Genomic DNA, 67,126 nt, shown 5'->3' with positions numbered 1-67,126 from the left:
GCCGAGGCGGGTGGATCATGAGGTCAGGAGATCGAGATCATCCTGGCTAACACAGTGAAACCCTGTCTCTACTAAAAATACAAAAAAATTAGCTGGGCGTGGTGGTGGGCACCTGTAGTCCCAGTTACTCGGGAGACTGAGGCAGGAGAATGGCGTGAACACGGGAGGCGGAACTTGCAGTGAGCAGAGATTACTCCACTGCACCCCAGCCTGGGCGACAGAGTGAGATGCCGTCTCAAAAAACAAAAACAAAAAACAAACAAACAAAAAAAAACAGAAGAAGGTGACCATCCACAAACCAGGAAGAGACTTCTTACCAGATACCAGATCTGTTGGCACCTTGATCTTGGACTTCCGAGCTTCGAGAAACGAATGTTTGTCTTGTACTGCTTTTGAGTTGAGATCTTGCTCTGTTGCCCAGACTGGAGTACAGTGGCAAAATCATGGCTCACTGCAGGCTCCAAACCCTCGGCTTGACTGATCCTCCCACCTCAGCCTCTAAGAGGCTGGGACCACAGGTGTGCAACACCATGCCCAGCTGTTTTTTGTTTTTTGTTTTTTGTTTTTGAGATGGAGTTTCGCTCTTGTTGCCTAGGCTAGAGTGCAATGTCGCGATCTCGGCTCACCGCAACCTCCACCTTCCAGGTTCAAACAATTCTCCTGCCTCAGCCTCCTGAGTAGCTGGAATTACAGGCATGTACCACCACGCCCGGCTAATTTTGTATTTTTAGTGGAGACTGGGTTTCTCTATGTTGAGGCTGGTCTCGAACTCCTGACCTCAGGTGATCCACCCACCTCGGCCTCCCAAAGTGCTGGGATTACAGGCATGAGCCACCGTGCCCGGCCATAACAGAAAAACAAGTTTTTTTGAGTGCAAATTAAATCATTGTTTCTTGGCTACAATAATCCTCTAGAGAGTTGCAGATTATAACTTTTCCTCATATTTTTAGTTGGTGCCCTAATAGAATAGGTTCCTTATTCCGTTCTAATGCACAAATTACTCTTATAATTGTCAAACTTATCTCTCCTCATTTTACTTCCCAGGAAACTAAAATCATGGTATTCTGAAGATGACCAAAGATATGAATCTCCCTCATTTGGCGTCGTACTCAGCCCGGATCTGTTTCACTGCAAATGCTCTGCTGCTAAAACTATACAAGCATCCTCCCTCTATGCCCAGGGATTATCACAGAAGAGAGAGTCTCACTCTGTCCCCCAGGCTGGAGTGCAGTGGTGTGATCTCAGCTCACTGCAAGTTCGGTCTCCTGGGTTCAAGTGATTCTCCTGCCTCAGCCTCCCAAGTCGCTGGTATTACAGGCGTCCACCACCATGCCCAGCTAATTTTTGTATTTTTATTAGAGATGGAGTTTCACCATATTGGCCAGGCTGGTCTTGAACTCCTGACCTTGTGATCCTCCTGCCTTGGCTTCCCAAAGTGCTGGGATTACAGGCATGAGCCACTGCATCCAGCCTGTAGCAGATTTATATAAAAATGGAATACGTGGCTGGGCGCGATGGCTCATGCCTGTTATCCCAGCACTTTGGGAGACCAAGGTAGGCAGATCACGAGGTGAGGAGATTGAGACCATCCTGGCTAACACGGTGAAACCCCGTCGGTACTAAAAACACACACACACACACAAACACACACACACACACACACACACACAATAGCCATGCGTGGTGGTGGGCACCTGTAGTCCCAGCTACTCAGGAGGGTGAGACAGAAGAATGGCATGAACCCGGGAGGGAGAGCTTGCAGTGAGCCGAGATCGCGCCACTGCACTCCAGCCTGGGTGACAGAGCGAGACTCCATCTCAAAAAAGAAAAAAAAGAAAAAAAGCAGTGTAGGTCCTTTGGCATGCCAGATGGTTTAGGATTAAATGTTAAAAAGGAATACAAAGAAAAGTAGAAGAAAATACAATTAATCCCAGCACTTTGGGAGGCCGAGACGGGCGGATCACGAGGTCAGGAGATCGAGACCATCCTGGCTAACACGGTGAAACCCCGTCTCTACTAAAAAAATACAAAAAACTAGCCGGGCGAGGTGGCGGGCGCCTGTAGTCCCAGCTACTCGGGAGGCTGAGGCAGGAGAATGGCGTAAACCCGGGAGGCGGAGTTTGCAGTGAGCTGAGATCTGGCCACTGCACTCCAGCCTGGGTGACAGAGCGAGACTCCTTCTCAAAAAAAAAAAAAAAAAAAAAAAAAAAAAAAAAAAAAAAGAAAATACAATTAAATATTTCACTGATCTCAGATTAGGAAAAGACATTCTAGGTGTCAAAATAATGGGAATAAATTAGAAAGGAAAATATTGATAGATTTTTCACTACATAAAACTGTTTGCTGGCTGGGCATAGTGGCTCACGTGTGTAATCCTAGCACTTCGGGAGGCCAAGGCAAGTGGATCACCTGAGGTCAGGAGTTCGAGACCAGCCTGGCCAAAATGGTGAAACCTCGTCACTACTAAAAATACAAAAATTAGCCGGGCGTGGTGGTGGGCACCTGTAATCCCACCTACCCAGGAGGCTGAGGCAGGGGAATCACTTGAATCCAGGAGGCAGAGGTTGTAATGAGATCGCATCATTGCACTCAAGCCTGGGTGACAGAGTGACACTCCATCTCAAAAAAAAAAAAAGGCCAGGCGCAGTGGCTCACATCTGTAATCCCAGCACTTTGGGAGGCTGAGGTGGGCAGATCACAAGGTCAGGAGATCGAGACCATCATGGCCAACATGGTGAAACCCCATCTCTATTAAAAATACAAGGCCAGACGCGGTGGCTCACACCTCTAATCCCAGCACTTTGGGAGGCTGAGGCGGGCGGATCACGAGGTCAGGAGATAGAGACCATCCTGGCTAACACAGTGAAACCTCATCTCTACTAAAAATACAAAAAATTAGCCAGGCATTGTGGCGGGCACCTGTAGTCCTAGCCACTCAGGCGGCTGAGGCAGGAGAATGGCGTGAACCTGGGAGGCGGAGCTTGCAGTGAGCCAAGACTGCGCCACTGCACTCCAGCCTGGGTGACAGAGTGAGACTCCATCTCAAAATAAATAAATAAATAAATAAATAAATAAATAAATAAATAAAATCAAGCTGTGCTCTGACCACCTTGGGCACATGTCATTAGGACCCCCTGAGGCTGTGTCACAGGTAAGTGTCCCCAAACTTGGTAAAATAAACTTTCTAAATTAACTGATACGTGTCTCAGCTATTCACAGTTCACAAGTACATAGGCAAAATATTGCAAACATTTCTAAGTATAAATTTTCTAAAGTCTGCTCTAGTGAACATAAATTTTTTGATCAGGCACTCTGGCTCACACCTGTGATCCCAACACTTTGGGAGGCCAAGGTGGGTGTACTGCTTGGCCAAAATTGGTTCAAGCCGTGAGGAGAAGGATAAATTGGGTATGTCTCATTATACCTGCCTCTCCTTTGGAATTCAGAAAAAGGTGACCGGCATTAACATGAACACAGACCTTAAGTTTGATAAGAAACCTTTACAATCTATTCCCTCTGAAGCCTGCCATCTGGAGGCTTCCTCTGCATGATAAAACTTTGGTCTCCACAACCCCTTATCGTCATAACCCAGACATTCCTTTCTATTGATTCCAGGTCTTTAGACAATAACTCTTTCCACCAGTTGCCAATCAGAAAAAATTTAAATCTACCTATAACCTGGAATCATCCCCCTATGAGTTGTCCCACCTTTCCAGATCGAACCAATGTACCTCTTACAGGTACTAACTGATGTATTCTCTCTCCCTAAAACGTATAAAAGCAAGCTGTACCCTGCCAACCTTGAGCATATGTCCTGAGGACCTCCTGAGGGTGTGTCATAGGTGCATCCTTAACCTTGGCAAAATAAACTTTCTAAATTGATTGAGACCTGTCTCAGATGCTTTTGGGTTCACACATCCTACCTGAGATTTTCTCCATCTCTTCCAATAGTTTTTCCAAGTCCTTATTCAGATCTGACAGCATTTTCAGCATGTTGTCATAGTTTCTTTCCTCAGGGTCAGCATCAGCCATCTAGGCAATGCACAGAAAGAAGCTGCAGTGAGATAGACCCACATTTCAATTCCAGCTCCACTGGTTATAACTCAGTGATTTCTCCAAGGAATTCCTTCCCCATCTCTCAGATTCAGACAATACCACTTCCTCCACAGGGCTGTTGTGAAGGTTAAATGGGAAATGACTAAAGGCCCCAGCATAGCATTTGGCACATATAAGTCATCCTTCCCCTTTTTTCCATCCTTGCCATACAAACGTAGCTGAAGGCTGGAGTCATTAACACAGAAAACATCTTCATCATCATAAGGAAAAAAGTCTGTCATAATGGTGACATGGAATTTTTTCCGGCAAAACCATACTGAGTTCCCACTAAGATGCGAGCTATTGTGCTGATATGTTATAAAGATACAATTCCTGTACCTAAGGAATTTCTAGTGCAATATGGGAGTAAGTCACACACACCATATGACAAACCAGGATATGACAGATGTCAAAGCAGTTAATGTAATAATGACAGACGTCAAGCAATGGGAGCCTGGAGGAGGGTAAGTTTAATTTTAAAATATGAAATGATTCATACATTAAAAAATTATAATCAACTTAATTTTCCAGAAGAATTCTCCTGGGCATTAGAGGCAGTGACCCATAGAGACTGTCCTGGTTCTGGAATTGAGCTGCCTGGGTTCAAATCTTGGCTCCACCACATATCAGCAGTGTTATGTTTAGCAACTTACACATATTCTTGACAAATTTTTGGTAATTTTTGTATTTTTTTTTTTTTTTTTTTTGAGACGAAGTTTTGCTCTTGTTGCCCAGGCTGGAGCACAATGGCATGACCTCGGCTCACCACAACCTCTGCCTCCTGGATTCAAGTGATTCTTCTGCCTCAGCCTCTTGCGTAGCTGGGATTACAGGCACACACCACCATGCCCAGCTAATTTTGTATTTTTAGTAGAGACTCCATGTATTTTCTCCATGTTGGCCAGACTGCTCTCGAACTCCCGACCTCAGGTGATCCACCCACTTTGGCCTCCCAAAGTGCTGGGACTACAGGCGTGAGCCACCGCACCCAGCCAAGTTTTGTATTTTTTAAAAAGGGAATTATTAGTAGTACCTATATCTTGTGGAGTTTTGTGAGGATTAATTTAAATAAACTATATACTGTTCAGCACAGTACCTACCATAAGGAGCACTTAATAAATCATATCTGTTATTTAAAATGTTGAACAGTAATTAAATCACTCCAGATCCTCTCATCTTTATTAATATACATTAATTCATTCTGTTAATATTTGATGCTCACCTATTTATCTACAAGGCACTAGTAAGAAAGGAGAGAAATAGATTAATAATGTTGTAAGAGCTGTCAGGGAGCTTGTAACCTCATGAAGGTGAAGGAATGAGCCAGGTAAGCGTAAAACAGGGAGGGATGGGCCACAGATGCTGTGGTATTGTTCCCACTGTGCATGTGGGGAAAGCCTTCCTGGTCTTGACTTCAGAGTTATAGGCATCCACTCAGTTCTCCTGTGACTTCCTGGGCCTACCTCATCATGGTGCCTCTTAGCTGGTATGGTGATTATGGATTCCTCTACCTCCGCAACTAGAATGTGGGGTCCTGGAGAGTAGAAGACATCATTCCAATGAACTATTCCTAGTGTTCAGCTCAGAGCTAGGAAAACAGCAGTGCTTAATAAATATTGGCTGAATAAAGGAGTTGACTATTGTAAAGCTCTAATTCTGAAAGAAAATCATGATCTTGGCCAAGCGCAGAGGCTCACGCCGGTAACTCCAGCACTTTGGGAGGCCAAGGCGGGTGGATCACCTGAGGTCAGGTGTTTGGGACCAGCCTGGCCAAAATGGCGAAACCTCGTCTCTACTAAAAATATAAATTTTAGCCGGGCGCGGTGGCTCAAGCCTGTAATCCCAGCACTTTGGGAGGCCGAGACGGGCGGATCACGAGGTCAGGAGATCGAGACCATCCTGGCTAACACGGTGAAACCCCGTCTCTACTAAAAAAAAAAATACAAAAAAAGCTAGCCGGGCGAGGTGGCGGGCGCCTGTAATCCCAGCTACTCGGGAGGCTGAGGCAGGAGAATGGCGTAAACCCGGGAGGTGGAGCTTGCAGTGAGCCAAGATCGCGCCACTGCACTCTAGCCTGGGCGACACAGCGAGACTCCATCTCAAAAAAAAAAAAAAAAGAAAGAAAATTATTATCTTTCCCCTCTTGCCATCCTCCCTGTTAAGGGTAGAGATTCTGAGGGAGGGGCAAAGGGCCCTCCAGGAGGCCTGACAGGCAGATCTAAGAATGAGGGTGCAGGGGCAGAGTGTATGGTCTTTTGGGATCTGTAAAGGAGCTACTTCTGTGGGCATGGAGCCATTCCACACGCAAGGACACCATCCTGCTTTTTGGTAAGTTGGAATAGTTTGCTAAGCGTGAATGGGGAGGTACAGGCAGGTGGCAGAGCAGAGGGCTAACAGTGGGTGATGGGAGGAAGAAATGTCTGGAACACCTTCCTTAACCCTCTCCTATAGCTATTCCCTCTCCTTCCTTTCCCAGCTAGGCCTCACACATTTGCTTGTCCTCCTCACTCCACTGTCATCTGGCATCTGTCTCTGATACTCACTGACAACGCCCTCACCAAAGTCATAACTGGCACACCCAGGGCACTTTATGTCTTTCTTTTATTTAACATCTCTGCAGCACTGACATTTGGCCACTTTCTCCTGCTCAAAATCCTCTTCTCTTGATGTTTCAACCTTGTTTTCTCCAAACTCTGTCCACCTCTGGTAGTTCTTTCCCTGCTCTTTCTTGGCTCTCTCCTTTGCTGGCTCTAATGGGTCAAGCAGGGTCCTTTCAGCCCCTTCTCTTCTCACTACACACTCTTTTTTGTTTGTTTGTTTGAGACGGAGTCTCACTCTGTTGCCCAGGCTGGAGTGCAGTGGCGTGATCTTGGCTCACCGCAACCTCCACCTCCCAGGTTCAAGCAATTCTCCTGCCTCAGCCTTCTGAGCAGCTGGGATTACAGGCGCCTGCCACCATGCCCGGATAATTTTTGTATTTTCAGTAAAGATGGGGTTTCGCCATGTTGAGCAGGCTGGTCTCAAACTCCTGAACCTCAGGTGATCTACCTGCCTCGACCTCCCAAAGTGCTGGGATTACAGGTGTGAGCCACTATGCCTGGCCAGGACTTTGATTTTTTATTCTGAATGAGATGAGGAAACACTGGAAAAATCTGACAAAGGTGATGTGATTTGAATAATGACTTAAAAGGATCACTCTGGCTTCTATGTTGAGAATAGACTAAGGGGTGGAAATGGTGGAATAGGGACATCAGTTAGGAGGTAGCTGCAAAACTCCAGGTAAGGAATGATAAGGCTTGGACCAGAGTGTTAGAAGTGGAGGTAGTGGCCAGGCTTAGTCGCTCACGCCTGTAATCCCAGCACTTTGGAAGGCCAAGGCGGGGGGATCACAAGGTCAGGAGTTCAAGACCAGCCTGGCAAATATGACAAAACCCTGTCTCTACTAAAAATACAAAAATTAGCTGGGCATGGTGGTGCGTGCCTGTAGTCCCAGCTACTCAGGAGGTTGAGGCAGGAGAATCCCTTGAACCCAGAAGGTGGAGGTTGCAGTGAGCCGAGATTATGCCACTGCTCTCTAGCCTGGGTGACAGAGCAACACTCTGTTTCAAAAAAACAAAAACAAAAATAAATAAAAAGTGACCACTGGATTTGACAATCTGGAGATCACACAGGCAATCTTGACAGGAGCTGTTTTCATGCAGTGGCTGGAACAAGAGCCCAGTTGAAATGTTTCTAAAGAGAGGGAAGGAGAAGTAGAAACTGGTGAGTTTTACTTCAATGAGAAGCAGAGAAACAAGCCAGTACCTAGAATGTAATGTACAGTCACAGGGGTATTTTGTTTTAAGTTGGGAGATATTACACTAGTGTCAAAGATTACAGTATTTGGGCATGGCAGGCCCAGGCACGGTAGCTCATGCCTGGAATCCCAGTGCTTCGGGAGGCTAAAGTAGGAGAAATGCTTGAAGGCAGGAGTTTGAGAGCAGCCTGGGCAACAGTCTCCACAAAAAATATTTAAAAATAACCGGGTGTGTTGGTGCACACCTGCAGTCCTAGTTACTCAGGAGGCTGAGGTGGGACAGTTGTGCCACAGCACTCTAGTCTAGGGTACAGAGGAAGATCTGGAAGATCTCCTCTGCAAAATAAAAAAAAGGCTAAGTAAATTCAAGATATTTGATTGGGGTGTCACTGATCAACTCGGTGAGATGTTTCAGGAGAGGCATAAAAGTAAAAATATTTTCATGAATAATTAATGGATCATTAGACAAAATGGATCGTGTGTACAGATTTAGACGGGAAGGGGAGAAAAAAATAGGAGATAACTAGAACGTGATACAGAGTGAAGGTTTTTTGCTTTTTGAATTCTTCATGTTTCTAGGCTGTGTGGAAAGAGCTAGCTTGACAGAAAAGCCCCCAAGAATCAGGGGAAAGGGTAACTGATGGTGCAGGGACTGGTCTCAGACAAGTAAAGGGTCATTTCACCCTATGCAGGTAAGGGAAGGTAAGGAGGTAGGGATAGAATAAGGTAGGTAGAGGTCAAGGTAGGATGGCAAGGGGGGGATTTCAGGCCTGATGGTCTCTTAACTCCCTAACAAATGGCAATGAAAAGTTTCTTCTTGTAACAACAGACATTCTTGGTTTGAGGAGAATGATAAAGCTTTATCAAAGCTGCATGCCTCCCTAGGGGCACTTAGGCATGTGGCTGAAGCCACATGGCTACAGTGTCCTCAAGACCCTAAGATGGCACAGAGACAATGTCTGGAGTGTAGAAGGCCTGGGAATGTAAACATACACACAGTGGATGGATAAGGTAAGGACACTGAGGGCACAAGTATGAGAGTGGTTTAAGGGGTGCTTAAGATGATGGGGTGAAGCAGAGACATATAAAAGACGTAGTTTCTATAAGTGGGGCATTGGGGTGGCCCCAGGTAGATTTGGGGATAGAGCATGAGACTGCTAGAAGGATGGAGGCTGTGGCCAGAGTGGCACTGGATCTCAGAAGAGGGATGGATCTGAAAAGGAGATCCAGGGAGAGGGTGTGAAAGCTGATGTGGAGGAAGCAGCCACAGGATTAGAATTCATGGCATTTCTTCCCCGATGAGATTGCCTGGGATGACTGGGACTGGGTGGAGAAACAGGCCTGAGCCCACACCAAAGCAATGGAAAGGGGCTTAGGATGGGTGGCGGGAGTGTGGAGCGGGAGGAGTGCGGGGCAGGAGGAGTGTGGGACGGGAGGAGTGTGGGGTGGGAGGAGTGTGGAGCGGGAGTGTGGGGTCTGGGTTGGGTATCACTTTGGGTGTGAAGGACAGGGGTTGAGGGAGTCAGAGCCTAGAGTCTGGTTTGTGGTCTGAGTGTCTTGTCTGGTACAAAGAGTTTCTAATAGAGCCTGGGATCCCTCTCAGAATAAGGAATGTGAGGGGATAAGAGGGATGCATGGTGCAGAGATGTGCTCCTCTGTACGGGATGACAGCAGCATAGGAAGGGAATGTACCTGTGATGTGGGGAGGGAAGTCTTGGAGTTGGGGCTATGAAGAGTCTGGGCCAGGCCTGAAGTGCAGGTGGGAGGAAGCCAGAGGTGCGGGTGGGAACTTGGGGTGTGAGGTGGTGTGTGGACTCTGGGGTCCCAGGTGTGGCAGGTGTAAGGGTAAGAGGGGCAGGTTGCATGGAATGAGAAGCCCAGAGTGTGTAGACTTCAGGATCAGGAGTGTAGGGTGTGAGGAGATGGAGATGAGTTGCAAGGGGGTGAAGGACTGAGGTGAGGCATGTGAGGTGGGGAGAGTGGGGTATGGGGTGTGCAGTGAGGGGAGAGGGGGAGGAGTGAGGCGGGATAAGGGTGAGGGGTGAGGTGGCGTGAGGTGGGGTGAGGCGGGGTGAGGAGAGCGGGGGAGGGGTGAGGTGGGGTGAGGGGTGATGTGAGAGATGAGGGATGAGGGGTGAGGGGTGAAGGGTGAGGGGTGAGGTGGGGTGAGGTGAGAGGTGAGGCGGGGTGAGGTGAGGGGTGAGGTGAGAGGTGAGGCGGGGTGAGGTGAGGGGTGAGGTGAGGTGGGGTGACGGGTGAAGCAGGATGAGGGGTGAGGGGTGAGGGGTGAGGTGAGGTGGGGTGAGGTGGGGTGAGGCGGGGTGAGGTGAGGGGTGAGGCGAGGTGAGGCGGGGTGAGGCGGGGGTGAAGCAGGATAAGGGATAAGGGGTGAGGGGTGAGGGGTGAGGGGTGAGGTGAGGTGAGGTGAGAGGTGAGGCGGGGTGAGGTGAGGGGTGAGGCGAGGTGAGGCGGGGTGAGGGGTGAAGCAGGATGAGGGGTGAGGGGCGAGGCGGGTGAGGGGTGAGGTGGGGTGAGGCGGGGTGAGGCGGGGTGAGGCGGGGGTGAAGCAGGATGAGGGGTGAGGGGTGAGGTGAGGGGTGAGAGGTGAGGCGGGGTGAGGTGAGGGGTGAGGTGAGGTGAGGTGAGGGGTGAGGTGAGGTGAGGCGGGGTGAGGTGAGGGGTGAAGCAGGATGAGGGGTGAGGGGCGAGGCGGGTGAGGGGTGAGGTGGGGTGAGGTGGGGTGAGGCGGGGGTGAAGCAGGATGAGGGGTGAGGGGTGAGGTGAGGGGTGAGAGGTGAGGCGGGGTGAGGTGAGGGGTGAAGCAGGATGAGGGGTGAGGGGCGAGGCGGGTGAGGGGTGAGGTGGGGTGAGGCGGGGTGAGGCGGGGGTGAAGCAGGATGAGGGGTGAGGTGAGGGGTGAGGTGAGGGTGAGGCGGGGTGAGGTGAGGCGGGGTGAGGTGAGGCGGGGTGAGGTGAGGCGGGGTGAGGTGAGGGGTGAGGTGAGGGGTGAGGCGGGGTGAGGTGAGGGGTGAGGTGAGGTGAGGCGGGGTGAGGTGAGGGGTGAGGTGAGGTGAGGCGGGGTGAGGTGAGGGGTGAGGTGAGGTGAGGCGGGGTGAGGTGAGGGGTGAGGTGAGGTGAGGCGGGGTGAGGTGAGGGGTGAAGCAGGATGAGGCGTGAGGGGCGAGGCGGGTGAGGGGTGAGGTGAAGAGTGAGGCGGGGGTGAGGGGCGTTGGGGGAGGAGCACGGGGTGAGGGGTGAGTGGAGTCGGGTCGAAGCCAAGGGTCTGGTTTGGGGTTGGTGCCGCCGCGAACGCCAGGACAGGGTCAGGCGGAGCCCAGCCCTCAGGGCGCGTCGGGAGGGCCGGGGTCCGGGGCGGCGCGGCCTCGCTCACCTCCGGCTTGGCCCGCGCTCCGGTCCTGCTCTGGCGCCCCCAGCGGCCGCTTGAGGAACAAGGCCGCGCCTCGCGAGGGATGCCCCGCCCTTTCCGTTAGCGGACCCGCCCCGGAAGTGGCCTTTCGCCCTCATTGGATGTCCTCGGGAAAAGAGGCGGGTCATCCCGTGCTGCTCCCGCCGGTCTGCGGCGTCCGAGTCTGGGACTGGCAGGTGCGGTGCTGGGGACGTCCTGAGGTTGAAGGAGAATCCTGCGGAGATGAAGAGCTTCCCGGCCTGACAGTTTTGCCCCTACCTCCTTCTTGAGCTTAAGGATTTATACGCAGGGCCCCGTTTGCCTCCCCAGTGTCCCGGACAGCGCCCGGTACCAAAGGTGCTGGTAAACATTTGAGGAGCGAACGCCTCAAATGTTCGCTCATGAGGAGCGAACGCCCAGCTAGTTCCACTGTCACAGCGACCATGTGTGGTGGACATTGTCTGGCATGTGTCTTACAGAGGAGGCAGCCCAGGCTCAGGGAGACGAGGCAGAGGTGCACGCAGGTCCATGTGGGCTGGAAAGTGCTGGGGTCTCCCGGGCGCTCCTGGTCTCCAGGCAAGAACTGGAAGCAGAGCCACTCAGCACCTAGAGGGGCAGTGACAGAAAGCTCCGGCTGAGAGGAGGCTGACCAGAGGCCAGTCTGAGCTCAGCCTTTTTTTCAGAGGGTCATGGGCACCCTACAAGGGTGGTAAGTAGGCGAGTGACAGAGCTAAAAAGGTCTCTGGCTGCCGAGGCGGGTGGCGACGGAGCCGGCCGTTGCTGTTGTTGGGCTGAGTGGTGGACAGGGTCAAAGCCATTCCAAGGTCGACTTGAGAGGGCTTGGTTATGTGGGAGGGAGGGAAGGGAGGAAGAAGGAACGGGCTGATGGCCGAGGTGATACCACTGGCAGAGGTGTGGAAGAGTGGGAGAAGCTAGCTTGGAAGGTTAACTTTGATTTTGAACACCTTGTGTTTGAGAATCCTGACAAACCTGAGACCCCCTGAATTTTCTCTCAGGGATTCTGATTCTTAACAGCCTGATTGCAGAGGAGGAAAAATGGCTGGAGTTGAGCCAGACAGTTCTGGGCAAGGAGTGAGCATTCGCCTGTTTATTGAGGAGGCTGCTGCCTGGGCCACACTCCAGCTGCCAGGTTCCTGCCCCGTTGAACCTGGTTTTCTGGCCATCCCTTTCCACCTGCGAGCTGCTCTTCATACTTCCATTTGCTTATACAGCCCGGAGTCGATTTCTGTTACAGCACCCCGGAAAAACATGAGTCAGGAATAATTTCTTTTTGTTGCCCAGGCTGGAGTGCACTGGCACAATCTCGGCTCACTGCAACCTCCGCCTCCCGGGTTCAAGTGAATCTGCTGCCTCAACCTCCCGAGTAGCTGGGATTACAAGCCCCTGCCACCACGCCCGGCTAATATTTGTATTTTTAGTAGAGGGGGGTTTCAGCATGTTGGCCAGGCTGGTCTCGAACTCCTGACCTCAGGTGATCCGCCCGCCCTGGCCTCCCAAAGTACTGGGATTACAGGTGTGAGCCACTGTGCCCGGCCCAAATCAGTAATAATTCTGTTGGCTAATGAAGACAGCTTCCGGAAGAGTAGGAGAAAGGGCACAGGATTCCAGGCAGAAGGCCCATCTAGGGCAAAGGTGAGGGTGTGGCTCAGGCTGCCTCCTTTGGGGAATGGCGAGTGTGTTCTGGGCTCAAGGTTCTTGGTAAGGGACAGAGAAGACTCAGGAAAGATCAGTTGAACTAGAATGTGCGGGCTCTTGAATACCCTGCTCAGGAGCTGAAGGTGGGCTACCCTGCAGACTCCAGGCCATGAAGGCATGGGCTCTTGGGAAGCCCAGGAAGATGTCAGGCTGGTCTTTCCATGCCCTTGTGTATCTGAGACCAACTGTCACTAAATGTTTCCTTTACACCCTGGACACACAGCTAGACTCTACTTCTCAGCTTCTCTTGAAATACAAGTCTTGGCCAAGGGTGTGGAGGGAAATGCTATATATCACTTTGAGGTTGAGGCCATCAAAGCCTCCCACAAGTGGCCCTCTCTCTCCCCATGTACTTATGATGTTGATGCTCAAGGCAGCTTGAGAACTACCTGCTGAAGGCAGGGTCTCTGTCGCCAAAGGTCCTTGATTAACAGTATGGAGCAGAGCCCTCATCTCAGCCAACTGGATTTTATCTGACCAACAGTCCAACATCTATTGGGTTGAGCCATGAGGTTTCAGGATTTATGTTATGGCTGCTAGCTTTTATTAATGCAAACCTGCAGACCTATGGGACACGGGGGAACTAACTGGGGTTTGGTGGGTTGTCACCAGAGGTTTATTTATTGATTTTTAAGACAGAGCGTCACTCTGTCACCTAGGCTGGAATGCAGTGGGTCAATCATGGCTCACGGCAGCCTCAATCTCTCAGGCTCAAGTAATCCTCCCAACTCAGCCTCCTGAGTAGCTGGAGCCACAGGCAAGTGCCAGCACAACTGGCTAATTTTTTAAAAAAATGTTTGTAGAGATGGGGTCTCACTGTGCTACCCAGGCTGGTCTTGACCTCCTGGGCTCAAGACCTCCCAAAGTACAGTGATACAGGCGTGAGCTACCATGCCCAGCAGTCACCAGAGGTTTATACCCTGGTTTACCACTGTTGTTCCTCATCTCACTATTTTAAGCCAGAACAAATCAGATAAAAGAACTTTAATGCAGAATTTTGATGTTAATTAAAAGCTAGCTTGTTGGAAACTCTGTTCACTGCTATCTCAGGAGGGGGGGAGCTGATATCCCCAGAAGCCTACCAAAATGCAGGCACTTTCCCAGGGGAGGCTTACTGGCACCCGAACAGGTAGAGGTCTCTGGAAATACTTTTGGAAGCTGAAGAACGCTCTGATATGGAATGTAACATTTTGAGGGCAGAGGTGTATTTTTTTTTTTTTTTTTTTTGAGATGGAGTTTCGCTCTGCCAGGCTGGAGTGCAGTGGTGCCATCTCAGCTCACTGCAACCTCCGTCTCCCAGGTTCAAGCGATTGTCCTGCTTCAGCCTCCCGAGTAGCTGGGACTACAGTCACGTGCCACTACACCCAGCTAATTTTTGTATTTTTAGTAGAAGCAGGGTTTTACTGTGTTAGCTGGGATGGTCTCGATCTCCTGACCTCATGATCTGCCTGCCTTGGCCTCCCAAAGTGCTGGGATTACAGGTGTGAGCCACCACGCCTGGCCCCAAGAGGCGTACTCTCATAAGCTCATGAAGACTTGAAGGAGGTGAGGAGTCTCTGCTCTGGGAATCCTCTCATGTGCTTTCTTTTTTTTTTTTTTTTTGAGACGGAGTCTCGCTCTGCCACCCAGGCTGGAGTGCAGTGGCCGGATCTCAGCTCACTGCAAGCTCCGCCTCCCGGGTTTACGCCATTCTCCTGCCTCAGCCTCCCGAGTAGCTGGGACTACAGGCGCCCACCACCTTGCCCGGCTAGTTTTTTGTATTTTTTTTTTTTTTTAAGTAGAGACGGGGTTTCACCGTGTTAGCCAGGATGGTCTCGATCTCCTGACCTCGTGATCCACCCGCCTCGGCCTCCCAAAGTGCTGGGATTACAGGCTTGAGCCACTGCGCCCGGCCCTCATGTGCTTTCAAGGTTTTAACTGTCTTCAAAACTGTTAGAAGGAGCCCAGATCTCTCCTTAGCTTTTAATTGATATTTTCAAGAGTCTGAGACATTTTCACAGCTATTTGTTATAGGCAGGTCAAATTCAACATTTAAAGATCGAATTTAATCACCCCATCACCCAAAATAGAAAATATGAGTTATCTTTGATTAGACTTGTCAGTTCTACATTTGACATTCCAAGCTCCTTCATTCTACTTTCCTACAGCGCTGCCTTAGTTTAAGCCACTCATTTCTTCCAGCTCCACCACTACCGGGAGCACTACTCCAACAGGTCTCCTTGCTTCCACCATCACTACGTCCTACTTTGTTCTAACACCACCCTGGTTAGCCAGTGATCCCTTAAAATTAGGACAGATTATGTCACCCTCTGCTCAAAGCCCAACAGCTTCCCCTGTCATTCAGAAAATCCAGAATCTGGCCTGTGAGGCCCTTGTCACCCCGATCTAGCTGCCCCTCTTGCTCTTCCCATCCCTGACTCCACACTAGCCACATCCTTCATCACAGCAAACACCGCCCTCAAAGCCTTGGGTCTTGCTGTCCCTTCAGCCAGGAATACTCTGCCCTTAGGTATGGCACGTGAGGGACATGAGGGATATGACTTGCTCCTCATCTCCTTCAGGCCTGTGGTCAAAGGACTCCAATCAGGAAGGCTTGCTTTTGCCACTGCCTGAAATGGCCACCCACCCCTCCTTTTGTCTCTTCACTTATTTTCCTCTTAGCGTATTATTTTTTTTTAAATATAGAAAACCTAGGTTTATTCATTAAGCTATTACAAAAGCAAAACAATGACTATTTGGAGTACTTTGAGGATTTCACCCCAGATTCACTGGTTCTGTTACAGAAATGAATCTAAAAGTTTGGAAATTAAAAGGATGTCAGCTAAGAGGTTGTAACAGAGCAGCAGGGAAACACTTCCCAGCTCCTGTGCCTTTTCACCGTATAGGTCGGCGACTGGCTTACAGAAGACGCACACAGTGAAGGCAGGAATTACAGGCCTACTCAGGGTACCTAGATGCAGAAAGTTTTGGGGTGAATAATAAACTACAAATACACTCTTCGTTAAGTTAATTCACCTTTGTTAATAAAGGTCATAGTATCTATCTTCTGCTGGTGACAACTTGTTGTCTCAGTGTGATCTGTCTCAAGAAATAACTGGTTCAGGCTGGGTTTTGGAAAAGGAAAAAGACTTTCATTAACTTTGCCCCAGAGTGGAAGAGGCACCAAGTTCTCTCCTACAGTTAGGAGCAGAATCTTTTTTTTGAGACAGAGTTTCTCTCTTATTGCCCACGCTAGAGTGCAGTGGCGTGGCCTTGGCTCACCGCAACCTCCGCCTCCTGGGTTCAAGCGATTCTCTTGCCTCGGCCTCCCAAGTAGCTGGGATTACAGGCATGCACCACCACGCCCGGCTAATTTGTGTGTTTTGTAGTAGAGACGGGGTTTCTCCACGTTGGTCAGGCTGGTCTCGAACTCCTGACCTCAGGTGATTCGCCCGCCTTGGCCTCCCAAAGTGCTGAGATTACAGGCGTGAGCCACCTCGCCCGGCCAGGAGCAGAATCTTAAACTGCATAAATCATGTTCAGTGATCAACATCTGCTCCCTCACGCTGTCCAGCAACTGTTGGTGTGGTATCGACCTCCGTCCCATCTTCATCATCTTATTGAATCTTCCGTCCTGACTCCAGCCATATTACACTGGCTGTTCCAGTGTAATATGGAATTATTGTCATCTAATTTACTACGTAATTTACACATTCTTCTTAGTAATTGTCTGTCTCCTTTACGAGACTCTAAGCCACAGAAGCAGGGACTGTTTGCCAGTTTTGTTCGCTGCTGAATCGCAGTGCACACTGTAGGCCCTCAGTAAGCACAGTCGTGTTCTTCTGGTCAGCAGTGGGCCGCATATACCACAGTGGTCCCATACGATTATAATGGAGCTAAAAAGTTCATATTGGCTGGGCGCGGTGGGTCACGCCTGTAATCCCAGCACTTTGGGGGGGCCGAGGCAGGTGGATCATGAGGTCAGGAGATCGAGACCATCCTGGCTAACATGGTGAATTCCCATCTGTACCGAAAATACAAAAAATTAGCCGGGCATGGTGGCGGGTGCCTGTAGTCCCAGCTACTCGGGAGGCTGAGGCAGGAGAATGGCGTGAACCCGGGAGGTGGAGCTTGCAGTGAGGCGAGATCATGCCACTGCACTCCAGCCTGGGCGACAGAGTGAGACAACGTCTCAAAAAAAAAAAAAAAAAAAAGAGGCTGGGCACGGCGGCTCAAGCCTGTAATCCCAGCACTTTGGGAGGCTGAGACGGGCGGATCACAAGGTCAGGAGATCGAGACCATCCTGGCTAACACGGTGAAACCCCCTCTCTACTAAAAAAATACAAAAACTAGCCGGGCGAGGCGGCGGGCGCCTGTCGTCCCAGCTACTCGGGAGGCTGAGGCAGGAGAATGGCGTGAACCTGGGAGGCGGAGCTTGCAGTGAGCTGAGATCCGGCCACTGCACTTCAGTCTGAGCGACAGAGCAAGACTCCACCTCAAAAAAAAAAAAAAAAAGTTCATATTGCCAGTGAGGTGGTGGCCATGGAAACACGGTAGCACAATGCATTCATTACTCACCTGTTTGTGGTGATGCTGGTGTAACAAACGTACTGCACTGTCTGTTGTGTAAAAGCACAACACACACAATTATGTACAGCACATAATACTTGATAATAAATGACTCTGTCGCTGGTTTATGTATTCACTATACTATACTTTTTATCGCTGTTTTAGAATCTGTTCCTTCAATGGGTATTCTGGAAGGCACTGTTATCGTAGATGACAGCTCCCTGTGAGTCACTACCCTGAAGGCCAACCAGTGAGACAAGATGTGGATATTGATGATCCTGATCCTGTGGAGGCCTGGGCTAAGGTGTGTGTTTGCATCTTGTTTTTTTTATCAAAAAGTTTAAAAAGTAAAAATAAAAATAACTTAAAAATAGAAAAAAACTATAGAATAAGGATATAAACATATTTTTGTACAGCTATATAATGTGTTTGTGTTTTAAGCTGTTATTATCGAAAAGCTAAGCAAATTAAAAAGTTTATAAAGTAAAAAAGTTACAGTAAACTAAGGTTTATTAAAGAAAAAAATTTGGCCGGGCGCGGTGGCTCAAGCCTGTAATCCCAGCACTTTGGGAGGCCGAGACGGGCGGATCACAAGGTCAGGAGATCGAGACCATCCTGGCTAATACGGTGAAACCCCGTCTCTAGTAAAGAATACAAAAAACTAGCCGGGCGACGAGGCGGGCGCCTGTAGTCCCAGCTACTTGGGAGGCGGAGGCAGGAGAATGGCGTGAACCTTGGAGGCGGATGGCGTGAACCTGGGAGGCGGAGCTTGCAGTGAGCTGAGATCCGGCCACCACACTCCAGCCTGGGCGACAGAGCCAGACTCCGTCTCAAAAAAAAAAAAGAAAAAAATTTATAAAGTACCGTAGCCAAAGTATACAATGTTTACAAAGTCTACTGTAATATAATGTCCTAGGCCTTCACATTCACCACTCACTCACTGAATCACCCAGAGCAACTTTGAGTCCTGTAAGCTACATTCAAGGTGTCTCGTGTCTTATATAAGGGCACCATTTTTTTTTTTTTTTTTTAGGCAGAGTCTCGCTCTGTCGCCCAGACTGGAGTGCAGTGGCACAATCTCAGCTCACTGCAAGCTCTGCCTCCCGGGTTCACGCCATTCTCCTGCCTCAGCCTCCCGAGTAGCTGGGACTACAGGCGCCCGCCACCTCACCCGGCTAGTTTTTTGTATTTTTAGTAGAGATGGGGTTTCACCATGTTAGCCAGGATGGTCTCGATCTCCTGACCTTGTGATCCGCCCGTCTCAGCCTCCCAAAGTGCTGGGATTACAGGCTTAAGCCACCGCGCCTGGCCCATTTTTTTTTTTTTTGAGACGGAGTCTCGCTCTGTTGCCCAGGCTGGAGTGCAGTGACGCGATCTTGGCTCACTGCAAGCTCTGCCTCCTGGGTTCATGCCATTCTCCTGCCTCAGCCTCCCGAGTAGCTGGGACTACAAGCGCCCGCCACCATGCCCGGCTAATTTTTTGTATTTTGTTTAATAGAGATGGGGTTTCACCATGTTAGCCGGGATGGTGTCGATCTCCTGACCTCATGATCCGCCTGTCTCGGCCTCCCAAAGTGCTGGGATTACAGGCATGAGCCACCGCGCCTGACCTATATTTATTTTTAAATTTTTATTTATTTATTTTTTTGAGACAGAGTCTCGCTTTGTTGCCCAGGCTGGAGTGCAGTGGCATGATCTCGCCTCACTGCAAGCTCTGCCTCCCAGGTTCACACCATTCTCCTGCCTCAGTCTCCCAAGTAGCTGGGACTACAGGCGCCCGCCACCATGCCCAGCTAATTTTTTGTATTTTTAGTAGAGACGGGGTTTCACCATGTTAGGATGGTCTTGATCTCCTGACCTCGTGATCCACCTGCCTCGGCCTCCCAAAGTGCCCGGCCATAAGGGTACCATTTTTAATCTTTTATATAACATTTTTACTGTACCTTTTCTATGTTTAGACAAGTTTAGATACACAAAGACTTCCCGTTGTACTACAGTTGCCTACAGTAGTCAGTAACATGCTGTAATGGCGTGTAATGGAGGAGCAACAGGGTGTGCAGTAGAGGCCAGGTCTGTAGCAGGCTGTACCATCTATGTTTGTGTAAATGCACTCTAGAATGTTTGCACAACAAAATCGCCTACCAATGCACTTCTCAGAATGTATCCCCTTCATTAAGCAACCCAGGCCTGTACTTGGTAAGCAGATTATTCCAAAAGCCTCCTGGTTTCCTGCCAGCTGCTCTGTCCCCTGACCACACCTCCTCACCCAGCAGTGAATTCGACATGGGCAGGAATAGGACCTTGTTTACCACTGAATCCCCAGCACAGGGCCAAGTCTATGGTGGGTGTCCAGCAGACACTGGTCCCTGGCTGGGCATGGTGGCTCATGCCTGAAATCCTAGCACTTTGGAAAGTTGAGGTGGGAGGATCACTTAAGCTCAGGAGTTTGAGACCAGCCTGGGCAACATAGTGAGACCCCATCTCATGAAAAAAAAAGAAAAATAAAAAACTAAAAACAGATGAAGACACTGGTTCCTAAATGAAGGCCCAGAACTGAATCTAACTGAACCGCATTCACTTCTGGGTTCTTAGCACCCAAGATCTAGATTCAGTCAAGCATGCAGCAGTAATCAAGGGTCTACTTATACTTTTCAGAAAAATTATTTTTTATGGCCGGGCGCGGCGGCTCACGCCTGTAATCCCTGCGTGTTGGGAGGCTGAGGCAGGTGGATCACCTGAGGTCAGGAGTCCGAGACCAGCCTGGCCAACATGATGAAACCCTGTCGTCTCTACTAAAAATACAAAAAATTAGCCAGGCATTGTGGCGGGTGCCTATAATCCCAGCTACTCAGGAAGCTGAGGCACGCAAATCGCTTGAACCCAGGAGGCAGAGGTTGTAGTGAGTTGAGATCGTGCCACTGCACTCTGGCCTGGGTGACAACAGCAAAACTCTGTCTCAAAAAAAAAGAAAAATTATTTTGCATTTACTCTTAACATGATTTTAGTAGCCAAGCCAATCTTGTTGAAGGAGCATCTGCTGCTACAGATCATCCTGTGTGCCCTCTCACAGACACCCCAAGACTTCAGGCCTGGGCCTGCAGCCCCTTTCCATGGTGAGAAGCAGCTGCAGGGCCCCTGCAGGGTTGTGCCTCAGCCAAGAGGGGTGCCTCACACCTGCCCCTGCCTGGGAGGAGGTGGGCTGACTCTCCAGCAGACAGACAAACAGAAATGGCCCCAGGGAACAGGTGAAGGTTCTGAAGCAAGAATTTATTCCAAGCAAACACGTGGGCATGGACAGCTATCTCAGAGCCTGCGTCACTCAGCAGAGCCACACATTTCAAAGCAGGTCACACAGTCCCTCATGAAGAGTCTTCCAGCATCAGCCCTTCTCCTGCCATCTCTGTGGTCTGAGCTGGGGGAGGGGGAGGGCCTCCTAGTTCCCAAACAAAACACAGGTACCTAAGGGCTGAGAGAAAATTACACAGCCTTATTTTTATTAGTATCTATCAAGAAAAAAAAATCAAAATTCTCTTCCTGCTCCAACCCCACCTCCACCAACCGGGCCCTTGGGGAGCAGCGTCTGCCCAGTGAGGACCTGCTGCCAGAGCTGTCCTTGGAGCCTGGGCACCTGTGCATGGCCACCCCTCATGCCTGTGAGCTGCCACAGGTCCCTTCCTCCACAGTGTGGGGATGAAAGGGCGGCTGGTATTTCTCCAACCTTCAGCTGTCGGTCTTGGGCACTTGGAAAAGATCAGCGAGGTCCAGCAGGGCTTGGCGGATGTGGTTTCCAAAGCGCTGGGCATTCTGTGGGAGCCAAGAGCTCAGAGGCACCTTCATATATGCACCCACCCCACTGTCCCCACAAGCAAGGACGCCTCCCCGGCCAAAGACACCTGCGTTCCTGGGCAGCCCCAGGTGGCACCCTTCCTCAGGCCTGAGCTGGCGCAGGAGACTCACCGTCTCTGAGCTTGAGAACTTGCTGGAGACGTGGAAGAAGATCGTGTTCTCGCCTGCAATCATGTAGGAAACTCCATAGCCATCATCTGCTACCTGAGGGCAACACGAAGGGTGAAGGAGAAGGGCAGAACTCAAACCCTGAAGATCCGAAAACCAAGCTGATGTGGAACTTGTTCTTCCCACAAGAGTTGCAGGAACGGGCCCCAGCCCTAGACACTGCATTTTTCCAGAGGACCACCCCCAGGAAACCGTGAAAACCAAAGAATGCTGCCCAGACCCCACCAAGGGATCTAGGACCTCCCAGTTTCCCTCAGGGGGCCTATACTCTAGATCACGCCGTCTCTCTCCAGAGGGTTCTCTAGCCTTCTGACAAACTAGCCCACGTGAAGGCGTCTGTGGGAGACAGCTGCACTCTCTTGGATAAGCAGACTTCAGTGCACTGCCCAGTACCCTGGAAACCAGCCCCAGGCACGGTCATGCTTCAGCAGGGAGGTATTTGGGATGGGTGGGTCCCAGGTACCTGGCTGCCTGAGTCCATAGCTAACATTCTGCTTCCGTGCAGGTCTGGGGTTATGCTTTCCTCTAAGCAAGGTGCTCCCGCCTCTGGTCTGACCTCAGGGCCTGCACTCGCCACTAAAACCCTCAGGGCCCTGATGCTGCCCACCCACCCCCTTCAGGGGCACTCACAGGGCCAAAGCCACCTCCAGCACCCAGGTGATTGGGGTGCTGCTCTGGGTCAAACATGCGGATCTGGGATTGGGGGATCTGGCTGGTGGAGAGACGCCAGGGTTCCGAGAGCACCTGCAATGGAGGCCGCAGCTGGTCAGACGCCACACGCCCAAAGCACCTGTCCGACGGGTGGTGTCTGCGACCTACTCTGAGCCAGGCACTGTTCTGCTGAGGGTGCAGGAGCTCCCTGGCCACCACCCCGTGGTCCCCTTTGCACATGCCACATAAGGCTTGTGTGAGCTGCCCAGCCCCCACTCTGCTCTGCCTCTCCCCGCCATAGCCTCACTAATCTCAGTAGTGCTGTCACCACCTGACAGATCATACGTTTGTCTGTTCCCTGTCACAAGAACACCAACGCCATGAAGAGGATGTTGCTCCCACTGGGCCCAGGACCGCAGGCCCAGCTGGGGTGTGGGCGGGAAAGCTGGCCCAGCCCTCCAGGGAGCTTCAGGAGAGCCACCCAGACAGAAAACAGGCCGTGCTCCATCATGAGATGGCCCAAGCCCTGGGTGTAGGAGGGCAGTGGGACAAAGGACACACCCAACAACGGTGCTGACCTCAGCGAGGAAAGGAGAGCTGACTCCCAGGTACTTGGAGACCAAGTAAAGGCAGAAGAGGTGCCTGTCGATCCCTGCCCCGGTCATGGCCAGGCGGTACATATTCTGGTGCTTCTTAGCAGCTTTCTGGAAGAGATCTCGCAGGTCTGCTTTCTGTGGGGCAGAAGTAAAGGGGTGAAGAGTAGCCCTGACCCTCCAGGTAGACAGAAGGCAGACGACCGTGGCCCTCACGCACGGCAGAGGACACTCACCGCATGGGACCTCTCCACCATTGCCTGCACAAAGGCTGTGGACTCACTGGTACAGGAACGCACAGTCTCAGTCCGTCCCTCCCGGAACATTCTGGTCATTGAGGCCTCATAGGTCAGGCAGAACTTACCCCTGTCCTGGGATATACAGAGGGGTGAATCTGGCAGGCGGACCCTGGCACCACCCTGCCCTCTCAGCAGCGGGAGGTGGGGCCCCTACCCGGAAGTGAGCCAGCTGCAGTGCGATCTGCACAAAGGCATCAGGGCTGGTCCGGCACTTCTTGATGAGGCCTTTGCCAAAGGGCAGGAACTGGAAGCAGTACAGCTCCACATCATCTGCCAGCGCCTTGGCCACCTGGTAGGAACTCTCGATGACCGCCTGGCACTGCCAAGACATGGGAAGGGTCAGCTGCAGGCAGGGCTTTCCAAGCAGGACTCTGGGTCACATCCAGGAGGCATGAAGTTTAGCTGGTGGAAGAAGGGCACAGCTGGCCAAGACATGGGAAGGGTCAGCTGAGGGCAGGGCTCTCCAAGCAGGACTCTGGGTCACGTCTAGGAGGCATGACATTTAGCTGGTGGAGGAAGGGTACAGCTGGCCAAGACATCTTCAGGAGGAGGGTATGCAAAAGACAATCTGAGGGAGAATCAGCCCCCAGAGGCTGGACTGAGCTTTGTGGGGAAGAGGGAAGTGCTGAAAATGCTCCAGGGGCCTGTGAGTGCTGCCTCCATCTCATGGCCTTCTCTAAACACAGAGGGCCCCAGGGGCAGTGGGTGGTCTCTGTCCCCCCTGAAGCCAGTTTGGACTCTATGGGTTCCCTGAGATATGCCCTATGCCTTCCCGAGGGCTGGGTCAGGCCGTGGGGCCAGCAGGGGAGGAGGAGGCAGGGGGACTCAGGCCTTGTTGGGGTTGTACCCGCCCGCTGCTTTGTGGTCTCACACCTGCTCTGGGAGCTTCCAACCCACCTGTTTTGGAATGTCCCACTGCAGCCGCATAGGAGGTGGGAGCGCAGGGTTCGGTTTGCCCAGGCAGTGCCCAGTCTCCGTGTAGCCCAGGTGGAAGCTGTCTGTGCCCAAGACAAACTACAGGGAGAGGATGAGGCTGAGAGGCCGGCCTCATCCCCTCCAGCCTGCCCTGCAGGTTCCCTCTGCAAGGCTATTACCTCCCAGAGGTGCCCCATGATGGGAGCATCTGCCCACGCATGCTCTGCATTGAGACCCAGCTGGCCATTCTTGAAGGAAATAAGAGTGAAGGATTTGTCAAACCACCTGCGGGAAGAGTAGACACATGAAGAACCAAAGCTGGGAATGTCCAGAGGAGCCTGACCTGCAACCCCAACCTTTAACCCTAACTCAGATGTTACCCTAACCCTAACCCTAACACTAACCCTATTCTCTCTCTTCTCTCTCTCTCTCTCTCTTTTTTTTAATTGAGATGGGGTCTTGCTCTGTTGCCCAGGCTGGAGTGCAGTGGTGTGATCTTGGCCCCCTGTAACCACCTGGGTTCAAGGGATTCTCCTGCCTCAGCCTCCCGACTAGCTGGGATTACAGGTGCCTGCCACTATGCCCGGCTTCTAACCCTACTCTCTAACCCAAACCCTAACCTTTAACCCTAACCACTATCCCTACCTAACCACGAATCACAATCCTAACTGCTTTTAAGAAGGGGTCTTGCTACATTGCCCAGGCTGGTCTTGAGCTCCTGTGCTCAAGTGATCCACCCGCCTCGGCCTCCCAAAGTGCTAGGAACACAGGTGTGTGCCACCGCACCCAGCTCACAACCTACCTTTTATCTTTAATCCTGTAACCATAACCTTAACTTTTAACCCTAAGCTATGACCTGTGGGGCGGGGGCAGCCGCACCTGTTGTAGCAGTTGCCATGTAGCAGGGCCTTGCCATAGAGGCTGAGGCTGGCCTCGTCTTCGGGGTCATAGTGGTAGGACTCCTCATCCAGGGCCACGAAGAAAGCGGCACGCTCGATGGCCTCCAAGGCAGCCTTGTTCTTTCCAGAGCTAAAGAAGGCCTGGCGTGCCTGCGCCCACTCCACCCTGCAGCACGGGGCAGAGTAAGCAGTGGGCACATGGACTTGGGATGAGGGTGCCTCCGAGGGCCTGGCTGGACCTGGAGACGGGGGTGGGGTGCCAGGCTGGACCTGGAGACTGGGGGGTACCAGGCTGGACCTGGAGATGGGGGGGGGTGCCAGGCTAGGCCTGGAGGTGGGGGAGTATGTGCCAGGCTGGGCCTGGAGGTGGGGGGTGCCAGGCTGTTTTGGAGGGTGTCCCCACCCTCTGCACATTCTCACCTAGCTGCCATCCGTGAGAGGTAGGTTATGCTGGCTGTCCTGCTGGCATTACCACCAATACCCCTCCCCTAGTTGTGCCTCCAGCCTCCAGTTCCAGGGTGGCAGGCAGGGCCATGCTCCTCTTCTCATGGAGCCCTGAACCTCAAGGTGAGGACGATCCCTCCCCACAGGCTGATACCTTCCTCCTGCAGTGAGGGCTGCCAGCTTCTCCTCCCCAGGCTGAGGTGGGGAGGGGTCGTCCAGGATCCTCTGGAACTGCATCTCCAGATCCTGAGGCTTGAGCAGACGGGAGCCCTCATACAGCCACAGCTTGAAGAAGCGTCCCTTGTGGTAGACAGCCACATGCCGGCTGTCTGAGAGGTGCTGCAGCACATCTGTGACGGAGGCCACAGGCAAGCTGAGGCGGGACCCCGGCTGCATCCTGGGAAGGGCCCACCTCCCATGCATTAGGTGTCGCTGCAGACCCTGCTTTGCTCAGCCTCTGCCTGGGCCTTCCTGCTCCCTGGATGGGATCCGTGTGTCCTAAACCAAGCCCTGTGCTGGTGTGTCCACTACCTCCCATATAACACCAACAACAATCCTATAAAGTATTTCACAGAAGAGGAAATGCACTAAGAGATTGTGCAAACCGCCTAACGATACAGTGTCAGAAGCAGGGAAGGCTGCTGCCTCTGCCAGACCCCTGGGTGTGCCTCTCCCCTCCTCTGCTGGCTCCATGGTGGCGCCCGGCCTGTCCTAAGCTTTGGGCTGCAGCAGGATTCCCTTCCCCACGCACAATAAGCCCCGGAGGTGTGGGGGCTCTGCTCTGGGCCCCGTGGGGTCACTGAACCAGCATCATGCCTGTAAATAACAGATGTCTAGTATCTGTCACAATTGACTACTGTTCACAGTTTCAGGACCCTGAGACACTGGGGACACTTGGTGATGAGCGGGCAGGAGGGCAGCGAGCCAGCCAGATGGCCCACAGGGAGCAGGAAGGGCTCAGTTACCTGTCTCCTTGCCCGGGACCCGAGTGGTGTTGAACATCCTCTCCATCTGATAGGAGCACATGGGCACTATGCCTAGTGCCATCACCTGGGGGAAGGCCCAGCATGGCTCAGACTCAGGTCTCCTCTCCCATCCCACCTTCAACCCTGACACAACTCACAGGCTTGATTTCTTCACGGTCCAGTTTACGGCGATACATGATCATGGCGTGGATGGTGTTTCCCAGGCGGGCTGCCTGCACGTCTGTATTCTTGATGAGCACAAGGTCCTACAGAGAAAGCAGAGCCCGCGGGGTGGGGGCCTCTGTCTGGGTGTCACCTGGGTCTTGCTGACCCAAGGACCAATCCATTCGGGGGCCTGAGGTGTTCTGTCTCCCTCCTCCGGTACATCCTGCACATGCTGTCAGGGTGAGCCTCCAGAAATGCATAACTGGTCACAGTAACCCTCTGCTCCAGCTTTAGCCTGGGCTGCTTTTTAAATTCTTTATTTTTTAGAGTTAGGGTCTTGCTCTGTCACCCAGGCTGGAGTGCAGTGGGGCAAGCATGGCTCACTGCAGCCTCAAATTTCTGGCCCTAAGTCATCCTCCTGCCTCAGCCTCCTGAGTTGCAGGGACTAGAGTCATGCACCACCATGCCTGACTCTGAGCTGCCTTTTTATTTATTTATTTATTTATATTTATTTATTTATTTATTTATTTATTTATTTATTTATTTTATTATTTATTTATTTTTTGAGATGGAGTCTTGCTGTGTCGCCCAGGCTGGAGTGCAGTGGCGCGATCTCGGCTCACTGCAAGCTCCGCCTCCCAGGTTCACGCCATTCTCCTGCCTCAGCCTCCCAAGTAGCTGGGACTACAGGCACCCGCCACCATGCCCAGCTAATTTTTTGTATTTTTAGTAGAGACAGGGTTTCACCGTGTTAGGATGGTCTCGATCTCCTGACCTTGTGATCGACCTGCCTCAGCCTCCCAAGGTGCTGGGATTACAGGCGTGAGCCACTGCATCTGGCCTGAGCTGCCTTTTTATAACCTATTTTATGTGCTTGTATTCTACTTATTTTGCTTTGACAAAGGGGTTCTACCACTAAAAAGCAGTTTAAAACCTCTGGTATGGACAAGTTGTGTGTAAGTTCCTGGAAGGACAGCTTGTGGAGGGGAATTCTGATAGACTCTGGCAAGTCAAGTGTGCTTTGGACAGTGGGAAAGGAGAGAAGAGGCGTGCCATACAGCCTGGGTGGCTGGGAGACCCAGAGACTCAGAAGGGCCAGTTACATGGGGCAGAGGCAGACTGTGACCTCCTGAGCTCTAAAAGCAGCGGCCTGGCCTTCATTCTGCTGTCCGGCTCTGCAGAGGGACACAAAGCAAGACATGTTCTAGACAACTCCCTGGTTATGGTGTCAGGGCAGCTGTAAACCCATGGCCAGGAGGCCAGTGAGGAAACCAAGGAAAGAGGCGACAGAGCCTGAGCTGGGCAGGGGCAGTGACCCTGGGACTCTGAGAGTGGCGGTGGCAGGCTGGGGGTCTCCACTCTCCTCATCCTCAGGATCTCCACTGCCCCACAGCTGCTTCTGGACTCTTCTAGGATCTCCTCTCCCCTCTGCCCTTTCCCTCAGGCCTCACTCCATAACCCCCACTTGCCCACGGAAGCTGCTACCAGAGCTCCGGGCTATCCTCCAGGTCCTCTGCCTTGGAGCTGGATCAGAGCGAGGACGCGCGGGGGCCTGGGGGCTCCAGTTCATACCATGACATAGTAGTTGCTGTTCACCACGAGAGGGCTCCTGCCGCGAAGGTAGATGTACTCTTCCCACCAGTCACTCACCTGTGGGCAGGTGGAAGCTTAGAGCTGGGGCAGGGGCAGCCAGGACACATGGCAGGTGACAGTGAGCCCAGGGGCACAAACTTACATAGTTACTCGCCCACCATGACTTGAGCACCAGGTATTTCTGCAGCCTGGGGGCAGTCTTGTTCTGGAATTCTTTGGCCAGCACCTCCATGCGGTAATATTCCTCATCATCCAACAAGGGGCGCACAGACTCTAGGTACTGTCCAGCCAGTTATCATCACCGAGGGGTCAGATGGCGAGGGTTGCCTCTATCTTCATCCTCTTCCCACCTCTTCCTCCTCACCCAGCCCCATTATTCTCAAGCCCTTAAGGCCACTCTTTGCACAGAACCTTATATTTGGAAACATCTCCTGAATCCAGCCTCCCCTGCCCACCGGGATGCCCAAGCGAGGCCCTCACCCGCTGAATTGTGGCTGACACCCTGGGCACAGGAAGCTTGGGCAGAGATGTCTGGAAGCTGTAGAGCATGGGGTGCCGGCTGGATAGAAGGCGGACACACATCTGGGGGTACACAGCAGAGTGCTGGGGTGGGAGCCAGTGGCAAGAATGGAAACCAACCAGCACCTCCCTGAGACCCTCAGAACCATCCCAGCCCCTCCGGGACAAACCACACCACAGGCACCAGTGCCCTGTCGGCCTCTCCCCTCCAGCTCAGAACCCTAAAGGAGCCCAAAGCGTCTCAACCCAGGTGCCTGAACCCCTCCACTGACTGCTGCTCACAGCCCAGATCCTGGTCAAGTTGCTGGTCTTGCCATGCATCTCAAACATCCACCCATGGTAGGAGAGAAGCAGCTTCAGGGTTTGGCGGAAAAAGAAGATGCCCGTCACCCAGACGCCCGTGGAGAAGATGGCCATGCTGAGAAGTGCCCGGGTCTGCGGGGTCTGGTAGGGGCCACACCTATTGGAGAGGGGGCAAAGGCTGCAGGGGGTCCTCCTGAGGCCAGCCTCGGGTGGCTGTGAACTGTCTCAGGGGAGACATCAAGGGGAAGAACCTCCCTGGGCACGCTCAAGTCTGACTGCAACAAATAAGAGTTGATATAGGACTAAGACAATGGTTGTCATAGGGGAGGGCTGCCTTGTGACTGCCAACGGCTATTGTCCTGTATCTGCCCAGCTCAGGAACCTCAGCCTCAGGAGCTGGGCTCAGCCCTCCCTGGTGACACCTGTGCCCTTCCAGCTTCACTCCTTACCCCTGAGGGAGGCATCTCTGGATGCAACCGACCAGCCCCAAGGAGACGTCCACGTTGCAGAAGGAGGAACCCATTGTTGCCATGACGACGACCAGCCAGCTGGTGGGGCTGCCAGGGTACACGCCCCTGAGGATGCCATTCTGCGGGCAGAAACAGGAGCCCTTATGGAGCCGGAGGGCATGAGGTTATCCTGCCTGTGAAGTCTTGGAACCCGGCTCCTGGTCTTGGCCTGGACGGCTTTCTCTCCTGATGCCCTGCTGTGCTCTTTCCTCCTCCACACCCACAGCTCCCTGTGTCCGACCACATCCTGTGCACCCCTCTGGCGTCTGTACTTCCAGAACCTGTACCGGGCGGAACTGCCAGCCAAGGAGGCAGTGAGGGACCCTAACAAAGCGGTTAACAGCCGACAGCCGGCCTCTGCCTCCGCCGTGAGCGCTCCGTTCTGCACCTGCTGGGAGAAGCACCTGTGCGCACCTTGATGCGGATCAGGCGTTTCTTCCAGGAGTTGATCCCAGACAGGTAGACGTGTTTCAGGGCCTCCCGACTGAGCCGGAAGTCGACCCCATCTGGGGTCACCGTGAACTGGAAGGCCACGGCCTGGTGCGCTTCCGCCATCCTGGGGGTTGGTCGGCACCTAGGACGGGGGCAGGTGGGTGCGCGGGCGCGCTTAGGCCGGCCCCGCGCCAGCTGCGCCGAGACGCCCCCAGCCAGTCCGCGACCCCTCGCACCCCCCACCCCGCGACTAGCGGCTGCCCCCGGCCCGCGCCCCCCGCCAGGCCAACCGCCGCCAAATCCTCGCGCCAGCCTTCCGGGTGGGCACAGCCACTGTGGCGCAGGGGGTTTGGGCCTTGAAAGCTCCAGGAGCCCCAAGGACGGTGAAGTGCAGCCTGGAGTGGGGGGCGTCAGCGAGGGCGCGGGCAGGGGAGAGAAGCGCCCCTGGAAGCGGAGTGGCCTGGACAGAGGCAGGGTTCGGGCACCCGCCCTTCCCCGCCCGACCACGCGGGCCCCAGCGCCGTCCTCGCCCCTGTGCAGGGCTGGGGGCCCAGACCCCCGCGGGCTGCCCTGCGCCGGCCCCTACTCACAGCCCAGGTTCGCTCCTGTCCGTGCGTGGGGCCAGCCACTCTGGCCCGTGTCCCCACGTCCTTCAGGCCTAGCCACCCCCGCCCCGCCCTCACCAGGAACCTGACACCTACTCCCAAATCGGGGTCGGGAAAAACGCGGGGCGGGAACCAGACCACCCGCCTTCCGCGGTGGGAATTGCAGGGCAGGGCTGGGTTTCTGCGCCGGGAAGGTTGCTCAAAGGTCTGGGAGCCTGGGGGGCCCCAGAGAGTCTCGTGAGGATGGTGGCATTAGAGCTAAAAATAGCCAAATGTAGGGGAAAGGTCACCGATGTGTCAGCTGTGCCTGTTCTGGGATGGCTGGTGCTCTGGGCGGCACCCCCACCTCAGGGTCGTCTTCATACCCCCATCACTCTCCTTCTCCTCCCCAAGTCCTAGTATTTACTATTCTAAGCTGGAGCCAGGGGAGTGGGGAGGGATGGGGGACCCCAATTGGCAGCATGAACCCTAATCACTTCCAAGCCCACAGCACTGAAGAGTCCCTTTGTGTGTACTGCTTGGTTTGGTACTTTCTGCTGCTGCTGCTCAGCAGGGCCAGGACAGGGTGCCAAGGAAGAAGTTTGTTTATTGTGTTAGATACACAGCACAGGGCTCTGGCCTGCCAGCCATGGAGACCTACTCAAACTCAGGGAGAGGTCGGTCTCCTGAACCTCAGTTTCACTTGGGGGCTCAGCCCAGTCCCCACAGCCTTCTGCCCGTTGCTCCTCCCTCCAAAGTCCCGCCCTGGAGGCTCCAGGAGAAATCCAAGGAGTGGGAGGGTGGAGAGTCAGGATGAGGAGTGGACACTGGTCAGCTGCCCCTTCTGCTGGAAGTAGAACTGGAACCGAGACTGGGCATAGTCCTAGGGAAGGAAACCCACCCCACACAGTGGTGAGAAGACGTGGGACCAGCATTCTGCACCCACCTCAGGCTGCCCACAGCCACCCAGGACTCCCCAGGCCTCCTGGGAGAGTGTGGCTGCTGCTGCTCCCCAGCCCCCAGCTAGCATTCCCATTCCCAGGGTCACTTACCAAGTAACCAAATTCTATGGTGGACATGGACGCCTGCAGGATGGACCACAGACCCCAGAAGAAATGGGACGCCAGAGCATACCTGGGGGGAGGGCAGGAAAAGTAGGGGCATTCAAAAGCATATCTGGCACTGCTTGGATCCCCTCACCCAGGCTGGCCAATCCCTACAGTTTTAACTTCTCCCCCACTGTCCTAACCCCACTCTGCACAACCACCTTCCCTACAGCTTGATTAATCTGCCTCTTCCCCAATCCCCCTTTCCTCTGCTCTGCCCTACCCCACCCTGCTCCTCCTTTCTCACCGACTGACTTCTACCAGCAAATCTTCTTCCAGTTTTCTCTGCTCCTCTTGGGAGAGGGTCTCACCTTTCTTTGCCTCTGCCAGGTAATGGCGAATAAAATGCAGCTACGATCAACAGCCAAGAGTCAGGAATTGGGGAGACTGTGGAGTATTTCCCAGGTAACATCCTTTCTGGCCATTCCTTCCAGACTCCACCTCCCTCCTTCCTCACAGGATGGGTCCTGCTCCCCAGCCTCTGGCCCACATACCTGCTCTCCTTGAGTGGGGTAGTCTGTGGGCCTTGCTTTGTAGAAAGGCCATTCCTCGTGAGTATAATCATAAACCCACTCACAAAAATGGTTCCCAATGTCAAAGCCCCTGGGAGAATAAGGTGGACATTCAGTCCCCAAATGCCCTGGGCAGCTGGCCTGTTTTCAAGTGCCCTATGGGAACAGACCTATGGGAAGCCATCTTTCCAGCCTCACCTATAGTTATAACTGCTGTACTCGAAGTCCACCAGCATGAGGCTGTCAGCATTTTCTGGCTCTGAGAGCAGCAAGATGTTCCCTGGGGGAATGGGGTGAGGTTCTGCTCACTCCAGAGCCCTCTGGCTCCTCCATCTTGGGTTGGGAGACTCAGATGCCTTCTCCTACCTTCCTGGATGTCATTGTGGCAGAAGACGACTGGCGATGGGGTAGACTCTAGTAACTTCCTGCAGGGGTATGGGAGCATGGGTCCTGAGCAGGAGTGACTAGAGAAGGAGCAGAGCCACACTAACAGGCCAGGCCCTGACACCAGGCCTCAGCAAATACTGGAAGGGCGGACACCATTACCATTAGCTTGTCCTGCCTGCCCTCACCTGAGGTTGCCCATCTCATCCTTCAGGCTGTACATCTCCAGCAGGTTCATCTCAGGGAGGCCAGTTGGGGGCAGGTCCTGGATCTGTTTTAGGTACCTGAAGCCCAAAGAATAGGATACACTGGCTCTGCTATTTCCCATCTGTCTCCTATCTACCCCTCAGGCCAGACTACTGCACCCCTGTTCCTATCACTGTGTGACTTGTCTGGCAATCATTTCTTCTTTCTTTTGAGATGGAGTCTTACTCTGTCACCCAGGCTGGAGTGCTGTGGCACGATCTCGGCTCACTGCAACCTCTGCCTCCCTGGTTCAAGCAATTCTCCTGCCTCAGCCTCCCGAGTAGCTGGGACTACAGGTGCACGCAGACATGCCTGGCTAATTTTTTGTATTTTAATAGAGAGAGGGTTTCACCAGCTGGTCTCGAACTCCTCAGCTCAGGCAATCTGCTTGCTTCAGCCGCCCAAAGTGCTAGGATTACAGGCATGAGCCACCGTGCCTGGCCTTGGCAATCATTTATTTTCTTTTTTTGTTTGTTTTTTTGAGACAGAGTCTTGCTGTGTCACCTAGGCTGAAGTGCAATAGCACGATCTCAGCTCACTGCAACCTCCGCCTCTTGGGCTCAAGTGATCCTCCCACCTCAGCCTCCTGAGCAGCTGGGATTACAGGTGCCTGCCACCACGCCGGGCTAATTTTTGTATTTTTAGTAGAGATGGCATTTTGCCATGTTGGCTAGGGCGGTCTTGGAACTCTTGACCTCAAGTGACTCACCCACCTCGGCTCCCAAAGTTCTGGGATTACAGGCATGAGGCACTGCATGGGGCCTCTGGCAAGCATTTCAAAGCCTGTTCTGTGAGAGCCCATGATATCAAATCCTCTCAAGTGGAGGGCTGGATAGAGCCCCGGACACATCTGCTGGCAAAGAGGTTCAGCTCCGGTGTACAGGAGCCCTGAGGAGGCTCCTGACTCACCGCTCCATGGTCCCAAACAACCAGTGGGGCTCCTTGGTGAAAGGCATCTCCATGCCATGGAATTGCGCCATCTTCGTGGCAATGGCTGCTGACAACACTGGCTCTCGAAGCTCTTGAGTTTTCAATGGCCGGCTCTGCACCCAGGAAGCTATCAGGGTGGTGATGGGGCTGGGGCAGGAGGGGGAAGGATTGGGGCAATGGGGGGAGGTCCGGTGTGGGGGGAAATTCCCTACTTGGGGTGAGGGATGTGAAGGCAGACATTGGGCACTGGGGTAGGCTTAGGGAGTGGAGGTGCCTTGGGGAGGAGAGGGTAGGACTGGGCTCGTACTGGGATGGGAGGAGAGGGTAGGACTGGGCTCGTACTGGGATGTACTGTTCCAGCCGGCCCTCTGGGAAGACTCCATACAGCTGGGGCCCCAGCGACCGCTCCGCAAGGATGGCGAACATCACGCTTTCCAGCACCAGGGAGTCCACGCCCTGGAAAAGGATGGATAGCGAAAGGGCCAAGGCAAAGTGGCACAGGGACAGACATGAGGGCTTGCTTTCCTCCCACCAGAGCTGGGACTTCTGGTTCAATTGCCTGGAGGCTCTGGAGCAGGGCTCTAGCGTTGGTCTGTTTTTATTTAGAGATGGCGTCTCACTATGTTGTTCAGGCTGGTCTGGAACTCCTGTGCTCAAGTGATCCTCTCGCCTCAGCCTCCCAAAGCGCTGGGAATACAGGCCCAGGCTTCAGTGTGAGAAGGTGTTACTCAGACTGTGAGCCTCGGTGTCCTTAGCTGCGCAATGGGGACAATACTACCCGCATCCCGTAATCGACAGGCCCTAAAGCCACTGGCGCTGCGGCGCTCACACCCCCCTCACCTGCAGGATGGCTCCGTACAGCCGCAGCAGCACCTCCCGGGGCTCCTCGCCAACGCTGGGCAGGTGGTCCGGGAGCGAGCAGCGGAAGAGCAGGTTGCTGAGGCCTCCGCTGCAGACCCACACCAGGCGCGCTCAGTCCGCGGGTGGCCCCACCTGCCGCGGCCCCGGCCCCCTCCCGGCCAGGCCGGCCCCGGCCCCGCCCCAGGCGCGGGCGCAAGAAGGGGGCGAAAACATGGAGCATCCTGAGGGCCCCGCGGCTGACCCCTGACCCCGATCCGCGCACCGGAGAGGCTGACCCCTGACCTCCCACCTCACGGGGTAAACCCTCAGCTCCTCGGGCTGCACTCGGCGCCAGGCCCCGCCCAAGTACTCCCGGCACCACTGGTAGGCTCGGCGCTCGGCGTCACGCGACAGCGACGAGGCGCGCCGCCGTTTTGGGGTAGTGTCCGGGCACTTAGACGGCTGCAAGCCGTCTTTGGCCAGGCAGCCGCCAACAGCCCCGCCTCCGGCCACAGCTGTCCCCTCGGCCGCCATGGCGCGGGATCCACCGGGCCCCAAGCCCAGCTGCGCTCCGCTCCCTTCGGACGGGCTCGGTTCCTTCCGGCCGCGCTCGACTCCTCTTCCGGCCGGCCTGAGCTTCTCCGGTCATACTCGGGTCTCTCCGGCTCTATTCGGCTCATGGCTGCGGCGCTCGGCTCTCTCCGTGCCTCGGCCCGGGGGCTCTTTCCGAAGGCCGAACTCCGCTTGTCTCCGCCGTGCCCCGCCCCTATGGGCAAGGACCAATGGCCTCTCTCTGGGCGGGGCGGCTGTTGGACGGCCTGGGCCAATCCGGGGCGCCGGGGGCCAATCAGGAGGCGGAGCGGCGCGTGCGCGGGGAGAGGTAGCGTCCGGAAGACCCGAGAGAAAGAGCTGCGCCATTGTCCCGTGGGGGCCGGAGGGGCGGCGGTGCGGCGGCTGCACCTGCAGCTCCGGTGGGAGGGCTCCCTTGCCGGGCCCTCTTCCCCGACCTCTGGGGCGCTCCGACGAGGAAGAGCCGCCCAGCGCGCGTCCGTCCTGAGCGTGGGTGAGGCCTGGAGGAGGCGCGCGCGCTAGGCAGGGCCGCACACCGCGGGCAGAGTGCTGGATGCGGGCACCCGGTGGGTACGCAGTAAACATTTGCTGAAGGAATATGGCCCTTGGGACAGTTCGATGACTCCAGGTGCATAACTCCCCAGTCACACGAGGACTCCCCTGTCCGGTAGAACCGCGCCTCTGAGGAGGCTTTTGCTGCCCTGCTTGAGATGCGCGTCTTCATTCATTCCCCTCTCCCCCATCCTCCTCGTCTCCTCCAGGCCTAGAACTAATTACAGAGTCAAACCCAAGAGCGGAAGGTGAAGACTGGCAGCTTGCCGCAGCCCCCTTCTCGGCCTGCGCACCTCACATTGAGGGCGCCCCGATTTAAACACGTGCCTCCTGCGTTTCTGCTTCTGCCCCAGGCTGGTGTGGCGACCAGCAACGCTGGACCTACAGGGATCCGTGGCGGTGTCTGTCGAACCATGGTGTTCTTTGGGGCATCTGACTAGAGTATTGTTTGATTTGATAACCAGAAAGAAATCAAAAATTGGTGATCACAAGGCTAATGTCACTTGCTGCAGTGGAAAATCATGATCATTCTGTTTAAATCTGCGTCAGTTTTGAGACTTAGAGCCCATTAATTGACAAGGAGACTTGGTTCCTCTCAGGAAGGATCTTACAATACCAGCATCTGAGCATATACCAAAAAATACTCCCCCAGTCCTTCCCTAAAGGGACCTAGAGCCACTTTAAAAAGTAACTGGGCCGGGCGCGGTGGCTCACGCCTGTACTCCCAGCATTTTGGGAGGCTGAGGCGGGCGGATCACTTGAGGTCAGGAGTTTGAGACCAGCCTGGCCAACATAGCGAAACCCTGTCCCTACTAAAAATACAAAATTATTCAGGCCTGGTGGTGTGTGCCTGTAATTCCAGCTATTCGGGAGGCTGAGGCAGGAGAATCTGTTGAACCCAGGCCTTGTTGCAGCAAGCCACTGCACTCCAGCCTGAGCGACAGAACGAGACTCTGTCTCAAAAAAAAAAAAAAGATTCTGGCTGGGGGCAGTGGATCACACTTGTAATCCCTGCACTTTGGGAAGCTGAGGTAGGAGGATCGTTTGAGCCCAGGAGTTTGAGACCAGCCTGGGCAACATAGCAAGAAGCTGTCTTTACAAAAAATTAAAAGATTAGCTGGGCCTAGTGGCAGGTGCCTGTGGTTCCAGCTACTCTGGATGCTGAGGTGAGAGAATCACTTAAGCCCAGGAGGTCAAGGCTGCAGTGACCTGTGTTCACACCACTGTACTCCAGCCTGAGCAACACATCAAGACCCTGTCTGACCAACAACAACAAAAACACACCAAAAAAACTAGTTTACTTTGGAAAAAGGACTATCTAGATCTTTCAAGGGCAGGTAGATACAGGATCTGAGCTGACACTCTTACCAGGACCCCTGACGCATCATGGCCCTCTCATTAGGGTACAGGTGTATGGAAATCAGATGATAATCAGAATCCCAACCCAAGTCCTGTGGTTACTTCTCTGGTTTCAATGCATACTTGGGATGTTTGTACCTAGCAGAGGGCCGAGCTTGTACATTGATCCCAGGCCTTTGGTACCATATGGTAAGGAAGAGCAAAGTAGAAGCCTTTGAAACTCTTCACCTACTGAAACCTTTCCAGGATCATAAGTCAGAAACGATCCTGCATTCCAGGTATAGTTACAGAGGTATTTCGCCCTCAAAGACTTACAAAGCGGTGGTCACCATTTCATCCTTTCAATTAACCTGAATGGCTCCTGCTAAGTCTTGGTGGATTCAAGTAAATGATGTTATCAGGCACAAACTTAGCCAAGTCGTGTCCCCGATCACACAGCTGTGCTAAGTGTGGTATCTTTCCTGGAACCGGTGAATGCACCTCCGGCACTCAATGCAATTATTGACTTGGTGAACATTCTTTTCAATTCCCAGTGGTAAAGAGGATTGAAAGCACTTCACATGTATATGGGAAGGACAGCTCTATAAATTGTCTTGCTTCGTGCTGTTTGAACTCTCCTATTCTCTTGTCACAATAGTCCTTAGGTAGCTTACCTATATTCCATGTAACACTGATGATGTCATTACCAATTGGACCTTAGGCCGCTTGTCATCTATATTCCATGTAACACTGATGACATGATAAGTTGGACCTTAGGCCGCTTGTCATCTATATTCCATATAACACTGATGACATCATACCAGTTGGACCTTAGGCCGCTTAGTGGTATTCCATATAACATCGATGACATCATACTAGTTGGACACGGTGAAGAAGGAAGTGCTCTGGCCTTGTTAAGGCAACGCATGTGAGAGGATGAGCGAGAAGCCCTCAGAAGTTCTGCAGCCTGCCATATCAGTGACATTTTCAGGGGTGCAACGTTTGAGGGTGAGCCAGGGACAAGTGACTGCATCCTGCATCCTTATAAGGAAGAAAGAGGCACAGCATTGATGCACCTCTGTGTTTTGGAGTCAGCATGCACTGCACTAGGGGATACCTCTCTGACCCCTTTATTGGGTAATGGGAAAACTTCCAGCTTTGAGTAGGACCCAGAGAAAAAGAGGACTCTGCTAAAGATTTGGATTGGGAGATGGGCTTCCCTGCTGCGTAGATCCAGTGGGTTACCGGGGGGCTTATTTGGAGTAGGAAGGACCCCATATGGCACCTCTGGCAAACTCCAACGGAAGAGTTGCAGTGCAGTGTCCTAGAGTTCTTGGACAAGACCATGCCTTCTGCAGCAGAGAACTACTCACCAAGTGAAAGCAGTATCAGGCACACTACCAGACCCAAGTAGAGACTGAGCACCTTCTGGTGGGGCATCAGTGACCTTGCAACAGAGTCTGCCCAAATGAGGTATTGTCAGATCCTCCAAGTCCGTAGGTCAGAGGCTCAGTAGCAATTGATTGTGCAATGAAAAAGGCAGCCTTGAGCTTGGACCCAAGCCTGTCTAGTGGGTAACAGTCATTTCCAGGAAGAGGTGGCGGTGTGGCGCCACCTCTGCTTTGCACTGGTATTTCTCTCTTAGACAAAACAAACAAACATTCTGGTCTGGTTCATGTATGGGTCCGTTTGATGTGTTGATATGAACTGAAAATGAACCACAGGCACACTACAGTCCCATTCAGGGTGACCCTAAAGGACAATAATAGGAAATCCTCCATGGGGCTGAGCTTTCAGCAGTTCATGTGGATATCCATTTTGTAGGGAGGGAGCAGACAGAGTAGTAGCCTGAGGGAGGGACGCATATGAGCTGGATTGTGATGTCCTGCTGGCTCGTCAGGGGCCTGAAAAGGGCAAGAGGGGAAGATGGACCTACAGGAGTAGCCAGACAATATGTGCATCTTTCTGCCTCATGTTAATACTGCAGAGGAGTCACTGAACAGCAGGATGGATGGGATGTCAGTCAGCTGTGCCCCTGGCTCTACCCTCTGCTTGCACAGTGGACTGTCAGTGGAGGCATCATGCAGAAGGAGCACAGGTTAGTGTCACCCAGCACAGGCCTTTTGTCAAGGCTTGTCTCATGATGACTGCTGCTGAAAGTGATCAGTGCTGAGCCCCTGCTGAGACACCATCCCTAGAGCACCCCAACTAATTACTTAGTGGCAAGTTGGTTACAGCCCTTCATCCTTGCTGGAGTTGACACCTGCTCTGGATAAGGGTTTGTCTTCTGTATCCACAGGGTCCCAGGCAGCATCATTATCCAGGCACTTCAAGCATGCTCCGTGTACCAACGTGGGATCATGGATCACATTGCCTCAGGCCAAGAAAGCCATTTTATAGTGAAAGAGGTATGGTAGTGTGTGGATTGCCATGGGATCCACTGCTTCTCTAATATCCTGCGTTACGCAAAAGCCGCTAGGCTACTGGAGAGATGGGATGACTTCCTAAGGGCTTAGCTGAGGTCCTGGTTCTAGGACAGTATCCTGAGGAGTTGGGATCTATACACTGAATCAAAGCCTAACACATGGTGCTCTGCCCCCAGTAGATACATTCTGTGGATCCAGGAACAAAGACACAGGTCCAGGAACCCAAGGGTTGGGATTTGCTGCTTCTCACCATCATTCCCAGGGACTCACACTTAGAATTTGTACATTCTGTCTCCACAGCCTCAGGATCTGCCGGATTAGGGCCTGTTTCCCAGGTAGGAACGCTTCCACAAGGGCACTCCTGTTGGTTGCAGGAAGGATACCTCCGCTAAGCCTGAATCGGCAAAGACCACCAGGTTACTCTCAGCTCCTCATACTGGTGGACCAGCAGGCCACAAAGGAGGGGATACTTGATCCTGATAAACAGTGAGGATAGAGCGTGGCTGCTGCGTAATGGGGCAAGCAGGGATTGCTCTGGCACTTCGAAGATTCATCTAGGTCTGTCTTGGTGCTTCCATGCCAAGTAATGACAATGAAAGTTTTTTTTTTCCCTTTTCTTTCTCTTTTTTTTTTTTTTTTTGAGATGGAGTCTTGCTCTGTCGCTGAGGCTGGAGTGCAGTGGCACGATCTCAGCTCACTGGAAGCTCCGCCTCCTGGGTTCACGCCATTCTTCTGCCTCAGCCTCCTGAGCATCTGGGACTACAGGCGCACGTTGCCACGCCCAACTAATTTTTTGTATTTTTAGTAGAGACGGGGTTTCACCATGTTAGCCAGGATGGCCTCGATCTCCTGACCTTGTGATCTGCCCACCTCGGCCTCCCAAAGTGCTGGGATTACAGGAGTGAGCCACCGCACCTGACTGAAAAGGTCTTTTCAGCAGCCATAGCCTCTAAGGGCTCAGACCCCTCAGGGTGAAGGTCTGGGTGGTGTCACCAGGCAAGCCATGGAGACGAGCTGGAATGCGGGTGAGGGTGAGGCCAAGGAGGAGGTGGCTGCTGAATATCTGTTACTTGGGAGAAGTTGTAGCAGTGGGGATTGTATTTGTTCTGCTAAACCTCTTGTATTAAGGCTTTCATAGGAGTTGTAACTAACCTTTGCTTTGAAGAATCGTGACAGAGCAGACTCAGTGTGGTCGCTGAGTAGATCTGAGGGGTGCAGGAGATGGTGTCTTGACTGATGCCCTCAGCCCACCTTTAACTGCAGGGGACACAGAGCTGCATCTCTGCTGTGTGTCTTTGCACTTCCTGCTCCAGGCCTTCTCTGACACCATGGCAGCCCCCTGAGCCTGTGCCGAGATCGTGCCACTGCACTCCAGCCTGGGCAACAGAGCTAAACTCCATCTCAAAAATAAATAAATAAATAAATAAAGGCTGGGGGGAATACATGCAGGAATGGACTATGAGGATACAAAGCCAAGAATGATTGTAGGTTAGTGTAAATTTATCAACATGGATGCACTTCAAAGAGAATCTGGATTCCATGTTTTGGCTCAAGGCCTGGGAGTAGTTATGACTGTGCCTGGTTGGCTGAGTGAAGCCTGGACTCCTTGGTGGTTTATACGGATGGGAAGATGAGAATGTGGAGTGGATTTGTGATGTATGTGACGTGACCTGGCTGCCACTCTCCTTTCTCTATCCCTTCATTAGACCGTTGTGTAATTTAAAAGAACAGGTTATAAATTTCTTTTCGAGATACAGTCAACAAAATGAAAAGGCAACCCATGGAACGGGAGAAAGTATTTGCAAATCATATATCTGATAAGGAGTTAATATCAAAAATGTATAAGGAACTTACAAAACTCAATAGCAAAAAAGCAAATAACCCAATTTTAAAATGTGCAAAGGACCTGAATAGACATTTCTCCAAAGAAGACATGCAAATGGCCAACAAGTGTATGACAGGGGCCCAACATCACTGATTAGTGATACTGATCACTGCACTCCAGGCTGGGCAGCAGAGCGAGACTCCGTCTTAAAAAAAAAAAAAGACTTGGGAGGCCGAGATGGGCGGATCACGAGGTCAAGAGATCGAGACCATCCTGGCTAACACGATGAAACCCCGTCTCTACTAAAAAAATAAAAAATACTAGCCGGGCGAGGTGGCAGGCGCCTGTAGTCCCAGCTACTCGGGAGGCTGAGGCGTAAACCCGGGAGGCGGAGCTTGCAGTGAGCTGAGATCCGGTCACTGCACTCCAGCCTGGGCGACAGAGCGAGACTCCATCTCAAAAAAAAAAAAAAAAAAAAAAGACAAGAGGTAACAAATGTTGACAAGGAAGTGGAGAAAAGAGAACCCTTGTATACTGTTGGTGAAAAGGTAGATTGGAAGAGCCATGATGGAATACCGTAAAAAATTAAAAATTAAAACAGAACTACCATGCAATCCAGCAATCCCACATCTGGATGTATATCCAGAGGAAATGAAATCAATGTGTTGAAGGATATCTGTACCAGCATGTTCACTGCAGCATTGTTCACAATAGCGAAGATTAGGGAGCAACCTGAGTGTGCGTCAGCAGGTGAATGGATAAAGACCAGGTGTGTGTGCTGACTGGGGATTCTAAAATTATGGGAAAACTGGAAAATCGATATTAGGGGACCATCTGCCCCTTTGGCCATGCCCTCTCTGCTTCCTGTATATGAAACTCACTCACCTTATCCCTAAGGGAGACCACTGTAAAAGTTCTAACTACTTGCAGCATTCAGCTCAAAATTTAGGTTCTCTGACTTATATGCAGTTTGCTCCTTCGGGTCCAGAGGTAGATCCCTGTGGTCCAGTGACTTACAAAAGATTTGTCATTCATCCTCCAACCAACTCAGTGTACACTAGTTTAATCCAATGACTTATAAAACATGTTATGTGTCCCAAACATACAAAGAGAGAGTAAGGGCCAGGCGCGGTGGCTCACGCCTATAATTTCTGCACTTTGGAAGGCTGAGGTGGGCGGACCACCTGAGGTTGGGAGTTAGAGACAAGCCTGACCAACATGGAGAAACCCCACCTCTACTAAAAATACAAAATTAACCAGGCGTGGTGGCGCATGCCTGTAATCCCAGCTACTCGGGAGGCTGAGGCAGGAGAATCGCTTGAACCCAGAAGGTGGAGGTTTCAGTGAGCCGAGATTGTGCCATTGCACTCCAGCCTGGGCAAAAAGCGTGAAACTCTGTCTCAAAAAAACAAAACAGAACAAAAGAGTATGAATCGGGTAAATAAAGACCCCTATTTAGACTCAATCTCTAGTCTGTGGCACTTGCCAAATCCTATTGAGCATAAATAGTGAAGTCCCCTCTCCTGGCAGTGCCGGCTCAGTTTTCTGGAATGTTCCTCTTTGTCTGTTACACTTCGTGTCCACATCTAGGAAGACACTGGAGAGGAACCTTCTTGGAGGCTGCACAGTTTCTTCTATGGGATCAAATGCTTACTGGCTTTTGTAGGGATTACTTTAGGAGCTGAATTGTCAGAGGATTTGACAAACTAGATTGTAGCTTCTTTGGTGATACGATTTCTCCAAATTTTCAGTAGTGACCTTCTAGCTTCATAACATGAGTTGGGAAGTTTTCTGCCTCCTGTTTCCTGAAATTTTTATGTAGGATTAGTATTATTTCTTCCTTAAATATTTGCTAGAATTCATCAATAAGGCAACCTGGATCTGGAGTTTTCTTTGTGGAAGGGTTTTTAATTGGTAATTCAATGTCTTTAATAATTATGAGGCCATTCAGATTTTTCTATTTCTTTTTGTTCCAGCTTTGGTAATTTGTGTCTTTCAAGAAATTTGTTCAGGCCGGGCGCGGTGGCTCAAGCCTGTAATCCCAGCACTTTGGGAGGCCGAGACGGGCGGATCACGAGGTCAGGAGATCGAGACCATCCTGGCTAATACGGTGAAACCCCGTCTCTACTAAAAAAAAATACAAAAAACTAGCCGGGCGCGGTGGCGGGCGCCTATAGTCCCAGCTACTCGGGAGGCTGAGGCAGGAGAATGGCGGGAACCCGGGAGGCGGAGCTTGCAGTGAGCTGAGATCCGGCCACTGCACTCCAGCCTGGGCGACAGAGCGAGACTCCGTCTCAAAAAAAAAAAAAAAAAAAAAATTTGTTCATTTAATTTACGTTGTCAAGTTTATTGGCATAAAGTTGTTCATAGTTTTATAATTCTTTTAATATCTGCTGAATCTATAATGATACTTGTGCTTTCATTCCTGATAAGGATATTTATGTCTTCTTTTTTCGTGATTAGTCTAGCTAGAGGTTTACCAATTTTATTGAGTTTTTTAAAGAACCAGCTTTTGATTTCATCGATTACCCTCAACTGTGTATATGTTTTTTATTTCATTGATTCTGATCTTTCCTTCTAATTCTTTCTTTCTTTCTTTCTTTCTTTCTTCTTTCTTTCTTTCTTTCTTTCTTTCTTTCTTTCTTTCTTTTTCTTTTTTTTCTTTCTTTCTTCCTCCTCCTTCCTTCTTTCTTTCTTTCTTCTTCTTCTCTCTTCTTCTTCTTCCTCTTCCCCTCTCTCTCCTTCCCCTCCCTTCCCCTACCTTCTCCTTTCCTTTCTGACAGGGTCTCACTCTGTTGCCCAGGCTGGAGTCCAGTGGCACTATCACAGCTCACTGCAGCCTTGACCTCCTGGGCTCAAGCAATCCGCCAGCCTCCCAAGTAGCTGGGACTACAGGTGTGTGCCACCACCTGGCTAGTGTGTGTGTGTGTGTGTGTGTGTGTGTGTGTAGTTGGGGTCCCACTGTGTTGCCCCGGCTGGTCTCGAACTCCTGGGCTCATGCTATCCTCCCACCCTGGCCTCCCTGCTGGGATTACAGGCATGAGCCACCACACCTGGCTCATTTATTTTTCTTTCTTTCCAGTCTATTACTTTTAGCCTATCTTAGTGTTTATATTTAACATTTCATTTCTTGAGGTAGTTTATAGTTTGTGTCTCACTTTTTAAATACGTTCTGATAATCTTTGCCTTTCTATCTGAGTTTAGATCATTTCTATTTAATTAAATCATCGATATTATTGGGTTTAAATCTTGCTATTTGTTTTATTTGTCCCATCTTAGTTCCATTTCCACTTCTTTTCTGCTTTCTGATAGATTGGTCAAGTATGTTTTAGTATTCTGTTTTATTACCATTCTTAGCTTACTAACTGTGTCTTGTAATTTTTTAAATGTTCTTTCTAGGATTTATAATATACATGTTTAACTTGTCGTAGTCTACACTCACATAATGTTATAGCATCTCACATATAATGGAAGAGCCTCCTTACAGCAGTATGTTTTCATTTCTCCCTCCCATCCTCCGTATTGGTGTTGTTATGTTTTACATCTGCATATGTTTTAGGGCTGGGCACGGTGGCTCATACCTGTAATCCCAGCACTTTGGGAGGCCAAGGCTGGAGAATTCTTGAGCCCAGGCATTCGAGACCAGCCTAGCAACATAGTGAGAACCTGTCTGTACAAAAAAATAAAAAATTAGCCAAAAAGGGTGGTATACACCTGTAGTCCCATCTTCTTGGGAGGTGGGAGAATCACATGAGCATGGGAGGTTGGGGCTGCAGTGAGCCATGATCATGCCATTGCACTCCAGCCTGAGCAACACAGTGAGACCCTGTCTCAAAAAGAAAGAAAATATGTGCAAAACCCACGAAACTATAGAGCATAGTCAAGCAGTTTGAAAAGAACCAAATGGAAGTTCTAAAAGGAAAGTTTTAATTTAGTTCAAATTTCGTTGAATTTTAATTTCAACTAAATTAAAAACTTAGTATGCAGCTTTCACAGAAGATTTAAATAACCGAAGAGAGACTTCATGAGCTAAAAGATAAATATGAATAAAGTATACCGAATGCTGCCTGGAAAGACATAGATATGGAAAACCTGGAAGAAGGGTTAAGAGACATAAAGGCTAGAATAGGAAAATCCAACATTAGCCGAATTAGAGTGACAGAAGGAAAAGAGATGGAATGGAGCAGAGGAAATATTTGAAGAGAGAATGGCTATGAAATTTCTAAACTAATGAAAGTAATGTAATTGAGAAATTCATATAAATTTATATAATTGAGAACCTCAGGCAGAAAAAAATACAAAATAAACCCACACCTAGATATACCACATTGAAACTTCAGAACACCAAGGGCCGGGAGCAGTGGCTCACACCTGTAATCACAGCACGTTGGGAGGTTGAGGCAGGCAGATCGTGAGGTCAGGAGATCGAGACCAGCCTGGCTAACATGGTGAAACCCCGTCTCTACTAAAAATACAAAAAATAGCCTGGCGTGGTGGTGGGCGCCTGTAGTCCCAGCTACTCAGGAGGCTGAGGCAGGAGAATGTGGGAAGCGGAGCTTGCAGTGAGCTGAGATTGTGTTACTGCACTCCAGCCTGGGAGACAGTGAGACTCTGTCTAAAAAAAAAAGAAAAAGAAGAAACTTCAGAACACCAGAGACAAAAAAGTCCTAAATGCAGCTGGAGATGCATGAAAAATGACTTTCAAGGGAGTGACTGAGAGATGATGCTTTGTAACAACAAGGAAAGCCAGAGGAGGACAATGGATGAGACCTTGGAGGTGATAATGGAAACCAATGACCTGACCCAGAATTCTATATCCTGTAAAATTATCTTTCAGGAACAAGGACAAAATGAAGACATGTTCAGACAAACTGAGTTTACTAGCAAAGATTCTCATTAAAGAAATATTTAAAAGGTGTACTTCAGGCAAAAAGAAGTGGTATCGGCTGGGCGCGGTGGCTCACGCCTGTAATCCCAGCACTTTGGGAGGCGGAGGCGGGTGGATCACGAGGTCAGGAGATTGAGACCATCCTGGCTAACACGGTGAAACCCTGTCTCTACTAAAACTATAAAAAATTAGCCGGGTGTGGTGGAGGGCGCCTGTAATTCTAACCACTTGGGAGGCTGAGGCAGGAGAATGGCGTGAACCCAGGAGGCGGAGCTTGCAGTGAGCCGAGCGCCACTGCACTCCAGCCTGGGTGACAGAGTGAGACTCTGTCTCAGAAAAAAAAAAAAAAAAGGCCGGGCGCGGTAGCTCAAGCCTGTAATCCCAGCACTTTGGGAGGCCGAGACGGGCGGATCACGAGGTAAGGAGATCGAGACCATCCTGGCTAACCCGGTGAAACCCCGTCTCTACTAAAAAATACAAAAAAACTAGCCGGGCGAGGTGGCGGGCGCCTGTAGTCCCAGCTACTCGGGAGGCTGAGACAGGAGAATGGCGTAAACCCGGGACGCGGAGCTTGCAGTGAGCTAAGATCCGGCCACTGCACTCCAGCCTGAGTGACAGAGCGAGACTCCGTCTCAAAAAAAAAAAAAAAAAAAAAAAAGAAGTGGTATCACAGGATGATCTGACAAGAAAAGGGAATGAAGAATCCAGTAAGAGGTAACATTTGGGTAAATCTAAGTAAACATTGATGGTTTAAAGCAACGATAACAATTCCTATGTGTCTTGAAAAGAAAAATAATAGCCAGGCACAGCGGCTCACACCTATAATCCCAGTACTTTGGAAGGCTGAAGCAGGAGGACTGCTTGAGCCCGGGAGGTCGAGGCTGCAGTGACCCAAGATCATGCCACTGCACTCCAGCCTGGGTGACAGTGAGACTCTGTCTAAAACATCAGGAAAAAAAGGAAAAATAAAGAATATTAAAATACATAATAATAAAATTTAACTTGGGACTGGAGTAAATAGTTAAATACTTCTCTGGTCCTTGTATTGTTCAGGAAGAGGGTAAAAATATTGATTTAACTCGGCTTTGATAATTTAAGTGTGAGTGTCATAATTAACAGGATGCCTTAGACTGGATTCTTTCAGAAGGAGTAGCTGAGACCAGGATTCACATGCAAGCAGTTTGTTTGAAGCTGCAGGAAATAAGGTGGGTGGGTGAGAAAGTGAGGCAGGGGAAGGAAGAAGTGCCACCCTCCCAGCTGCCTGGTCTCTTATCCTGTGGCCTATGTAGTAAGATTGTACTTAGAACTTAGCTATTAGATCCAGAGGATAAAAACAGTTTTTGAGGCTACACGTGGTAGCTCATGCCTGTAATCCCAACACATTGGGAGGCCAAGGCAGGTGGATCACTTGAGCCCAGGAGTTGGAGACCAGCCTGGAGAACATGGTGAAACCTTGTCTCTACAAAAAAATAAAAAATTAGCCAGGCATGGTGGTGGGTGCCTGTGGTCCTAGCTACTCGGGAGGCTGAGGTGAGAGGTTTGCTTGAGCTGAGGAGGCAGAGGTTGCAGTGAGCCAAGATCACATCACTGCACTCCAGCCTGGGTGAGAGTGAGACCCTATCTCAAAAAATAAAAAAAGACCGTGTTTGTTAATCAAATTAGGTAATTATGCTGGGAGTTCCAGGATGACAAGTTTGTGGGTGTAAGAGGCCTGGGAAATCTCTGTTCAGGGTCTCCAGCAACCTGTCAGGAACTGTCCCTGTCAGGCAGAGCCCTGTCATCACCAGCTTTAGTGCATCTTCGGGAGGAATTGGGGAAATCTGAGAAGCTCTCACCAAACATCAAACATTCTCCAGCTTGATAGCTCCTGGCATACTTTGCTGGGCCTGTTCTCTTTGCACTCATCACAGTAAATGGAAAACTCTCCAAAATTTGTATGTCAGAGAGAGATTTGTCGAAGCTGCAGTGCTGTCCTCCTTGGGGCTATGACCCTGCTGCAGTGCAAAGACTTTCACGAAAGTGTATAATCCTGTTGTTTGTTCAGTTATTATAGTGTCTTTGGGCATGTACGTTATATGAAGGAGTCTAGTAAGACATTCGGATTTCAGAGATTTAAAAAATTTCCTGGCAAGGTGTGGTGGCTCACGCCTGTAATCCCAGCACTCTGGGAGGCCAAAGCAGGCGGATCACTTGAGTTCAGGAGTTCGAGATCAGCCTGGCCAAGATGGTGAAACCCCATGCCTCTGCTAAAATACAAAAATGAGTTGGGTGTGGTGGTATGCACTTGTAGTCCCAGCTACTTGGAAGGCTGAAGTGGGGAGAATGGCTTAAGCCTGGGAGGCAGAGGTTGCAGTGAACTATGATTGTACCACTGCACTCTAGCCTGCGCAACGGAGCAAAATCGTGTCTCAAAAAAAAAAAAAAAAAAAAAAAAAAATCCTGATAGTAGCAATCTATTTAAAAACTTCAACTCTGATGCATATTATAATCATATTCTGCACTGGTAGAAATCTGTTTTCTGAAAGGTATAATTATGTGTGAGATTTCTTTCTTAAACCAGAAGAAGAATTTTTTTTTTTGAGATGGAGTCTCGCTCTGTCGCACAGGCTGGAGTGCAGTGGCGTGATCTCGGCTCACTGAAAGCTCTGCCTCTTGGGTTCACGCCATTCTCCTGCCTCAGCCTCCCAAGTAGCTGGGACTACAGGCGTCCGCCACCATGCCCAGCTAATTATTTGTATTTTTAGTAGAGATGGGGTTTCACCGTGTTAGCCATTGTGGTCTTGATCTCCTGACTTCGTGATCCTCCTGCCTCGGCCTCCCAAAGTGCTGGGATTACAGGTGTTAGCCACAGCGCCTGGCCAACTGTCACTTTCTTTAAGGCATAACAGTGTTGTAAATGCCATGATTTTGAATGTGCTGTACCATCAGGTGAGAATTACCATTTTCTTTAACATAGGTTGTGCTTGTTTGCTGATGGAAATGATCCAGAAGAGAAGGACAAGCTGATGATTGAGAGGGTTGATCTCAGGCAAGAAACTTGAGTGGATGATGAGGAAAGTGTGAGGTTCAGTGGACTTGAGGTTTGCGGTGGTTTCATGACACATGGACGGGAGATTTGTAGTGGTTTTATGACACAGCTCCCAAGTTCTTTGACACTCTTCCCATGGAGGGTTAGGGTCTGTGACCCCCCTCTTGAAACTGGGTAGGCTTGCAACTGCTTTGACCAATAGGCACAGCAGCAGTGATGCTGTAGTACTCCTAAGGTTAGACCAGAAAAGGCCATGCCTTCCCAGGATCCTCACTGTGATGGGAACCAGCCATCATGTAAGAAACTCTACCCTTGGCTGGGTGCGGTGACTCATGCCTGTAGCCTGAGCACTTTGGGAGACCAAGGTGGGCAGATCACTTGAGGTCAGGAGTTCAGGACCAGTCTGGCCAACATGGTGAAAACCCGCCTCTACTAAAAATACAAAAAAAAAATGAGCTGGCATGCTGGCAGGCACCTATAATCCCAGCCTCTCGGGAGGCTGAGGTAGGAGAATCACTTGAACCAGGGAGTTGGAGGTTGCAGTGAGCCAAGATCATGCCACTGTACTCCACCCTGGGTGACAGAGTGAGACACTTGTCTCCAAAAAAAAAAAAAAAAGAAAAGAAAAGAAACTACCCTGAGACCACCATGCAGGAGAGCCCAGTGGATATGCTGGTGACAGCCACAGCAGAGCTCCCAGCTCACACTCAGCATCCACTGCCAACCTTCTAAATGAACCATCTCAGACCTTGAGCCAGGCTCACCTCCAGCTGCAACCAAACCTCAAAAGAGACCCACGCAACAACTTCTCATTGGAGTCCTTCCTGAATTTCTACCCCTAACACAAACAACTGTAAATAACAACTTAATTGTTTTAATTCACTAAATTTGAGGATAATTTGTTAGTAATAGTAATTGAAGCACATTTCTTATGGAGTTAAAAAAAGAAAAAAGGCCAGATGCAGTGGCTCACACCTGTAATCCCAGCACTTTTGTAGGCTGAGGTGAGTGTATCGCTTGAGCTCGGGAGTTTGAGAGCAGGCTGAGCAATATGATGAAACCCTGTCTCTACAAAAAATACAAACATTAGCCAGGTGTGGTGGCATACACCTCTAGTCCCAACTACTCTGAGGACTAAAGTGGGAGAATTGCTTGAATCCAGGAGGCAGAGGTTGCAGTGAGCTGAGATTGCACTACTACATTCCTGCATGGGTGACACAGCAAGACCCTGTCTCAAAAAAAAAAAAAAAAAAAAAAAGTGAATGTTGTAGTAATGATGCAAGAAAGAGACCAAGAAAAGTAGGAGGTAGTGATCAGAGACCTGGATGCATAAAAATCCAGATTCAGGAAATGGTGGCATTAGGACTTCACCATGCTGAAGGTAGAACTCTTAATTTTCATCTTTATTAAATATGTCTGTCTGCAGTTTTAACCATTGGCATATTTATTTTGTGTTTGTGATTTCTGTGAAATATGAGTACAATAAAGACTGATAGTTTGCATTTGTTTTCTAATCTCTCAGAAAGTTGTCAGAAAATGTTCTCTGACTTTTTAGAATTGCTGTGGTCAGGATTGTGGAAACTGTTGCAATTCCAACTCTCCCTTCTAAGTCCAATCAATTTTGTGCTTTGTACTGTCTGTGCCATTCATGCACCATAGAGGAAGGAAAATATTAAAATGGTCACGACACAACATCTTGATTTGTCATTGAAGGAGAAGGAGTCTGGAAGGACGCTGACAACGGATGGTGGTCAGGAAGGAAAACCCATGGTCCACAGGCCAGAGGAGGAGAGAACTTCAAGGAGGGATATTCAGCTTCCTGTGGACCCCCATTTGTTCATCCATACGATGATGCTCTGAGGAGCACAGGAGGAAGGTGTAAATTGGATAAAATGTGCATGATGTAAGGAGCATAAACTGCCTCAGGAAAGAGATGCTGCCTTTTCACTAATGTATCCCTGAGATGCACAGAGCAGCCCTGGGGGGACTGCGAGGCCATGGCCCCAGTGTGAGGAGCAGGGGAAAGGTGAGCCTCAAATGATCACCAACAAACACCAGGGCCTGTGTCTGGGGCTTACACACAGCGTGTGGTCCCCACAGCACCACTGCTCAGAGGAAGAATCCAAGATCTGGAGGGATTGTGTCATTTGCCCATGTTCAACAAGTTGGTGGCAAAATGAAGAGTGGCTCGCCTCTGTCAGACTTTAAGGCCAACGATCTTCCACCTGTGCTCTGGGGACAAGACTGAGGTCCACAGATAAAACTGGGGGTAGCATCCCCTATCTCATGGTCTTTATACTCATGGGACCTGGGAGTGACCCTCCGATAAGAGAGAGGGCAGGAAGGGGAGAGGCTTGAGGAAGGTTATGGGGGTTAGGATCTAAGATGAAATTTGAGACTGTAAGACTTCGGGTGGGATGCTGTGGCTCGCACCTGTAATCTCAGCATTCTGGGAGGCCATTGCTTGGGCTTGGGCCCAGGAGTTTAAGACCAGCCTAGGTAACATAGTGAGACCCTGTTTTTACAAAACAACACCAGCAACGACAAAAAACCAGCCAGGTATGGTAGTGTGTGCCTGTGGTCCTAGCTACTCAAGAAGGCTGAGGCAGGGGAATTCCTTGAGCCCAGGAGTGTGAGGCTACAGTGAGCTAAGGACACACCACTGCACTCCAGCCTGGGTGACAGAGTGAGACCCTGTCTCAAAAGAAAAAGATTTTAAGATTGCTGCAACTCCAGATGAAGGTAGATCCCGGAGGCACTTTGTGGGAGAGGTCACTACAGTTGAGTATCAAAGACTGTTGACAGATCAGAAGTCAAGGACTGACTGACCAGGGTATTGGATGGGTCATTTATGTGGGTGTCCAGATTCACCAGTTTGGTGAAAAGACTCGTCATCAAAAGGAAATCTGGAAAGTTAGGGTCAAACTATGAAATCTGGGAAGAGATTTGAATTTTTATGGGAAAGGCAGGGAGTAGCTAATAGGCCCAGACTCCTTGAACCTCAGAAATGGGGAGTGTTTTTAGTGCTTCTAAAATGGAAAAGACTGTTATGGCAAAGACCTGATGCCCCAGACTGGGTTAGAGACCATAAGCTCTCATTCATTCATTCATTCACATGTCTGCTAAGCACCTACTGCGTGCTGGGCACCATGCTTGGAGCCTAGGGCGTCACAGAGAGATGACAGCCTCTCTTCTCTCCAGCCAACCGAAGTCAAGAAGGCAAGCATAAACTAGTAAATGGCTTTTTTTTTTTTTTTCTTGAGATGGGGTCTTTGCCCCCCAGGCTGGAGTGCAGTGATGTGATCTCAGCTCACTGCAACCTTCGCCTCCTGGGCTCGGCCAGGTTTTTGTATTTTTGGTAGAGACATGTTTCCAGCCTGGTTTCAAACTCTTGAGCTCCAGTGAACCACCCACCTTGGCCTCCCAAAGTGCTGGGATTACAGATGTGAGCCACTGTGCCCAGCCAAGTAAATGCCATTCTTAGAAAAATACTGTAATTGGCATAAAATATAAATCGTGATGGGGCACCAAGGAGTGCAGGCTCAATCAGGCCCTGGCCACAGGCCTCTCTCTGAGCTGGAATGGCAATACCTCCCTTCCCGACTTGCATGAGCTCCTTCTGCCATGTACTTTCTGATGTTTGTCACTCAAGTGCCTCATCTTTTCCTAAGGAATAATTTCCAGGCCAGGCGTGGTGGCTCACACCTGTAATCCCAGCACTTTGGGAGGCCAAGGAGGGTGGATCACCTGAAGTCAGGAGTTTGGGACCAGCCTGGCCAACATGGTGAAAACCCATCTCTACTGAAAACACAAAAATTAGGCGGATGTGGTGGTGATTGCCTGTAATCCCAGCTACTCGGGAGGCTGAGGCATGAGAATCGCTTGAACCTGGGAGGCAGAGTTTACAGTGAGTTGAGATCATGCCACTGCACTCCAGCCTGGGCGGCAGAGCAAGTTCTGTCTCAAAAAAAAAAAAAAAAAAAAAAAAGAATTTTCCACAGAACTAAGACATAAATCTTAGGGCACATAACTTTTATCAAAGGGGAAAAGGGATTGCACTCTTGTTGAAACTCCAGCCTCCTTCTTTAGCCAATATTTAGCCAGGTGCTGTGGTTCACACCTGTAATCCCAGCACTTTGGGAGGCTGAGGCCAGAGGATAGCTGAGCCCAGGAGCTCAAGACCAACCTGGGCAATACAGAGAGCCGGTCTCGGTCTCTCTCTCTCTCATTTATTTATTTATTTGAGTCAAAGTCTTGCTCTTGTCACCAGGCTGGAGTGCAGTGGCGCAATCTTGTCTCACTGCAACCTCCGCCTCCCAGGTTCAAATGATTCTCCTGCCTAAGCCTCCCAAGTCGCTGGGACTACAGGCACGCACCACCATGCCTGGCTAATTCTTTTGTATTTTTAGTAGAGATGGGGTTTCCCCATGTTGGCCAGGATGGTCTGGATCTCTTGACGTCGTGATCCACCCGCCTCGGCCTCCCAAAGTGGTGGGATTACAGGCATGAGCCACCGCGCCCGGTCACCGGTCTCTATTTTAGAAAGAAAAAAAGTGTTCTGCCGTCTCCCTAGTTCTGCGCCCTCGACCCTGATCTCCCGCCTCCTCCCACAGCCACCCTCTTGAGCTCAGCTTCAACCATGGCCCTCCCCACAGGGCTCCATCCCAAGCCAGGGCGGGTAAGCTCCCTACACAGGGCCCAGCAACACGGTGCCCAAGAAAAAGTGTTTCCAATGGGACGCACATCGCCTCTGTGGGTGCTAACTTCTCCCGTGCCTGTCGGTACCTCTGTCCGGCTGTGCAGTCCCTACTGAGTGCTCAAAGTCCACTTTTAACCCCGGCCAGCATCCTCTGAGTACCGTGTACTCGATGCTGAATCCAGCCCTGCTGGGCGACCCTTGTGCAGACGTCCCTGTGCAGCCCGGTCAGCACCCCGTGGGGACAGCTCCGATCAGCACCCGACCGCGGACAGCGCCTCCCGCCTCGCCCGCCACCCAGCTCAGGGCCGCACCCGGGTTAGGGTTCCTGGGGGGATCCCTGGGGGCGGCGGCGCAGCTCCTGGGGCCGCTCCGGCCTCTCCCCAGAGGGAACAGCCCACGGTGCATCCGAGGCCCGCGGACCCCGGCGCTGCCTCTCCGGCCTCCCGCCCCGCGCGGGTCCTCCAGGGCGGGGCCCGACGCCCGCCCGCCCCTCCCCGTGAAAAATCCTCCTCGCACGCCCGGTCCTTCCCCTGCCAGCGCCCGGCAGTGAAGCCGCCGCCTCTCCTCCAACCAGCGTCCGCGGCCGCGTCCCTCCCCCGCCTCCCCCGCCGCCCTCCCCGCGCCGCCGCGCAGTCCGGGCGAGGTGCGCGGGGCGGGCGCCGCAGGGCGTGTCACGAGGTGAGCGGGGCGGGCCGAGCGCGGGCGCGGGGCGCGGCGAGGCTCCCGCACCCCCCGCCGCAGTCGCGGGCCTCTCCCGGAGAAGATGGCGGATCGCGCGGAGATGTTTTCTCTCTCCACCTTCCACTCGCTGTCGCCGCCGGGCTGCAGGTACCCCTCGGCGCCCGGGCTGGGCGGGCCCTCCGCTCCCTGCGCGCCCCCGACCCCGACCCGGCCCGGACCCCCGTCCCCGCCGCCCAGCCCCGCCGCCGGCGCGGACCCGGCCCCAGCCCCCTGCGGTCCTTGAGCCTCGGCTCGGGCGCCCCACCCCCACCCCGCTCCCATTCCCTCCATCTGCACCGCGCGTCCCCAGCCTCCGTGACCCCGGACCCGCCGGGATTCTGAGCCGCGCCCGGCCTGGACTGCTGACCTGTCAAGGGTGGAGGCCCTGGGCCGACCCTCTGCGGGGGAGGATGCGGGCGGGATGCGGGCACACCCTCCCAGCGCGGCGTGTCCCGGTGGCCTTGGCCTCTTTCGGTGGCCGCCAGACCCGGCCGATAGGGCCAGGCCGGGAGAGAGGGGAAATCAAGCCCGGGGCCCTGCGGGAAGGGACTGGGGTGGGGAGGACGCTGGGCCTCTGGGTTTAGGCCTCACTCCGCCGGAGAGGGGGAGACGAACAGGCCAGACTCTCCTCCCAGAGCAGGCGCGACCCCTCCCCATCTGCCGCTGCCGCTGTTGCAACCCCCCTCCCGTGCTCTGCAAGACCCTGACCCCAGGGGCCTGGAGCTGCGAGTGGAGGGAGGAGAGGCTGCTGGCTCTCCAGGGAGGCGGGGTGGGAGGGGTGGGGGCAGGGTTGGCTCCTCCAGGCAGGCCTGGCTCAGATGGGGGAGGGGATCCACAGGAGAGCAGAGCTTGGGGGTCAAGATGACGGCAGGATGTGTTCCGGGAGCTGGGGGTTGTGGAGACCACGGGGCGTAGGAGCTGAGGCCACTCTCTGCCCCTCCTCAGGGCCAGTTCCCAGGCAGAGTCCAGGGTTGGTAGCTCTCTGACCCTGGGTCTCCTTTCCAGGCCTCCCCAGGACATAAGCCTGGAAGAATTTGACGACGAAGATCTGTCTGAGATCACTGATGACTGTGGCCTGGGCCTCAGCTACGACTCAGACCACTGTGAGAAGGTGGGGGAAGAGTTGGGGGCACAGATCCAGCTCAAGGGAGGGACTCATTGGGCTCTTCTTAGCATTCACTTGGGGTTTTAGGGTGGGTGTGAGCTCAGCCTTGAACCGGGGACTCCTCTGATGGCTCCTCCCCACTTAACCCTTGAGGTTTCCTTGGTATCAACCCTCTCTTATTCCAACACATTGCAGGTCTCCATGCGAGGCCTTCCCCAGCATTCTCCCCGGCCCCATCAGTGGCCAGACCGGGGCAGGGAGGTGCTCTTTTGCTTTGGGTGCCCTCTGTCCTCAGATCACTCCCAGAAAGATCTAACCCCTGGCAGCTGCCATCACAACCTTGTCTCATCCGCAGCCCTGTGCTCTCATCTGCAGCTCCCATCTGTCTCTCTCATGTCTCCCCCCGCTGAAGTCGTTTCTCCCCCATCTCTTGCTTCTCCTTCTCCCTATCTCCACATTTCTGCTTTCATTTATTGAAGAACAGTTCTGAGCAACTGCCATGTGGCAAGTACTGGGGGCTTCTGGGTGCTGGGAGTGGAACAGGATAGCTGCCCTCCGGAGCTGCAACTTAGTAGAGGAGAAAGACTTGTAAGGGACAATGGCTGCCCACGTGTCAAGGGCTGCATTCCAACAGAGACATAAGTTCCACTAGGGGGAAGGGAACCCAATCCACACTGAAGGAATCAGGGAGAATTTCCAGAGGAAATGTCAACCATGCCCTGAGGTTAGCAGAGCCAGGCAGATGGGGTAGGTAGGAGGGAATGGAGGAGAGGAAGTGCCAGCATGGGGATTAACTGTGCCAATGGCCCTGGGGTTGGTGCAAAGTTGGTGAATCCTCAGAGTGCAGGCTGTCTCTCCGTTTATGCGTTTGTTTGATATTTACTGAACATCCGCTGAGCCCCAGGTCTTGTTCTTTGGGGTGGGTACAACAGTACACAACATGGATGTGACCCTGCTCTGGTGGGGCTTGCAACAGACCAAAAACCATGTCTAGTAACTGTAAGCTGTGTTAAAATGCTGTGAAGGGAACACAGTGCTGGTGTCAAATGTGATGGGGTTCTGCAGTGAGATGAGTCTAAAAGCGGGGCTGGGGCTGCTCTGAGAATCCCTGTCATTCAGCTGTAGAGTTTTTTGGGCCCTTCCCAAGAACTGGAGTGATCCCAATGTGTCTTAAGCAGATTTTAAAAACACCACCCTGTAGATGGAGGGGCAGAGTGAGCTGGAAGGGGCTCTCCTTTGACTGATGCACGCAGATTTCCCTTCTCCTGCACCTGGGCCGCGGGCTACTGCTGCTCTCTGGCCCAGCCCTGCTATCTCCCTCCCTCCTGCAGGACAGCCTCTCCCTGGGGCGCTCGGAGCAGCCGCACCCCATCTGCTCCTTCCAGGATGACTTCCAGGAGTTTGAGATGATCGATGACAATGAAGAGGAGGACGATGAGGATGAAGAAGAGGAGGAGGAGGAGGAGGAGGGAGATGAGGAAGGCCAGGAGGGAGGAGACCCTGGCTCAGAGGCACCTGCCCCCGGTCCCCTTATCCCCTCCCCTTCTCTGGAGGAGCCCCATAAGCACCGGCCCACCACCCTCCGTCTGACCACACTGGGGGCCCAGGTGAGTGCCCCGACCCACAGCTACTTGGAGCTGAGCCTGGATTCATAGCATCTGGGACTCTGCAGCCAGCCCTGCTCACCCCCTGGGACCTGGAGGCCCTCCTCAGGACGGCCATCATGTATCTCCACCCCAGGACTCCCTGAACAACAACGGAGGCTTTGACCTGGTGCCTCCGGCCTCCTGGCAAGAGACAGCGCTGTGCTCACCCGCCCCGGAGGCCCTCAGAGGTGAGGGGTGGTGGGCCCGCGGGTCACGGTGAAGTGGGGGGGGGGGGGGGGGGGAGGGGAGAGAGGATGGGCTGGCTGCTGGAAGAGGCCTGGATGGTGCAGAGAGGGTGACCCCCACCTCCCTGCCCAGCAGAGCTCCCGGGCCCACTCCCTCCCACGGACACAGGGCCCGGCGGGACGCAGTCGCCAGTGCGCCTGGGTTGCGACTGCGAAGGGAACCGGCCTGCGGAACCCCCGGCGCCAGGGGGAACTTCGCCCTCCTCAGATCCCGGCATCGAGGCTGACCTGAGAAGCCGCTCGAGCGGGGGCCGCGGGGGACGTCGCAGCAGCCAGGAGCTGTCCTCGCCCGGCTCCGACTCAGAGGACGCGGGCGGCGCGCGCCTAGGGCGCATGATCTCGTCCATCTCGGAGACGGAGCTGGAGCTGAGCAGCGACGGCGGAAGCAGCAGCAGCGGCCGCTCCTCGCACCTCACCAACTCCATCGAGGAGGCCTCGTCGCCCGCCTCAGAGCCGGAGCCCCCGCGCGAACCCCCGCGCCGCCCCGCCTTCCTGCCCGTGGGTCCCGACGACACCAACAGCGAGTACGAGTCAGGGTCGGAGTCGGAGCCGGACCTCAGCGAGGACGCGGACTCGCCCTGGCTGCTCAGCAACCTGGTGAGCCGCATGATCTCCGAGGGCTCCTCGCCCATCCGCTGCCCCGGCCAGTGCCTGTCTCCTGCGCCGCGCCCGCCCGGGGAGCCCGTCACGCCGGCCGGCGGGGCTGCCCAGGACTCCCAGGACCCCGAGGCGGCCGCGGGGCCCGGCGACGTGGAGCTGGTGGACATGGAGACGCTGTGCGCGCCGCCGCCGCCCGCGCCCGCCGCGCCTCGACCCGGCCCCGCGCAGCCCGGGCCCTGTCTGTTCCTCAGCAACCCCACGCGTGACACCATCACGCCGCTGTGGGCCGCGCCCGGCCGCGCTGCCCGCCCGGGCCGAGCCTGCTCCGCCGCCTGCTCTGAGGAGGAGGACGAAGAGGACGACGAGGAAGAGGAGGATGCCGAGGACAGTGCGGGGCCCCCCGGGGTCAGGGGCACGGGCCCCTCAGCGCCGCGGGACGCCTCGCTGGTGTATGATGCGGTCAAGTACACGCTGGTGGTGGACGAGCACACGCAGCTGGAGCTGGTGAGCCTGCGGCGCTGCGCCGGGCTGGGCCACGACAGCGAAGAGGACAGCGGCGGGGAGGCCAGCGAGGAGGAGATGGGCGCGGCGCTGCTAGGCGGTGGTCAGGTCCCGGGGGACACCTCGCCGGACAGCCCTGACCTCACTTTCTCCAAGAAGTTCCTCAATGTCTTCGTCAACAGCACATCTCGGTCCTCCAGTGAGTGAGAGGCAGGGAAAAGGGGGGTGGCCCAGAGGAACATGTGGACTTCTTGACCCCAGTCCCAGGGTCCCCCACAGTGCCCGAGGCCACCTGAGGGTCTGGCCATGGTCAGGGCTGGGCGCCCTCTCCCATCCAGGTCATGGCATGAGGTGGCCTGCTCTGCCTCAGCCCCTTCCTGCTCCCAGGACACCCACACCGGACTGCAGAGGGGACTTGACCTCTGCCCAAGGCCAGGCCTCTAAACATTCCTTCCCCTACTCTGCCTCTCTGTCTCCCTGTCTTCCCCACCTCTGTCCCGTCTGGTCTCCCAGGCACCGAGTCTTTTGGCCTTTTCTCCTGTCTGGTCAACGGTGAGGAGCGAGAGCAGACCCACAGGGCTGTGTTCAGGTACAGCCTCCCTCCTTGCCTGCGGTGGCCCTAGCCTCAGTCCATGCCATCAATGGACACGACCCTCAATCCCGCCCCCCTCCCCAGTGACCTCTCCCCCAACGGCAGGTTCATCCCACGGCATCCAGACGAACTGGAGCTGGACGTGGATGACCCTGTGTTGGTGGAGGCCGAGGAGGATGACTTCTGGTTCCGTGGCTTCAACATGCGTACGGGGGAGCGCGGTGTGTTCCCTGCCTTCTACGCCCATGCGGTTCCCGGCCCTGCCAAGGACCTGCTAGGTGAGGTCCCAACCCCGAGGGGTGGCGTGTCACCCCAGATCCTCCCCTAGGCCCCTGCCTGACCTGGGCCCTCTATGCCCCCCTCCCCAGGGAGCAAGCGGAGTCCCTGCTGGGTGGAGCGCTTTGATGTGCAGTTCCTGGGCTCTGTGGAGGTGCCCTGCCACCAGGGCAATGGCATCCTGTGTGCTGCCATGCAGAAGGTCAGTGTGGAGGCTGGGCAAGTGCAAGCTGAGGGTTTGCATGGTGGCCCCACCAGCACTGCAGGCTGGCACAGGGCCTTGAGGCTCCAAGGCGTCTGATTTCCTCCAGGGAGGGTGTGGGGGATGCTGCAGGGGTAGCTCTGTATGGGCACCCCAGGCCCTGGTTCAGAGACCTGAGTAGGTGAGTCTAGGGCAGAGCTCAGCAGCTGTCCCTCATCACTTCTGGGTTTCTGGGCCACAGACCTTCCAGTTGGCCCCGAGTGCCATCAGCCCTTCCTCTTCCTGTCTGGAATCAAGACCAGCCCTCACAGCCCCTTCCCTGGGAGCCGTCTACTCATCCACTCACTCAGTGGACCTTTAGTGCGCGCCTGCCCATGCACCAGTACTGAGACTGAGGCTGGGGGCCAGTAGGGAGCAGGGCAGAGCAGCCCTGCCTCTGAGAGCTCCCTCGAGCTTGTAGGGCCAGGCAGTGAAGAGGCCAGGGTGGGTGGGGTCTGTGTTCCTGGCTCCTGAGCCAAGAGCAGCACCCTGCCTGGAGGAGCAGAAGGAAGATGAAGCAAGCTGACTGCAGAGAGGTGACTGCTTCCCCTGAGCCTGAGGAGTGGCCAAGACCACTCCCCTATGTCTTCCAGAGTTGCATCTCAGGAGTCCTCAGCATGCATGTCCTCAAACATAAGCTAAAAGGAGCAGAGGCGTACGTAGTCCCACCAAGGGGAAGGAAAGATGCCCTTGTGGGCCCCTCAAGACCCTCTTCTCCCCCAACTTCTTAGATTGCCACTGCCCGGAAACTGACTGTCCACCTGCGCCCTCCTGCCTCCTGTGACCTCGAAATCTCTCTTCGGGGGGTCAAGCTGAGTCTGAGCGGAGGAGGGCCCGAGGTGGGGGTTTGGGGGACTGGGGACAGGGGACGGGGGGGTAGGGTTAAGCCTCGGAGTCAGACGGGGCCAGGCTGGCAGGGGTGTCCGGCAGGCGGGAGGCAGGGGTGGCCCCAGGCCTCCTCTAACACGGGGGCTCCTGCCCACCTCTGCTGTAGTTCCAGCGCTGCAGCCATTTCTTCCAGATGAAGAACATCTCCTTTTGCGGCTGCCACCCCCGAAACAGCTGGTAAGATTCTGACCATCCCCGAGTCGCCTAACCGCCCCCCTGAGTCCCCACAAACCCGCAACTCCCCGAGTCCCCTAACCGTCCCCGAGTCCCCCAACCACCCCATAAACGCTGAGAGTCCAACCGCCCCCCAAGTCCCCACAAACCCACAACTCTCTGAGTCCCCCAACCATCCCCACAAACCCTGAGAGTCCAACCACCCCCGGGGTCCCCACAAACCCTGAGAGCTGCCTAACCATCCCCCAAGTCCCCACAGACCCTGAGGGCCGCTCGTGCCCAACCCTGAGAGCTCCACCTGCACCCACTTGGCTCTGAGCTGAGTGTGCAGTGACGCCCGCTCTGAGCTGGACTCAGGAGGCGCAGGTCAGACAGGCTTGCATCTGGTCTGGGTGGAGAGAGGCACACGGGCGAAGGATGTAAGAAGCCTGTGTGGGTGTGGAGGATGCCCGAGTGGGCCCTGGGGAGCAGACCCTCAGAGGTGGGCAAGTCCTCCTGGGGCTCAGGATGGTTAGCCTGGAAAGACAGCAGGTGACAGGGGTGGGGAAGTGAATCTTCCTGGTGGGGTCCAGCTGAGCCAAGGGTGTGGGATGCACTGGTCGGGGGCTATGGGCTCTGGGGCCTGCGTGTAAGGGGAGCAGCTAGAAATGTCGGTGGAGACCTGGACCCTTTTGATTACGCCAAGGAGCTGTACTTAATCCTGCTGGTAATGAGGCCATAGAAGGCTCCTAATGGCAGGATGTGACACACTCAGGTTGACATGCTGGCTCTGGCCACTGTGCCGACTGCATTGACAGGTGCTGCTGGTAGGGGACCTGGTGGAGCCTGAGGTTATACAGGTGCCGTGTCCTGAGACCAAGTGTGCAGATGCAAGAGGCGTTGAAGAGGTAGTATAGGTTGACCGGCTGTAGAGGCTGACCTGGAAGAGACCAGGGTGACGTATCCTGGGGGATGGTTGTACTGTAGCCCACACACCAAGAGGGGATACAGGATGAATCACAAACACAGTGAGACTGAAGTGGCCGTCGGTCCCATGGGTCTGGAGCTTAGGAGGGAGACCTGGAGGGAAGATACTAGGTCAGGGCAGGTAGATCACTGAGACGAGAGGGGAATGGCCAAGCAGGGTGCTGACACAGGAGCAGCGGGCCAAGGGGGGCTGCCGGCTTCCCTCCAGGCATAGGCCCCTGCCCTCTGTATCCCAGCACCCTAGAGGAAGGAGATCAGGGAGGAACCAGAAAGGCAGAGCCAGCCAGAGGCTGGAAAGGACTTGGGGGGAGTTGGAGGAAGCAGGCTTACAGGCAGGCAGGACGCAGCAGGGCACGGTGCTGCCAGGACTGAGGTGTGGGACAGACATCAGTGTGTCTTGGTGGCCTTGTGGACTCTCCCTGTGGTCGAGAGTGAGGGTGCTGCCTGCTGGAAGATGCGGAGCCCTTTTGTGTCGTTCCCGCCAAGTGCAGAAATGGTCTGATGGAATCCACGCAGAGATGCTGCTCAGTGGGGTGGAGAGGTGGCAGTGTGCAGGGGCGCAGACCAGACAGCGGGGCCAGCTCTGGGATGGAGAGGTGGGACGGCGTGCAGGGGCGCAGACCAGACAGCGGGGCCAGCTCTGGGGTGGAGAGGTGGGACGGCGTGCAGGGGCGCAGACCAGACAGCGGGGCCAGCTCTGGGGTGGAGAGGTGGGACGGCGTGCAGGGGCGCAGACCAGACAGCGGGGCCAGCTCTGGGGTGGAGAGGTGGGACGGCGTGCAGGGGCGCAGACCAGACAGCGGGGCCAGCTCTGCGGTGGAGAGGTGGGACGGCGTGCAGGGGCGCAGACCAGACAGCGGGGCCAGCTCTGGGGTGGAGAGGTGGGATGGCGTGCAGGGGCGCAGACCAGACAGCGGGGCCAGCTCTGGGGCTACCAGGACAGCAGACACTGCCAGGAGAGCAAGAATGACCCAAATTTCTCGTCAGAAGGAAACTGGGTGAAGCTCAGGCCTCAGGCTGGACATGGCTCCAGCTAGAATTCTATGAGGGGAAATTGGTCAGTCGAGTTTGGGGATTGGGGTCAAGATGTGGTGTGGAAGTGGGAGGAGGCAAAGGAGCTGCTGCCCTGGCCCAAAACTTCCTAATATTTGTCACCCCAGAACCCCCGGCCCCGATCCCTCGCCATGAGAAGGCACGGAGGAAACTGTGAAGTGAACGGTGAACTCCTTTCGTCTTGGGGCTGGTGGTAGGTCAGGAGTACGTGGGGTGTGCTGTGTTGGGATCAGGCAGGCATTAGGATGTCTGGTGTTGGGATCACAGACTGTAGCCTTTTCTCCCAGGGCTGCCCAGCCTGGCTGTGTGTCCTGGGCAAGCTCCCGAACCTCTGTGCCTAGCTCTCCATCAGGGCCCTACCTCAGAGGGCTGTTAGGAGACTTCTGTGAGTTAATTGAAAGGGCTGAGGATGGTGCCTGAGTAATGCAGGAAGCCAGGTCTGCGGGTCAGTGCTTGTTACCATGATGACTTGAATGCGGCATTTGAGGCCGGCCCTGTGCTCTGTCTGTGGACAGCATGCACACACTGTCCTGGCAACCAGACCATCGTGTCGCTTCCCATCTGGTGGAATCACAAAGCCCCAAAGCCGTGGGGGAATGGATGGGTCGGCCAGTTTCAGGGGTGGGGGTGGGGTAGCGTCCTGCTGCAGAACTCTGACTGCCTTTCCCTCTGGACGATGATTTTTGATTTTTGCTAATGTCTGGGATGAGAAGACAGCACACATGGAGGAGCTGGGCAGTGACTCCATGAGTGAGGCCCTGCAAGGAGCTGCTTTACAGTGGGAGCGAGGGATAGACCAGAAGAGGGTTTTACAGACCAGGGGTAACGTCCAGCCCCACCTCGGAGCTGGGCAAGGGGCTGTCAGTCTGCAAGGCCCACAGGAGGAGGCCTGAGATGGCAGGAGACATGGTGGTCTCCAGCGGCTGGGCAGAGGCCTTGCTCTGTGGTCCTGGGGCAGGCCCTGAATAGGGCCACAGAGGGCGGCAGCGCCAGCTCAGAGAAGGGAGCTGTGTCCTCAGCGTGGGCCGGATGCCCCTGGTCACCACGGAGTTAACTCAGAGCATGAACTATTGGTAGGTGCCCAGCCCTGTGCTTGGGTTAAAACCAAAAAAAGACAACTTCAGATCTTGAAATTGTGCGACCCCCACCCTCCTGTCCCCTACCCTCTCCCCAAGCCTTTTGTTCCTGCCTCTTCTCTCTACATCATTTTTGGGGTGGCTAAGGCTGGGCCGGGGCTCTGACATGCCCTCCACACTGACTTTCCCACAGCTATTTTGGCTTCATCACCAAACACCCCCTGCTGAGCCGCTTCGCCTGCCATGTCTTTGTCTCCCAGGAGTCCATGAGGCCGGTGGCGCAGAGCGTGGGGTGAGTGAGGCCCCAGGGTGTGGGTGGGGACACAGAACGGGTGCGGAGGTGAGCAGGTGGGGACAGGAGCCTGGCAGGGGAGGTCTGGGGAAGGAGAACCGGATATGCTGTGTAGAGAGGGTGGTGGTGGGTGATGATTTGGGGTCCTGGGCATGGGGTGAGGACAGGCACAGACACATGGCCCAGGCACTCTGGCAGGGGTAGAATTGCTGGGGCAGGAGAGCTGAGGGTCACACTTGGGAGTTACGTGGCCATGCCTAGGTGGGGGGTTGTAGATGGCTGCAGAGGGAGGAAGGAGGGATAGCTCAGAGGCACTGTGGAAGGCGGTTTGGGGGTTGAGGACCGGCCCTGAGTGGCTGGTGGAGGACCATCTTCCCCCAGCCGCGCCTTCCTGGAGTACTACCAGGAGCACCTGGCGTACGCCTGCCCCACGGAGGACATCTACCTGGAATAGCCCGCCCACCGCTCTCTGGCCGTCTGCTCCAGGCACAGCTGGGGCTGAGGATGTCTCAAGAGGCCACCATGGCTTTGGCAAGGACTGGATTGGGGGGACATGGGACGTTACGCTTGTGGGGGTCTGCGGGCTGGGAGCTCTCATCCTCGGTCCCCAGGGCACAGCTGTGGGGGCTGTGGGGGAGTGGGGCCCCCGTGCCCCCGCTTTTCCTCAGATCCGTTCTTTCTCTGTGTTGTCCTCCTCCATCCCTCCCCAGCCTCCCTTTTCTCTCTCCTGGTGTCTCTGCCCCTCTCTGTGCCTGCAAACCTTATCCTCTAGTCTTCACTTTGGGGTCAGAACTTTGGGGGTGTGGAGGAGGCGCGGCTCTGGGGTCGGGTAATGCCGGCTTCCAAGTGATGCCCTCCTGCCACTCCCCTGCAATTTATAAGGGAATTTTAATTTTTATAGTGAATCTCAAGGGATCGTCCCATCCTTGACCACAGGGACAAGAGGGGCCCCCTCGCCCCAGCCCCACCCCACATGGAGCTCAGGGGGAAGCAGGGAAGGGTTCCCAAAAGAGCCCTGCGGAGGCTAGGAGTGGTTCTTGATGCTCACCTGAAGCCCCCAGACGCTGCTAGGAGGAGGGGGCCCCTCCTGGGCCCCCAATACTCCTCCGCTTGCCGCTGCTAGCGCACCCCTGCAGTCCAGCGTGCATCTGCCCCACGCACGCCCCGTGCTGTGTTCCTGGGCCCTGCCCAAGGCCTCAATAAACTCTCTGCTTGGTGTGACACTGGCTGTTTCTAAGGGGTGCCGAGACATGGGCCAGGCTCCCAGGGGCTGCCCATGGTGTTGGGGGGTCGTGGGAATCTCACCCTTTTAGTTCTTTCCAAAATTGTGCTGGGGGTCCCTGCAGTGCTGCTCTGGGGCCTCATCTGATGTGCCGTATCTAGAAGCACCCTTGGGAATTCTCCCCAAATACACTTGACTGGCCACAGAGGAAGCCGAGGCTGTGCAATGGGGTGTCCTTTCCATGTGCACAGACTGGGGGCCAGCACGGCTTAGGTCAGTGTGTAGTGGGGGCACAAACTCCTTGAAGAACAATCTGGCCGGGCGCCGTGGCTCACACCTGTAATCCCAACATTTTGGGAGGCCAAGGCGGGCGGATCACCTGAGGTCAGGAGTTTGAAACCAGCTTGGCCAACATGGTGAAACCCCATCTCTACAAAAAAGACAAAAATTAGCCAGGCGTCCTGGTGCACACCTGTAATCCCAGCTACTCAGGAGGCTAAGGCACGAGAATCTCTTGAACTTGGGAGGCGGAGGTTGCAGCGAGCCGAGATCGCACCACTGCACTCCAGCCTGGGCAACAGAGGGAGACTCTGTCTCAGAAAAAGAAAAAGAAAAACAATCTACTTAGATCTTAAAGTTGATATTTTAAAAATTCTCCAGAGAAAGCCAGAAGAAAATAGGTGACTTTCACCATGTGCTTAGATGATTGTAGATGCCCAGCGAGGTTCCCTCCCAGGCCCTCCTGGGTGAGCCCACCTCCCAGGCAGGGGTCAGCATGGCCTGGATCCCTCTGAGCACAGGATTCGTGCAACACCAGGAAGAGAACAGTCGAAGGTTCCTCAGTGAGCTAAGGGAAGTATACACAAACTTACTACATAAACATTAAAAAGTGCTGTCTGTAAAAAACACGTGTCTACAGAGCCAGCAAGCAGAGAAATAGCTGCCCAGTGTTAGGAAGTGCATCGTGATCCAGAAGTTTAGCCCGTGTGCAGCGCAGACCTGAGGCCCCAGAGAGATGGAGGACGCAGACCAGTGGCACGACAGAAACGCAGAACGTTTATGAGAAAACCTTCCTACTAATTAAAGCTGTAAAGAGGCAGATAGCCGCACTGGGTGTGTACGTTTGAAACTTGTACCCCCTGTGCTAGGGCATTCGGGGTGTGGCCCTCAGTACCCTGTAGCTGCTGCCTGGAAACTGTTGCCACCCACCCACCTGCACCCTCTGCTCTTCCTCTCCGGTGAGAATCCTCCAGGCCCTGCCCTCTGGCGCCCCCGTCTCCGCCCCTGCCCGGCCTGGCCCCGCCCCTGCCCGGCCTGGCCCCGCCCCTGCCCGGCCTGGCCTCGCCCCCCAACTTGTCTCCAGTTCTTTTGTGGTTAAACTTTACCTCCCGCCGGCCCTTAGGACGGTTGTTGGACATGCTCCTGAGTCCTTCACCTGTCTGCCTTCCACCTCTGCAGCTCCTCCTCCAATCTCAGTCTTGAGCTTGGCCGCCCTCCACGCCCCATCCCGGGCTTGGTCGGTTTTGGGGTCTCCCTCGCTGGCTTTATCCCTCCCACTGTTTCGAGGGTTTCCCTGTGCTCAGGGCGCTGGCGGCCGCCCCCTGTGCCGACCACTGGCCAGATCCAGATGACCTCCAGGGGCACTTCTTCAGCTGATCACTGGGCCGGTGCTGCGAAGAATGAGCTGTGAGGGCCGCTTCGGCTGGCCAGAGGGTACCACTCACAGTCACTTCAGACTC

The 67,126-nt window shown here is 53.5% G+C and overlaps 4 protein-coding genes across 12 annotated transcripts in view; 1 reads left to right on the top strand and 3 right to left on the bottom strand.

Annotated features, from left to right (window-relative positions):
* SYCE3 (synaptonemal complex central element protein 3) overlaps nt 1-11,371 on the bottom strand; it is a 13,709-nt gene extending 2,338 nt beyond the window's left edge. Inside the window, exons 1-2 of the mRNA XM_010354941.1 lie at nt 11,283-11,371; nt 3,924-4,032 (exon numbers count right to left, since the gene is read on the bottom strand). Coding sequence (XP_010353243.1) covers nt 3,924-4,032 — 109 coding nt within the window. The 5' untranslated portion in view covers nt 11,283-11,371. The remainder of the gene's footprint in view (nt 1-3,923; nt 4,033-11,282) is intronic.
* A 9,436-nt stretch (nt 11,372-20,807) lies between these two features.
* On the bottom strand, nt 20,808-30,600 carry CPT1B (carnitine palmitoyltransferase 1B). Of its 2 annotated transcripts, XM_030914402.1 has the most exons (20): nt 30,453-30,600; nt 29,845-30,004; nt 29,371-29,510; nt 28,901-29,078; nt 28,580-28,681; nt 28,242-28,379; nt 28,079-28,156; nt 26,500-26,607; nt 26,342-26,426; nt 25,531-25,726; nt 24,913-25,098; nt 24,213-24,318; nt 24,016-24,132; nt 23,273-23,437; nt 23,056-23,190; nt 22,805-22,957; nt 22,206-22,319; nt 21,519-21,611; nt 21,280-21,365; nt 20,808-21,027 (listed from the first exon to the last, which is right to left on the bottom strand). In XM_030914402.1, exons 2-19 carry the CDS (start codon nt 29,983-29,985, stop codon nt 21,282-21,284), a joined length of 2,319 nt encoding a protein of 772 aa, XP_030770262.1. In that variant the 5' UTR covers nt 29,986-30,004; nt 30,453-30,600; the 3' UTR covers nt 20,808-21,027; nt 21,280-21,281. The 2 variants fall into 2 exon arrangements, with proteins under 2 accessions (XP_030770262.1, XP_030770263.1); XM_030914403.1 differs by having other exon boundaries at nt 20,808-21,365; nt 30,453-30,488.
* Nucleotides 30,601-31,032: 432 nt separating this feature from the next.
* CHKB (choline kinase beta) lies at nt 31,033-35,215 on the bottom strand. 2 transcript variants are annotated; one of them, XM_010354961.2, is made up of 11 exons: nt 34,775-35,215; nt 34,465-34,573; nt 33,967-34,080; nt 33,604-33,737; nt 32,637-32,732; nt 32,431-32,528; nt 32,263-32,344; nt 32,047-32,155; nt 31,800-31,903; nt 31,499-31,580; nt 31,033-31,329 (listed from the first exon to the last, which is right to left on the bottom strand). In XM_010354961.2, exons 1-11 carry the CDS (start codon nt 34,996-34,998, stop codon nt 31,255-31,257), a joined length of 1,227 nt encoding a protein of 408 aa, XP_010353263.1. In that variant the 5' UTR covers nt 34,999-35,215; the 3' UTR covers nt 31,033-31,254. The 2 variants fall into 2 exon arrangements, with proteins under 2 accessions (XP_010353263.1, XP_010353272.1); XM_010354970.2 differs by having other exon boundaries at nt 32,431-32,489.
* A 138-nt stretch (nt 35,216-35,353) lies between these two features.
* MAPK8IP2 (mitogen-activated protein kinase 8 interacting protein 2) lies at nt 35,354-65,388 on the top strand. 7 transcript variants are annotated; one of them, XM_030914400.1, is made up of 12 exons: nt 35,354-35,600; nt 39,224-39,332; nt 56,947-57,222; nt 57,356-57,449; nt 57,580-58,806; nt 59,121-59,196; nt 59,284-59,477; nt 59,568-59,677; nt 60,448-60,555; nt 60,711-60,781; nt 64,067-64,165; nt 64,547-65,388. In XM_030914400.1, exons 2-12 carry the CDS (start codon nt 39,285-39,287, stop codon nt 64,617-64,619), a joined length of 2,376 nt encoding a protein of 791 aa, XP_030770260.1. In that variant the 5' UTR covers nt 35,354-35,600; nt 39,224-39,284; the 3' UTR covers nt 64,620-65,388. The 7 variants fall into 7 exon arrangements, with proteins under 7 accessions (XP_030770260.1, XP_030770261.1, XP_030770259.1 ...); XM_030914401.1 differs by lacking the exon at nt 35,354-35,600 and adding an exon at nt 55,516-55,621 and having other exon boundaries at nt 39,223-39,332; XM_030914399.1 differs by lacking the exons at nt 35,354-35,600; nt 39,224-39,332 and adding exons at nt 54,422-54,618; nt 55,516-55,621 and having other exon boundaries at nt 57,616-58,806.
* The last annotated feature ends 1,738 nt before the right edge of the window (nt 65,389-67,126 follow it).

The sequence above is a fragment of the Rhinopithecus roxellana genome, chromosome 13, assembly GCF_007565055.1.
Source record: "Rhinopithecus roxellana isolate Shanxi Qingling chromosome 13, ASM756505v1, whole genome shotgun sequence".
Classification (NCBI taxonomy): Eukaryota; Metazoa; Chordata; class Mammalia; order Primates; family Cercopithecidae; genus Rhinopithecus; species Rhinopithecus roxellana.
The sequence above is the reverse complement of the archived record's forward strand: the minus strand, read 5'-3'. Positions and strand labels throughout refer to the sequence as shown.

Excerpts from the sequence above, each read along its gene's own strand:
- CHKB (XM_010354961.2), bottom strand. The coding sequence starts at position 34,998 with ATGGCGGCCGAGGGGACAGCTGTGGCCGGAGGCGGGGCTGTTGGCGGC. Across the intron at positions 34,081-34,464 it reads TGTACGGAGCCATCCTGCAG|GGCGTGGACTCCCTGGTGCT; the intron begins GTGAGGGGGGTG and ends ATCCTTTTCCAG. Across the intron at positions 31,904-32,046 it reads ACCCCACTCAAGGAGAGCAG|CTGCATTTTATTCGCCATTA; the intron begins GTATGTGGGCCA and ends TGTTGATCGTAG.
- MAPK8IP2 (XM_030914395.1), top strand. The coding sequence starts at position 54,554 with ATGGCGGATCGCGCGGAGATGTTTTCTCTCTCCACCTTCCACTCGCTG. Across the intron at positions 59,678-60,447 it reads TGTGTGCTGCCATGCAGAAG|ATTGCCACTGCCCGGAAACT; the intron begins GTCAGTGTGGAG and ends CCAACTTCTTAG. Across the intron at positions 60,782-64,066 it reads TGCCACCCCCGAAACAGCTG|CTATTTTGGCTTCATCACCA; the intron begins GTAAGATTCTGA and ends ACTTTCCCACAG.
- CPT1B (XM_030914402.1), bottom strand. The coding sequence starts at position 29,985 with ATGGCGGAAGCGCACCAGGCCGTGGCCTTCCAGTTCACGGTGACCCCA. Across the intron at positions 23,438-24,015 it reads AGTGGGACATTCCAAAACAG|TGCCAGGCGGTCATCGAGAG; the intron begins GTGGGTTGGAAG and ends ATGTCTTGGCAG. Across the intron at positions 22,958-23,055 it reads TGGTGGAGAGGTCCCATGCG|AAAGCAGACCTGCGAGATCT; the intron begins GTGAGTGTCCTC and ends TCTGCCCCACAG.